The following is a 69,518-nucleotide window of genomic DNA, read 5'->3' on the forward strand; positions in this document are numbered from 1 at the left end:
TTAGTTACCATGCCTACTAGTATCAGTTAGTTACCATGCCTACTAGTATCAGTTAGTTGACATGCCTACTAGTATCAGTTACTTACCATGCCTACTAGTATCAGTTTATTACCATGCCTAGTAGTATCAGTTAGTTATCATGCCTAGTATTATCAGTTACTTACCATGCCTGATAGTATCAGTTAGTTACCATGCCTACTAGTATCAGTTAGTTACCAGGCCTACTAGTATTAGTCCATTGCCATGCCTACCAGTTTCAGTTCATTACCATGCCTAGTATTATCAGTTAGTTACCAGGCCTACGAGTATTCATTCATTGCCATACCTACGAGTATCAGTTAGTTACCATGCCTACTACTATTAGTTAGTTACCATGCAAACTAGTATCAGTTAGTTACCATGCCTAGTATTATCAGTTAGTTACCAGGCCAACTATTATTAGTTCATCACCTTGCCTACTAGTATCAGTTAGTTACCATTATAACGGCAGATTTCCTCCTCTTCGTCTGAAGAGGAGTAAGGATCGGACCAAGATGCGGCGTGGTAAGTGTTCATGGCGATTTTAATAAGAAAAGCCTGAACACTATGAAATACAAAACAATAAACGATAACGTGAAATAAACCAAACCGAAACAGTCCCATGTGGCACAAACACTGACACAGGAAACAAACACCCACAAACCAACAGTGAAACCCAGGCTAACCTAAGTATGATTCTCAATCAGAGACAACTAACAACACCTGCCTCTGATTGAGAACCATACTAGGCCGAACACAGAAATAGAAAAACATAGAAACACAAAACATAGACTGCCCACCCCAACTCACGCCCTGACCATATTAAATAAAGATAAAACAAAGGAAAATAGAGGTCAGAACGTGACAGTACCTCCCCCCCAAAGGTGCAGACTCCGGCCACAAAACCTGAACCTATAGGGGAGGGTCTGGGTGGGCGTCTGCGGGCGGTGGCGGCTCTGGCGCGAGACTTGGACCCCACTTCTCCATAGTTTTGGTGCGCCTCTTAGCCTGCCTCTGTGGCCTCTGTGACCCACGCCACGGGTCCCGAAAGGATGGTAGACTCCGGCAGCGCCGGACAGGCGGTAAACTCCGGCAGCGCCGGACAGGTAGGAGACTCCGGCCTGACGGCTCTGGCAGGTCCTGGCTGACTGACGGCTCTGGCAGCTCCTGGCTGACTGACGGCTCTGGCAGGTCCTGGCTGACTGACGGCTCTGGCAGCTCCTGGCAAATCTGACGGCTCAGGACAGACTGGCAAATCTGACGGCTCAGGACAGACTGGCAAATCTGACGGCTCAGGACAGACTGGCAAATCTGACGGCTCAGGACAGACTGGCAAATCTGACGGCTCAGGACAGACTGGCAAATCTGACGGATCAGGACAGACTGGCAAATCTGACGGCTCAGGACAGACTGGTGGCTCTAGCAGCTCAGGACAGACGGGAGACTCTAGCAGCTCAGGACAGGCGGGAGACTCTAGCAGCTCAGGACAGACGGGAGGCTCTAGCAGCTCTGGAGAGATGGGAGGTTCTAGCAGCTCTGGAGAGACGGGAGACTGTAGCAGCTCTGGAGAGACGGGAGACTCTAGCAGCTCTGGAGAGACGGGAGGCTCTAGCAGCTCTGGAGAGACGGGAGGCTCTAGCAGCTCTGGAGAGACGGGAGACTCTAGCAGCTCTGGAGAGACGGGAGACTCTAGCAGCTCTGGAGAGACGGGAGACTCTAGCAGCTCTGGAGAGACGGGAGACTCTGGCGGCTCTGGAGAGGAGGAAGGCTCTAGCAGCGCTGGACAGGCGGGAGCACCTGTAGGCAAAAGACGGAGAGACAGCCTGGTTCGGGGGGCTGCCACCGGAGGGCTGGTGCGTGGAGGTGGCACTGGATAGACCGGACCGTTCGGGCGCACTGGAGCTCTTGAGCACCGAGCCTGCCCAACCTTACCTGGTTGAATGCTCCTGGTCGCCATGCCAGTGCGGCGAGGTGGAATAGCCCGCACTGGGCTGTGCTGGCGAACCGGGGATACCATGCGTAAGGCTGGTGCCATGTACGCCGGCCCAAGGAGAAGCACTGGAGACCAGATGCGTAGTGCCGGCTTCATGGCACCTGGCTCGATGCCTTCTCTAGCCCGGCCGATACGAGGAGCTGGAATGTACCGCACCGGGCTATGCACCCGCACCAGGGACACCGTGCGCTCCACAGCATAACACGGTGCCTGCCCGGTCCCTCTCGCTCTCCGGTAAGCACAGGAAGTTGGCGCAGGTCTCCTACCTGGCTTTGCCACACTCCCTGTGTGACACCCCCCCAAGAAATTTTTGGGGCTGCCTCTCAGGCTTCCTTGCCAGCCGTGTTCCCTCATATCGCTGGCTCCTGTCTCCGGCTGCCTCTTCTCTCCTAGCTGCCTCCACCTGTTCCCATGGGAGGCGATCCCTTCCAGCCAGGATCTCCTCCCATGTGTAGCAACCCTTGCCGTTCAAAACGTCCCCGCATGTTCAGGAGTCCTGACATCGCTGCCTCTCCTGCTGCTGCTGTTGCTGCCTGTTACCCCGCCGCTTGGTTGTTGGTTGGTGGGTGTTTCTGTCACGGCTGTCTTCGTCCTCCTCATCTGATGAGGAGAAGCGAGAAGGATCGGAGGAACAATACGCAGCGTGGTAAGTGTTCATGACGATTTTAATAAGAAAAGCCTGAACACAATGAAATACAAAACAATAAACGATAACGTGAAATAAACCAAACCGAAACAGTCCTGTGTGGCACAAACACAAACACAGGTAACAAACACCCACAAACCAACAGTGAAACCCAGGCTACCAAAGTATGATTCTCAATCAGAGACAACTAACAACACCTGCCTCTGATTGAGAACCATACTAGGCCGAACACAGAAATAGAAAAACATAGAAACACAAAACATAGACTGCCCACCCCAACTCACGCCCTGACCATATTAAATAAAGACAAAACAAAGGAAAATAAAGGTCAGAACGTGACAACCATGCCTAGTATTATCAGTTAGTTACCATGCCTACTAGTTGTAATTAGTTACCATGCCTAGTGTAATCAGTTAGTTACAATGCCTACTAGTATCAGTTAGTTACAATACCTACTAGTATCAGTTCATTACCATGCCATCTAGTATCAGTTAGTTACCATGCCTAGTATTTTCAGTTACTTACACGTATCAGTTACTTACCATGCCTAGTGTAATCAGTTAGTTACAATGCCTACTAGTATCAGTTAGTTACCATGCCATCTAGTATCAGTTAGTTACCATGCCTAGTATTTTCAGTTACTTACCATGCCTACACGTATCAGTTACTTACCATGCCTAGTATTATCAGTTAGTTACCAGGCCTGCTAGTATCAATTAGTTACCATGCCTACTAGTATCAGTTCATTACCATGCCTACTGGTATCAGTTCATTACCACACCTACTAGTATCAGTTAGTTACCATGCCGACTCGTATCCGTTACTAGTATCAGTTCATTGCCATGCCTACTAGTATCAGTTCGTTACCATGTCTACTAGTATCAGTTAGTTGACATGCCTACTGGTATCAGTTAGTTACCATGCCTAGTGTTATCAGTTAGTTGACATGCCTACTGGTATCAGTTAGTTACCATGCCTACTTTTATCAGTTCATTACCATGCCAACTAGTATCAGTTAGTTACCATGCCTACTAGCATCAGTTAGTTACCCTGCCTTCTAGTATCAGTTCATTACCATGACTACTAGCATATGTTCATTACCATGCCTACTAGTATCAGTTCAATACCATGCCTGGTCCTATCAGTTAGTTACCATGCCTACTAGTATCAGTTCGTTACCATGCCTACTAGTATCAGTTCGTTACCATGCCTACTAGTATCAGTTCGTTACCATGCCTACTAGTATCAGTTCGTTACCATGCCTAGTGTTATCAGTTAGTTGACATGCCTACTGGTATCAGTTAGTTACCATGCCTACTAGTATCAGTTAGTTACCATGCCTACTAGTATCAGTTAGTTACCATGCCTACTAGCATCAGTTAGTTACCCTGCCTTCTAGTATCAGTTCATTACCATGCCTACTAGTATCAGTTAGTTATCATGCCTACTAGCATCAGTTAGTTACCCTGCCTTCTAGTATCAGTTCATTACCATGACTACTAGCATATGTTCATTACCATGCCTACTAGTATCAGTTAGTTATCATGCCTACTAGCATCAGTTAGTTACCCTGCCTTCTAGTATCAGTTCATTACCATGACTACTAGCATATGTTCATTACCATGCCTACTAGTATCAGTTAGTTATCATGCCTACTAGCATCAGTTAGTTACCCTGCCTTCTAGTATCAGTTCATTACCATGACTACTAGCATATGTTCATTACCATGCCTACTCGTATCAGTTCAATACCATGCCTGCTACTATCAGTTAGTTACCATGTCTACTAGTATCAGTTCGTTACCATGCCTAGTGTTATCAGTTAGTTGACATGCCTACTGGTATCAGTTAGTTACCATGCCTAGTGTTATCAGTTAGTTACCATGCCTACTAGTATCAGTTCATTACCATGCCTACTAGTATCAGTTCATTACCATGACTACTAGCATATGTTCATTACCATGCCTACTAGTATCAGTTAGTTATCATGCCTACTAGCATCAGTTAGTTACCCTGCCTTCTAGTATCAGTTCATTACCATGACTACTAGCATATGTTCATTACCATGCCTACTCGTATCAGTTCAATACCATGCCTGCTACTATCAGTTAGTTACCATGTCTACTAGTATCAGTTCGTTACCATGCCTAGTGTTATCAGTTAGTTGACATGCCTACTGGTATCAGTTAGTTACCATGCCTAGTGTTATCAGTTAGTTACCATGCCTACTAGTATCAGTTAGTTACCCTGCCTTCTAGTATCAGTTCATTACCATGACTACTAGCATATGTTCATTACCATGCCTTCTAGTATCAGTTCATTACCATGACTACTAGCATATGTTCATTACCATGCCTACTCGTATCAGTTCAATACCATGCCTGCTACTATCAGTTAGTTACCATGTCTACTGGTATCAGTTAGTTACCATGTCTACTAGTATCAGTTCGTTACCATGCCTAGTGTTATCAGTTAGTTGACATGCCTACTGGTATCAGTTAGTTACCATGCCTACTAGTATCAGTTAGTTACCATGCCTACTAGTATCAGTTCGTTACCATGCCTAGTGTTATCAGTTAGTTGACATGCCTACTAGTATCAGTTCGTTACCATGCCTACTGGTATCAGTTAGTTACCATGCCTACTAGTATCAGTTAGTTACCATGCCTACTAGTATCAGTTAGTTGACATGCCTACTAGTATCAGTTAGTTACCATGCCTACTAGTATCAGTTAGTTGACATGCCTACTAGTATCAGTTAGTTACCATGCCTACTAGTATCAGTTAGTTACCATGCCTACTAGTATCAGTTAGTTGACATGCCTACTAGTATCAGTTAGTTACCATGCCTACTAGTATCAGTTAGTTACCATGCCTGCTACTATCAGTTAGTTGACATGCCTACTAGTATCAGTTAGTTACCATGCCTACTAGTATCAGTTCGTTACCATGCCTACTAGTATCAGTTAGTTACCATGCCTACTACTATCAGTTAGTTGACATGCCTACTAGTATCAGTTAGTTACCATGCCTACTAATATCAGTTCATTACCATGCCTGCTACTATCAGTTAGTTGACATGCCTACTGGTATCAGTTAGTTACCATGTCTACTAGTATCAGTTCGTTACCATGCCTACTAGTATCAGTTAGTTACCCTGCCTTCTAGTATCAGTTCATTACCATGACTACTAGCATATGTTCATTACCATGCCTACTCGTATCAGTTCAATACCATGCCTGCTACTATCAGTTAGTTACCATGTCTACTAGTATCAGTTCGTTACCATGCCTAGTGTTATCAGTTAGTTGACATGCCTACTGGTATCAGTTAGTTACCATGCCTACTAGTATCAGTTAGTTACCATGCCTACTAGTATCAGTTCATTACCATGCCTACTAGTATCAGTTCATTACCATGCCTACTATTATGAGTTCGTTACCATGCCTACTATGTGTTATGGGTGCCTACGATACCCAAAGAGTTGAATAAAGTAGCATTTTGAAAGGGCCAGATTGAGACCATAGTGTCTATGTTTTGTCCTCAGAGCCAGTCTCAGTAGTGAGAGTGCTGGTTAAGGCTCTGTGGTCTGCTGGTTTTATGCTGACAGAATCCTCTGAACTCTTTGATGTGGACAATGTGTTAGTTTTACAGTAATGCTGCCTGTCATTCATTTCTTACTGGAAGGGGATCATTCACAAAGAGGGAGGGGTCAAAGACAAGACAGACTGACAAATAAAGAAATAGAGAGAGGGAGACAGACAGCGACAGTGACAGAGAGGAAGGAAAGAAGAGGGGAAAGAAGGAAGAAGGGGTGAGAGGGAGATGTGGATTCATAGAGAGAGGGAGACAGACAGCGACAGTGACAGAGAGGAAGGAAAGAAGAGGGGAAAGAAGGAAGAAGGGGTGAGAGGGAGATGTAGATTCATAGAGAGAGGGAGACAGACAGCGACAGTGACAGAGAGGATGGAAAGAAGAGGGGAAAGAAGGAAGAAGGGGTGAGAGGGAGATGTAGATTCATAGAGAGAGGGAGACAGACAGCGACAGTGACAGAGAGGATGGAAAGAAGAGGGGAAAGAAGGAAGAAGGGGTGAGAGGGAGATGTAGATTCATAGAGAGAGGGAGACAGACAGCGACAGTGACAGAGAGGAAGGAAAGAAGAGGGGAAAGAAGGAAGAAGGGGTGAGAGGGAGATGTGGATTCATAGAGAGAGGGAGACAGACAGCGACAGTGACAGAGAGGATGGAAAGAAGAGGGGAAAGAAGGAAGAAGGGGTGAGAGGGAGATGTGGATTCATAGAGAGAGGGAGACAGACAGTGACAGAGAGGAAGGAAAGAAGAGGGGAAAGAAGGAAGAAGGGGTGAGAGGGAGATGTAGATTCATAGAGAGAGGGAGACAGACAGCGACAGTGACAGAGAGGAAGGAAAGAAGAGGGGAAAGAAGGAAGAAGGGGTGAGAGGGAGATGTGGATTCATAGAGAGAGGGAGACAGACAGTGACAGTGACAGAGAGGAAGGAAAGAAGAGGGGAAAGAAGGAAGAAGGGGTGAGAGGGAGATGTGGATTCATAGAGAGAGGGAGACAGATGAAGAGAAAAGGGTCTGTATGACATCAGACATCAGTCTGTCTGAAGGTTGTTTATAACACATTATAACACATGGACCAGTGAGAATGGAAAAGTTATCCCACATTGAGCCAGATACCATTGAAAAACAGTCTACCAAGAGGTAAAGCTTTATTCAAGAGGTCATAATGGTCACACAATAACGTATCAGCAATGATTCAAACCTCAAACTGTAAAAGACCTAATAAATTATTCAGAATTGTATAAATAAAAAATAAACTATCCATGAAATATATCGGAGTGGCTGTGGATCCAACTTTTCTAGACCCCTCATTCCGACGGCTAAAAGGTCCCGAAGCTTCTTTACACACAGTCTCTGTTCTACTAGAGAACACGCTCAGGTGAATGGTGCTCGTTTAATAAAGTTAGATCAAATCTGAATCAATGTCTGCCAGATCACATAATGATGTTATTCTACGTAACAGAACCCAATATAATAGCGTAGTATAAAATTACTGTAATACAAAAACACCACCTCATTTCTTATGAGATTTTAGGATGATTGTGCAAATAGGCGCATTTTTCTCTCATGTGGCCAAAACTCAACAGCACGTGCCACTAGGCAAAATATGTCCTATGACTGAAACTAGACACAGGTATGCAGATGCTGCATGGACGTTTCACCGGTAAAACATGAAGATTATCAGTCACAATTGACTGAGAAATGTGAAGGGAGGTGCGTAAAGTAGAGAATTCTGCACATGCAGAAGTGTCGGGACCTTTAGCTGTCGGGAAGAAGGGTTCAGAAAAGTTGTATTCACAGCCTCAACCTGAATATAATATACCAGAGGTTATGAGCTTCACTCTGACTGGAGCTGGTTGTCCAGGAGTGTGTAACAGTGGAGAAAGAGCGGTACAATATCCATATACAGTATCTGTATACTATGTCAGTGGAGCACAAGGCATCAGGTGTCTCAGGCAAACTGCTAGAGTTAAGAAGATTACTGGATCTGACAGTCAGAACCACACACACACTCAAGCATACACACTCCCACACTCAGGTACTGATATACACCCAAATATTTGTGTGCAGACAAACACACCCCCTTGGAAGTCAGTGCTGTTTCTGATGTTGTGTGTTTGTAGCGTCTGGTTGGTCGATGAGCTGGCCTATCCATCATCCTCCTAATAGGTGTCCCATTGTGATTGACAGAAACAGCCCTGAGAGAAGGAGGAGAGAGAGCGAGGGAGAAGGAGAGAGAGGGAGAGAGAAAGAGAGGGAGAAGGAGAGAGAAAGAGGGAGAAGGAGAGAGAGGGAGAGAGAAAGAGAAGTAGAGAGAGAGGGAGAAGGAGAGAGCGAGAAGGATGAGGGAAAAGAACCAAACATACTAAGACTGAGAGAACACTTCAGACTGACTGAAAGTCCAATGACACACGTCTAAAACATAACCAACACGTGAGGGTGGGAGGCAGTACCTGTGGCCTCTGTGTGTAGTTTGGAGCTGTCCGTGTTGGTCACTTGACAGGAAACAAAGGTTTTCCGTCCCTCCTTCTTATCCAATGAGCAGGTGAGCAGCACTGTACTACCCAATGAGATGGGGCTTTGGGGAGGAGAGGCGGGATACAGTATGTGTCATAACCAGGAAATGTGGTCAGGAAAAATCTAGAACCTCACTTAGAACCCTACAATAATGACCACAATAACATGAAAACATGTTTTTAGAGCTTAATAAGCCATGAGTAAGTGATGGAGAGAGTGAGGAAGGGAGTGAGGGGGAAAGTGTGTGTACCTGCGGTAGTTGATGTTGAGGTTGGCAGTCATGACAGGCCCAGAGAGGTAGGTGGCGTGGGTCCCCGTTACAGTGTCAATCATGGTAGCTATTGCCCCCCCATGGACATGCCTGGAATCGCACACATCATTTATAAACATTATACTTCAGACTGAATATGATGTTTGAATGCTAGCAGTTGACTGTGTCATTTTTACAGAGAAACACACACAAGGACAAACATTGTCACATTATACACATGCCATCAGCACACACACACACACAAACAGCTCACCCCGGGGGTCCCTCCAGTAGGTGGCCAGCCTGGAACACACACACACACTTCTGCTCCTGCTTGTTGACAAACACAACGTACTCGAACCCTGCTCCCTGCTCCCTGATGTTCCGCGTGAACAGACGTGCCTTCGACTGAATGATCTTACTCAAATACACCCCACCTTGGAAGGAGAGACACACATATAGACAACATCTTACTCAAATACACCCCACCTTGGAAGGAGAAACACACATACAGACAACATCTTACTCAGATACACCAGACCTTGGAAGGAGAGACACACAGAGTTACACACATACACACAACATCTTACTCAGACACTATGCCCAGGACTTGTGAGACAGGGTTATACAAACACGTTACATTTGAGTCATTTATCTTGTCCAGAGCGACTTACAGTAGTGAGTGCATGCATTTTCGTACACACACACACCATCCATATGTGGAAGAAAACCTTCCTTACTGTACCTGTGGCGTACTTGAGGGAGCGGTTATAGCTGGGCAGTCTTCTCCAGACTCCCCACTTCTTCTCTCCGTCATCTGTCTCGACCTCACACTGGCTGTTATAGTGCTCATACAAACGCCTCATGTCGGAGCCCCAGGAGGAGTTGGGCAGGCTGAAGTCCCGTGGCTGGAAAGAGAAAGGCCAGGGCAGCACCTAGTGGACAAACACTACTATTACACCCTCATCCATACTTTATTACAGTATTATCTGACTGAGTACAGGGGGTCCCACTCTATGACAACAGAACAGCATGACACGGCAGAAACATCCACAACGAAAAAACATTACAGCACAGTTCACAATGCACATTGTGGGAAAATAAATACCGTTTCTATCGGCAGTAACGTTCGGGAAAAGGGAACCATGACAAATGTTTAGGTAAGATGAATCATGACTCACATGTTCTCACTCATATTGCCCTTGACAGTAGGCTACACTAATGTTATGGCTGTTTGTAGCTAGCTAAATATGTGTGGCTGTGTGTGTGTTTCTGGACCTACCGCCATGGTTCGGACACTGTTGATAGAGGACCAGGGAAGCTGGAGAGTCCCTCTTGGAGTCATTTGTCTGATGTTGGTGTTGAAATTTCCCTTTGAGATTTCACGTCCCATTATTTGGCATAGTCCCCTGGCCATCTGCTGCACTCCTCCTGTTCGTATCATGATGACAATGCTGGGGTAAGATTGCCAAGCCCTATTCTGATGTAACTACAAGTAAATTAGCTAATGTAAACTAGCTAACGTTAGCTACTGTAACGTTACGGTTACTACTATAGCTAGCCCTTTAGCTTTACTGACTAATGGCTGAGGTATGATAGCGATACACATTCAGAATCAAGCCTAACATCGCACTATAACGTTCTACTGTAACAAACTAACAACAGGAGGATAAATACGGAGCTTTTGTCAATTTTGTCTCGCCTCTGGTTTTTGCCGGTAGAATGACTTTCATGTGTATCTAACCGCCCCATGTAACCACTTCCTGCACAAGGAACGACGACGGGCAACACGCGTCATGCTGGTCATGTGATCTGTATCGTTCAATGTAATTGGCAGCGAAGGAAGGATATTTCCGGCTACATAGGTTAGTTACCATGCCAACGTAGACAGACTCGCCTCCATCCTTTGAGACGCTGACATTTTTTTAACCATTTATTCGTTTATTGTGCAGTCTTTGTTAAAGTAAGATACTTGTGACTATTTACTTCAAATAAACTGCCAGCAGGATGTTTGGTTGTGAGGAACGACGTTCCAAAAAACAAACTAGTGCAGAGGGCGAGAGACAGAATCAAGGTAAGCATGTCACTACTAAGCAACATACAGACAAAAAGGTGGTCAGATACCTATAGCTAAGTGGCTGGAAATGTGTTATAGTCTGTATTGTCCCTCTTTTATAGAAAGATGGCGAGATGATAAACCACATTGCAGAGCTGGACAGGTGTGTAAACTATTCAGTTCTGTACTGTTGTGCTAATTGTAACTGCAACGTTTTCCCTGAAATATCTTGAAGTTACAGTCCTTTCACTTCTCAATGTAGTGAACTGTAGTGAAAGGACCCCCCCCTCTCTCTCTCTTTCTCAGTATCTGTGGTGAAATGCAAAATGCTGAGTTTGAGGGCTCCACCAAGGCTGGTTCCATGAAGACCCTGAAGCTGAGAGAACTGACCCAGCAGAGAGAGACTGAGCTGGGAAATACTGCTCTGACGATGGTGAGGGAGTGGAGGGGTGCTGAAACAGGGCCATGTCTCCTCAGCAACACTAAAAAAGTACTTTCGGGTCACAGAATTTCAGAATGTCAATAGCCTAAATGCCCCCAATGCAAAGCAATGTGTATGGAAGACATATTGGCTTATAGAGCAAATACTATTCTAGGTGCCACAGTAGAAGTGTTGTAGGGAATACTCAGTAGGGTCTGTAGAATGTATATATGGTGTAATTCCATAGGCTCTGAATAATACAGATGTCACGAATCCCGCTTCCTGAGTCTGTGTTTGCATGTGTTTCTGGTGTCCTGGAACGCACCCTGTCTGGTTGCCGGACGAATTAGCTTGTTGGGAGATCGATGTTCACCCGCACCTGTATCCCATCAGTAATCTGCACACCTGTCCTGATCATCACCTCTCCCCTTCAAAAGCTCTGACCTGACATCCATTCCCTGCCGGATCGTTAGCCATGAACAGTATGTTGTGCCCACCAACCAGCCTCCAGTTTATAGAGTTTGTTTTGTTTTATTATTTTGTACGTCTTGCTTGCCTTTAACTTACCGCCGTTTGTTTTGTCTACAGCCATTCACCCGGAACCCATACCCCATCCCTGTCTGCTCATCGCCAGTGTGTTGTTATCCATTGGATCTGCCTATCCACTCCCATCAACCCACCTCCGCTGCCCGCTCCTCCACCCGGAACTATCTACCTCCACGTTCTCATTGACTAATAAATACTCACCATCTTTATACTCACCTTGTCCTGGTCTGCTTCTGGGTTCAATTCTGGTAAACCCTGACAACAGATCAAGATAGCTCAGCATTCAACGCCATAGTACCCTCCAAGCTCATCATTAAGCTTGAGGCCCTGGGTCTGAACCCCACCCTGTGCAACTGGGTCCTGGTCTTCCCGCAGGTGGTGAATGTACTGTATGAAAAAACACCTCCATTTCGCTGATACTCAACACTGGGGCCCCACAGGGATGCGTGCTCAGCCCCCTCTTGTACTCCCTGTTCACCCATGACTGCGTGGCCATGCACGCCTCCAACTCAATCATCAAGTCTGCAGATGACACAACAGTAGTAAGCCTGATTACCAACAATAAAGAGACAGTCTACAGGGAGGAGGTGAGGGCCCTGGGAGTGTGGCGCCAGGAAAATAACCTCTCACCCAACGTCAACAAAACAAAGGAGCTGATCGTGGAATTCAGGAAACAGCAGAGGGAGCACCCCCCTATCCACATCGATGTGACCGCAGTGGAGAAGGTGGAAAGCTTCTTGTTCCTCGTGTACACATCACTGACAAACTGAAATGGTCCACCTACACAGACAGTGTGGTGAAAAAGGCGCAACAGCACCTCTTCAACCTCAGGAGGCTGAAGAAATTTGGCTTGGTACCTAAAACCCTCACAAACTTGAACAGATGCACAATTGAGAGCATCCTGTCAGGCTGTATCACTGCCTGGTATGGCAACTGCACCGCCCGCAACCGCAGGGCTCTGCCAAACGCATCACCGGGGGCAAACTACCTGCCCTCCAGGACACTTACAGCACCCGATGTCACAGGAAGGGCAAAAAGGACAAGGACAACAACCACCCGAGCCACTGCCTGTTCACCCCGCTATCATCCAGAAGGCGAGGTCAGTACAGGTACATCAAAGCTGGGACTGAGAGACTGAAAAACAGCTTCTATCTCAAGGCCATCAAACTGTTAGATACTGTTAAATAGCCACCACTAGCACATTAGAGGCCACTTTAATAATGGAACACGAGTCACTTTAATAATGTTTGTATATTTTGCATTACTCATCTCATATGTATATACTGTATTATACTGTATTCTACTGTATCTTAGTCTATGCCGCTCTGACATTGCTCGCCCAAATATTTATAAATTCTTAATTCCTTTACTTTAGATTGTGTGTATTGTTGTGAAATTGTTAGATATTACTCTTAGATATTACTGCACTTTTAGAGCTAGAAATACAAGCATTTCGCTACATCCACAATAACATCTGCTAAACACGTGTATGTGACAAATAACATTTAATTTGATTTAATTTTCACTGTTGTCAAACAGCTTAAAATGGGGTGCCTGGACACTATAAGGTACAAATATAGCACTGTTCAGGAAGGAACACTCCGTATTATTCAGAGCTCAATGAAATGACACCATATATACATTCTACTGAGTATTCCCTACAATGCTTCTACTGCAACACCTAGAATAGTTTTTGCTCTATAAGCCAACATGTATTCCTTATACAGTGATTTGCATCGTGGCCAATGGAATAGGTGGGGTAAAAGGCCAGCAACACTCTGTATTATTCAGTCCCATGAGTCCCATGAAATGACACCATTACATTCTACAGACCCTGGGCACTCCCCACCCCATTTTTACATCTGCACAAATAATTGTATTGTGTCCAGGCACCCCAATTTAAGATGTTTGACCACAGTAAAAGTACAGCAACACTTCCTATGACCTAGCTTTATGTTCTAACTCATCTGATTTGTATTCTAGGAACTCTAGTGAGTAGACTGGGCCCTGGTTTTATGGACACACAGTCAATCGATTTTCCTGTGTTCAATTTGTCTGTGCAATAAAACAAAAATACAGTACTATTTTCTTAAACATTACATTTCAAATTGCATCCTTAAACAATAGCACCAGTAAATTAACAAGAATCATACAATCAAAATATATATATATATTTTATGTTTAATGTATATTTCTTTACCAGTAGGCTATTATTAAGCGCCAACCATTTTCTCAATATGCTCCACCTTATAATATTCTTTCTTATTGTACATTGACTCTGTACCGGTACCACCTGTACATATCCTCACTATTGTTATTTTACTGCTGCTCTAATTATTTGTTACTTTTATTTGTTATTAGATTTTTTGATTTTAATTGTATTAATTACTTAATTATTAAACTTTTTTATTTATATATATTTGTTTTTTATTTAGTTTTTTAAATTAATTTTTTTAACTGCATTGTTGGTTAGGGCTTGTAAGTAAGCATTTCACTGTACAACACCTGTTGTATTTGGCGCATGTTTGATTTGATTTATATAAAGTACTAATTCTCTTCAGTTTAGATTTTTACCCCATGTAGTTATTTTATTTCTCCTAATTGTAACATTATGCACTATGCAGCTACCAAAAAAAAAATATTTTGTGGCAGATACAGCATTTTACCAGACAGAGCATTTTACTGCAGACTTTTATTTTGAAGGCAAAATCAGGAAACCTGAAGTATAAATTCATGTGGATAGGATCCAGCTAGTGTTGTTGCCATGAAGCTAATCCCTGTCTCCATACCATTTTAGAGACCTTGTTCTTTTAAGGGACATCATTAAATAACCTATTATCAGCCCTTTCATGAAGGTTTGTAGCATCATATCTCTAACCTATTCCTCTGACTGAGGAAAATTAATGGGCTTATTCTTGTTAATTTGTGTTGCAGTGTCCTTTACACACGTACACTGTCAAAGCAATCACACATTTGTAACACCAGGTAGGGGTAAACGTAGGCTACACATTGTCAGGTTTTACATATAGGACACACCAACTTATCAAACTTATTAATTGCTTCCATTGTCCATATTTGTACCAGAACTTCAACTACGGCTTCCCCTGTATGTACAGTACATGCTCTCCATGATGTCTGCTTTCTGTGTGTGTGCAGGTCCGTAGAGCAGCACTGCAGGCCCTCCTGGAGCATGAGAGACAGCAGTACGTCACAGAGCTCAACAGATGGGGCAAGACCATCTACAAACAGAGAGTCTAGACTCTAGTCTCTACGAGACCCATAACAACACCAAAGACCATCTGAAGTTTATGCTGAAAGCCATCTAGCAGCTAGAATGTGTGAACAAATATAGAATACTTTGAAGTGTTAATGTGAAAACATTTACTCACAACCATCTACAAGCACCTTGTTTACAATTTAAAATGTGTTTTTTCTTTAGGATTATAGTTTTACATCGTTGTATTTACATGAATAAAAAAAGGTCTGATCTGTACAGAAGCAGAGTGGATAAACTGATTCTGTAAAAGTACACTTTTAAGCAATTTACATTCCAGTAACGAATTACTGGGCCTCATGTCACCTTAACAAAACAGGAATTTGTGTGACAGTCAGGGAGGTAGCACTGTACATAAATAAAACACATATTTGGTTAACAAGCAGGGGCCTGTTGCACAAAACTAGGATAAGGGATTAAGCCAGGATATCTTGGTGATCCTGGCTCAATTGATCCGTAATCCGGTTGCACTAAAGATGGATAGGGGGCAGGAGGATATGTTATGGTATAAATTACCATGGAGATTTATTCTGTGGAGCTAGCCTGCTCCAGACCAGGCTAAATTCCAGGATCTATTTAATCTCATCCCTAATGTCAGTCAGCAGTCACCACAAATGGAAACCAATAGTTATTTCACTGCTCACTATACATTGTTATCACATATATCTAGACCCACTGTTATTTTTTAAACATTTGTGATCATTAATTTCAATGATTTTGGATAAAAAAAATGATTTTTAGATGTTGCTATCATTAGATAATTTACAGTTTCCCATAGACTATAAGGCTATATATAAAATGATAGAATATTAGGGCCACAGAGGGGAAAAAAACACAAGTCATAATATTGTAACCAGTTGTTTTAAAGGAGGACAGTTGTTAAAATGACAGATGTGGGGCATTTCGTGAAATTGTACTTCAGTATGGTTTCATAAACAAAGACATGCTGATGTGCCAGAATATTAAGTATCACATTGTCATAAGTATCAAAACTGTAAAAACAATATGTAGCTTTTCTGCAGAAAGAACCAGCCTCATAAATGTATGACTTTATCCTTTTTCTTCAGTGTGGCCCTAGTACTCTGTCATATAAACAAATACACATTCCATATGAATATAAAAACACAATGTGTAACATTATGTTCCTTTATTGAATAAGGACAAAACAAAGCAGGTAAACCATCAGCTCCTTTCGAAACTGAAGTCACAGTGACTCTACAAGATGGAAAGCACAGAATCCAAGCATATTATACAAAATGATACATACACACCCTGCATGTCTGCACACTAAAATAAATGCAGGACAAATCCATACACATCAACTGAACAGACAAATGAATGGATGCAGTAGCCTCCCTGCAGCCTTGTATTACACACAGTATACCGCACAAACATCATAAGAGGCCAAATTCGTCAAAAAACGAACCCAAAAAAACCCAAATTCCTCTGCCACCGCAGGACATATTTAACCAAAATTGAAAGCACACATACTAACTAAAATAATTCAACACATATTGGTCCCTCAGCAGCCGACCACTGTCGTCATCAGGGAAGATTGCCGGATTGTCCCAGTCCATGGCTGGTGGCACTCTGGGGGCCCTCTCCTTCCTCAGGCAGGCCACATTGTGGAGGACAGCACAAGCCACAGTAATATCACATGCCCTAACAGGGCTGACCCTTAATTTGTGAAGGCAGTGAAAGCGTGCCTTCAGGAGGCCAAAAGTCATTTCAACTCTGGCCCTGGTCCTGGTCCTGGCATGGGCATGGTTGTAGGCCTGCTGTGCTTCCTGGGGGTCTGTGAAAGGTGTCAGGAGAAAAGGCTGGCAGCCATACCCCCTGTCTCCCAGCAACACACCAGAGAATTCACCTGTCAACACAAAATCTCATCATTACTACCTCATAAACACAGTGATATTCTTGACACAGCCATGATGGTTATAAATAGGGGTTGTGTGGCTTACCTTGTGATAGATTTCAGAGGCCCGAAAGATTCTGGAGTCATGGACTGAGCCAGGCCATTTTGCCACAACATTGCTGATCACACAGTCAGCATTGCAGACCATCTGAAATCATAAGATGAGGAATATTACACCAATCAATGCACATCACTGGCAATGCAGAGTGTTCGTCAATATCAAAAAGTTATGTTCACCTGAACATTAATGCTGTGAAAGGATTTCCTATTCACAAAATCGGCCTCATGGGCACCTGAGGGGGCTTTTATCCTTATGTGTGTGCAGTCCACTGCACCAATGACATTGGGGAAACCTGTCACACAAAGTAATGAGTATCCTACTATGTGTTAACAGTTGTCCTGTAATTTGTAGATCCTCTTACCTGCAATCCTATAGAACTCCTCTTTGATGTCACAGACTCTTCTGTGGCCAGGGAAGGAGATGAAGACATCTGCTAATGCTTTGATAGCCAGACACACACTCCTTATTGTGCGGCAAATTGTGGCCTTGTTCAGCTGTTCTGCATCCCCCACTGAGTACAGGAAGGCTCCACTAGCAAAAAGCGCAAGGCCACACAAACCATTTGCTCCACACTCAGTGCATGGCTCCGTGCAGTGCGGTGCTTAATCCTGGGACCCAGTAGTCTGCATAGATACCTGATGCCATCTGCAGAAAACCTGTATCTTTCATATAGATGGTCATCAGGGAAGGCCAGTGGGTCCAACCGGTCCCTGAAGACCCTTTCTCGCCTGAAGGCTCTCCTCAGCACAAGTGCTTCTTCATCCACCACATCTCGCACGAATGGGCATGCCATTGTCAGAGCAGAAAGGAACACACAATTTTGGGCCTTCATATAGGCTAGTGGCCACACCTGGTGCTGGGGGGGTGGGCAAAAGAGGGCGATGCCTTATAACGATGACTTGGTTGTACTGATTGCTGGGAAAATAAAAAAAACCTTAGAAAGATGCCACCGTCCTGTGTGCTCACAATAAGAGCTCATATGTCATGGCTCACTTGACTTTATGAGAATATACCTAATTTTTATTTTGAGCTGTGTCATCTTCTTGGAGCTGGGGGAGGAAAGAAAAATAATGATTAATACATTTGTGTTACAGTTAGCATACAGTGTACATTGAAGGCATATCTCACCTCCCTCTCAAGTTTTTTTTATTTCAAGGTCCAGTTTCCTAATTGTCCTCTTTTTTATTTCGGACTCCAGTGCAAGATTTTCCATCTTTTTCTTCTTGTACTGAATGTCTATGTCTGCCAGTTCTATTTGGCGCCGGAGGTGGTTGCCATACAACTTTCTGATAGCTTGTGAGCTCTGTGAACACAATACAATTAGCGCAGCTGGAATTTGGCAGGATGTGGTGTCCTTTTATTAATACGCACTATGTTGCCAGGCTGGTTTTCCCACTGTATAGCATCTGGGTCCTGTAAAATAAATTAGATTTTTTGATGAGGACTCCTCACCATTGTAGAGTAAATAGTACTTTCACAGTCTTAACATGATACCTCATGCCTTCTGGAATCCAGAGAGATGGTCTCCTCCTCATCATCGTCTCCATCATGTGCTGTTGCTGCTGCACTGGGGCCTTCACCCTATCACATTTAATCGGATTCATATTGAAGCTAGTAGACAAGACATGCCAGGCCTACAGTATGCCTTTGATGGAGTACTCACTGGATCAGCATCGTCTGGTGCTTGTGCTGGTGGCTCTAACAGGAACACAGTGCTGCCAGACACTGCAAGGCAATAGGTAAACCAAAGTCAGACAGTCCAAATTGATTCAATATGAATGTGGTTGTATCCCATGTAGAGATGGAAGGACATACCTTGAATGAAGCGGGTGGCATCTTGGGAGGAACCTATGCTCGTCTCTTTCCCCCAGGGATCCCCTCTAAGACGGGCCTGCCTTTATTTAGCTCCAAGGCCATGTCCTCTGCTGGGGTAAGGTCAGCCTTTGGTGACCCACCACCCGTGCCTTGTCTGTGGGTATTCTTTTTCACTGCTAAAACAGTACAGACAATGTGTGAGCAGGCACCTTCTGGGTACAATATATGCTTGTGCTTTGTTAAATATTAGTCAGGGACCATACCATTCTGCAGAATGTTCTTGTATTTGATTTTGACCTGCTGCCATGTCCGTTTTGGCCCGTTCATGTTTAATCTACACACACACACACACACACACACACACACACACAGCAAAAAATTACTTGGTATTTTTGTCTTGTTTTCAGTAAAAATATCAAAAAATGTATCATAGCTTTATACAGTGTGATGGAGTTACTTTACACAATTTCACTCATATCTGCAGTGCATTTCAATTAAAAAATTAACCGTTTCATAATTACAGTACAACTGCATTTTTGGAGATGTGAATTAAATATTTGAATTGTAATTGTGATGTTTCAGCGGAGCGGTGAGTGTGTAATTGTGCACTACTTACGCATTCAGGCGGTCTGCAATACTTTGCCACGCTTTTTCTCTTTGCTTTATCACTGTGGCGGTGTTGCCTTTCTTCTTAATTATATATTTTACCTCCTCGTATGCCTCCATGAGGATTTGTGCTTCCGACGGGGAAAAGTACGCGGCTCTAGTTGCCATGGTAAATCAGTTAATCTGTGATCTGTCGCGGGGTCTATTTGAGTGAGCCGTGAGCGCGCACCTATCCAGGATTGGTTTCACCTGGCTTAATGAATCCGTGTCTGCTCATCCTGGCTTGGTCTTTGTGCAACCAATTAAGCCTGGACGCACATGTTTTGGCTTCATTGAGCTCAGCTGAGTCATTTATCCCGGATGTCTTAATTCTACTTTTGTGCAACAGGCCCCAGGTCTCCTTGTCAACAGTAAGCAAGACCAAAAAAATCAACCTATACACAGTCTGGCATTTGTCCATTCAGTAGAACTTTCTACTGGTCATTTGCTTCAGTCTTTGAGGGGTAATTATGTAACATATGAGCTCACTACGTTTAACATACTGTATTGTAGCTCACAATGACAGGTCCAATCTCTCTAGCCATATCTGGTACACTTGGTCATGCAGGGTTGGAGACTAACACAGACTGAGAAAGTAACTGGAATTTCCAGATAAACAAAAAGGAGAGTAGTCGTTGATAATATCAATCAGATCGATCCAGTTTAATACAATCATTCAGGGAGACACCTCCAGAACAGAAGCATAGAAAATGTCCAACGGGGCTCTTGGAGTCAGAACCTTCATGTTATAATCAGACAGTACCAAATGTTCTCTGAAATATCAACCAGAGGCTTGTAGTCAATACAAAGACAGTGACTTTGCCAGCTGCTACAGAATCACTCAGTGTTCATAATGTCATCAACACAATAATAATCCGTGTTCTCGGTCCTTGTACCTTCAGTAGCTCAGGTCTAGTGACCATCAACCCATACAAAAGTGAGTGTCACAAATAGAACATTGGAAATCATGTGTATTATAGAAAGGGAAAACATATACATATGCTAATCATTGTGTTAATTACTGTTAACTGAATATTCACTTTATTCATCTGAAATGTTCCCATTATCCACACAGGGCAATGTTATACTCTGATTAACGCACACCACACCCAAATGCAATAAAGGTCCATCATAAATCTATGCACTATATAGGTCAATCATACATCTATGCATAATAAATATTTAATAGATAATTGAACCAGATGGGCATGTACCTGCACACTTCTTTAGAACTCTTCTCTAGAACTCTTCTCTAGAACTCTTCTCTAGAACGCTTCTCTAGAACCTTTGCAACATTCAGAAGTCACCTCAGAGACACCTTGCTCCATCTCTAAGGGAATTAGCCCTAACCTCTTTCAGTCATTCCTACATTAATGTACTGTACCATAGGATGAAACTCACTAATTAAAAAATGTAATGTCTCCCTTCCTTACCTGCATACATAAACTAACAGTGTACTGTATGTAATGAAGACATGACATTCAGACTGGGTTTTCCAAACCCTTCTTGTTTTTTATTTTCCTGAGTATTGAGAGGTACAGTGAAGTGAAGGTGGTTGTAGGTGGGGAATGTTATGAGCTGCACAACGATGATGTGTATGGGTGTGTGTGCATCACGGCAAGCATGAGGGAGGGAGGGAGGCTGATAGTGTCGTCCAAGTCTTCATTTTGGGGCCTCTGTGATTCCACACAGCTTCCTGCAAAACAACAAAGAAAACAACAACAACAACCATTCGTTATCAATAGCATGTGAGTACCCAATAACCACAGAACTACATGACACACAGTACACCGTGACCATAGAAGTCTTTCATAATGGTGACCACAAGCCTGTGTTACTGGGTGTGTGTGAGTGTGCCTGAATGCCTGGGTGTGTATCTGCTCTTTACCGTCCTTCCTCATTGGTCTGGTCCACAAAGGCACACAGTGCCTTGTCCCGCTCCAGAATCTGCTGTTTCAACGCCTGGATCTCCTCCTGAGCTTTCTTCTTCTGTGCTTCTTGATCATCTAGAGGGGGAGCGAGGGATAATGAGAGGGGTAGAAAGCAGGAGGGTAGGAAAAAAGACAGAAGGAAATGGGTAGATAAGGAGGAAAGGGTATTGAGAGAGAGGTGGTAAGGAGGAGAGAAAGACATGGAGGGAAATGGGGATGGCAGGAAAAAATGTATTGAGAGAGAGAAAGGTTGTGAAGTCTGGGGTCCGCTCAACAACCATGAATTCACAAAATGGGACAAACACCAAATTGAGACTTTGCATGCAGAATTCTGCAAAAATATCCCCCGTGTAAAATGTAAAACACCAAATAATGCATGCAGAGCAGAATTAGGCTGATACCCACTAATGATCAAAATCCAGAAAAGAGACGTTAAATTCTACAACCACCTAAAAGGGAGCAATTCATGACTGAGCTGACGGTATCCCATCACTGCAGTAAAATAGCCATCGTACCTTTAACTTTCTGAAGGGCCGCCGACGCCTCAGTCTTCTTTTTCTCCGCATCGGCCTGAGGAGAAAAAAAGAGGGGAGATGAGGAAGATGAGGACCGGTATTTGAAGCATTGTGGGCCTTATCTAGCTAGGCCTTATTAAGGGCTACATAAGGCATACAATGAATCCTTCATAATATGCACTTTGTTTAAAGTGTGACTAATAATATGTGACTAATAAGTGAGAACAACATTTAATTTCTGACTGATCACTGCTAAGAGAATACCTGGCAGAATTCCTCTCACATGCCACTCAACACAAAACATACCTTCAGAAAGTATTCACACCCCATTGACTTTTTCCAAATTTAGTTGTGATACAAAGTGGGATTCAAATAGGTACTTTTTTTGCCAACGATCTACACAAAATACTCTGCAATTCAAAAAGGAAAATTAAAAAAATTAAAAAGTAATAATGGAAAAATAAACCACTAATATATCTTGATTAGATACTGTATTCAATCCCCCTGCCAAAACATGTTAGAATCCCCTTCGGCAGTGATTACAGCTGTGAGCACACAGCTTTGCACATCTGATTGTACAATATTTGCCCATTATTCTTCAAAACATTCTTGAAGCTCTTTCAACTAGTTTGTTGATCATTGCTAGACAGCCATTTTCATGTCTTGCCATAGATTTTCAAGACGATTCAAGTCAAAACTGTAACTAGGCCACTCAGGAACATTCAATGGTGTCATGGTAAGCAACTCCAGTGTATATTTGGCCTTGTCTTTTAGGTCATTGTCCTGCTGAAAGGTGAATTTGTCTCCCAGTGTCTGTTGGAAAGCAGACTGAACCAGGTTTTCCTATAGGATTTTGCCTGTGCTTAGCACTATTCCATACATTTTCATCATAAAAAACTCCCTAGTCCTTGCCAATGACAAGCACACCCATAACATGATGCAGCCACCAACATGCTTGAAAATATGAAGAGTGGCGATGTTGGTGATGCGTTGTGTTGAATTTGCCCCAAACATAAAGCTTTGTATTCAGGAGAAAAATTTAATTTCTTTGCCTCATTATTTGCAGTATTGCTAAAGTGCCTTATTGGAAACAGGATTCCTGTTTTGGAATATTTTTTTTTCTGTACAGACTTCCTTCTTTTCACTCTGTCCTTAAGGCTATTTTTGAGGTGGAACTACACCAATGTTGATCCATCCTCAGTTTTCTCCTATCACAGCCAATAAACTCTGTTTTAAAAATCCCAATTAGTTTAATGGTGAAATCCCAGAGCGGTTTCCTTCCTCTACAGCCACTGAGGACGCCTGTATCTTTGTAGTGACTGGGTGTATTGATACACCATCCAAAATGTAATTAATAACTTCACCACGTTCAAAGGTGTCCTACCAAAAGGTGTCCTTCTTTGCGAGGCACTGGAAAACCTCCTTGGTCTTTGTGGTTGAATCTGTGCTTGAAATTCACTGCTGGACTGAGAGACCTTACAAATAATTGTATGTGTGGGGTACTTAGATGGGGTAATCATTATGTGGGGTAATCATGTTAAACACTTGTGGCACACAGAGTGAGTCCATGCAAAATCCCCATCAAAATCTGTCTGTTTAAGATAGAGGTACTGTATGGGCTGTGTCTCAATCCACTGCATCCACCCTGTGCATCTGCAGTGGAAAGTGGCAGAGCTACAATGCTGTTTGTCAGATTAGCATACATCCCGAAAATCGGTCTCCTCACAAAAACTTCTGTAGTGTCCGAACAAGTGTCATGGGGCTCATCTGAACGTAACCCTGGAAATGGGTCAAAAAATGAATGTAGGTATGGAAGTAGTTTTGTGCCAAAAAATGTTTATTTCCTGAGTTTTCTTATATCTCCTAGATATAGGACAGACACATCAAAACCTTATTCCTTATTATTTATTTTTTTGACTGTCTGTTTTGCCATTTATGAATGCGTTATTCAATGCGTTTCTATGTGCTATATTTTTCTTTATATACCTAAAGATATAAACAATTCCAAACAAATAGCTAAATAATCCATGGTATGACCATCTTAAAACAATTAGCTTTAGCAGGAGCAGATTTTTACTCCTCAATTTATTTGGGCTTGCCATAACAAAGGCTTGCCATAACAAAGGTGCTGAATACTTATTGACTCAAGACATTTCAGCTTTTCATTTTTTACATATTTGTTTTTACAATTTCAGAACACAATACCATTTTGACATTTTGAGGTATTGTGTGTAGATCAGTGACACAAAATCTCAATTCAATCCATTTTAACTTCAGGTTGTAAAACAATAAAAAGTGAAGGAGTGTGAAAACTTTCTGAAGGCAATGTAATACAGTGGGCAAAAAAGTATTTAGTCAGCCACCAATTGTGCAAGTTCTCCCACTTAAAAAGATGAGAGAGGCCTGTAATTTTCATCATAGGTACACTTCAACTATGACAGACAAAAAGAGGAAAAAATATCCAGAAAATCACATTGTAGGATTTTTTATGAATTTATTTGCAAATTATGGTGGAAAATAGGTATTTGGTCACCTACAAACAAGCAAGATTTCTGGCTCTCACAGACCTGTAACTTCTTCTTTAAGAGGCTCCTCTGTCCTCCACTCGTTACCTGTATTAATGGCACCTGTTTGAATTTGTTATCAGTATAAAAAGACACCTGTCCACAACCCCAAACAGTCACACTCCAAACTCCACTATGGCCAAGACCAAAGAGCTGTCAAAGGACACCAGAAACAAAATTGTAGACCTGCACCAGGCTGGGAAGACTGAATCTGCAATAGGTAAGCAGCTTGGTTTGAAGAAATCAACTGTGGGAGCAATTATTAGGAAATGGAAGACATACAAGACCACTAATAATCTCCCTCGATCTGGGGCTCCGCGCAAGATCTCACCCCGTGGGGTCAAAATGATCACAAGAACGGTGAGCAAAAATCCCAGAACCACACGGGGGGACCTAGTGAATGACCTGCAGAGAGCTGGGACCAAAGTAACAAAGCCTACCATCAGTAACACACTACGCCGCCAGGGACTCAAATCCTGCAGTGCCAGACGTGTCCCCCTGCTTAAGCCAGTACATGTCCAGGCCCGTCTGAAGTTTGCTAGAGAGCATTTGGATGATCCAGAAGAAGATTGGGAGAATGTCATATGGTTAGATGAAACCAAAATATAACTTTTTGGTAAAAACTCAACTCTTCTTGTTTGGAGGACAAAGAATGCTGAGATGCATCCAAAGAACACCATACCTACTGTGAAGCATGGGGTGGAAACATCATGCTTTGGGGCTGTTTTTCTGCAAAGGGACCAGGACGACTGATCCGTGTAAATTAAAGAATGAATGGGGCCATGTATTGTGAGATTTTGAGTGAAGACCTCCTTCCATCAGCAAGGGCATTGAAGATGAAACGTGGCTGGGTCTTTCAGTATGACAATGATCCCAAACACACCACCCGGGCACCGAAGGAGTGGCTTAGTAAGAAGCATTTCAAAGTCCTGGAGTGGCCTAGCCAGTCTCCAGATCTCAACCCCATAGAAAATCTTTGGAGGGAGTTGAAAGTCCGTGTTGCCCAGCAACAGCCCCAAAACATCACTGCTCTAGAGGAGTTCTGCATGGAGGAATGGGCCAAAATACCAGCAACAGTGTGTGAAAACCTTGTGAAGACTTACAGAACACGTTTGACCTCTGTCATTGCCAACAAAGGGTATATAACAAAGTATTGAGATAAACTTTTGTTATTGACCAAATACTTATTTTCCACCATAATTTGCAAATAAATTCATTAAAAATTCTACAATGTGATTTTCTGGATTTTTTTTTCTCATTTTGTCTGTCATAGTTGAAGTGTACCTATGATGAAAATTACAGGTCTCTCTCATCTTTTTAAGTGGGAGAACTTGCACAATTGGTTGCTGGCTAAATACTTTTTTGCCCCACTGTATATCCCATGTCAGTTTACCTTCTAGTGTGTGTAATCTGCCACAGTGGTGAATGATGTGGTGATGTGGTAATCAAATCAAATCAAATTTTATTTGTCACATACACATGGTTAGCAGATGTTAATGCGAGTGAAGCGAAATGCTTGTGCTTCTAGTTCCGACAATGCAGTAATAACCAACAAGTAATCTAACTAACAATTCCTAAACTACTGTCTTATACACAGTGTAAGGGGATAAAGAATATGTACATAAGGATATATGAATGAGTGATGGTACAGAGCAGCATAGGCAAGATACAGTAGATGGTATCGAGTACAGTATATACATATGAGATGAGTATGTAAACAAAGTGGCATAGTTAAAGTGGCTAGTGATACATGTATTACATAAGGATGCAGTCGATGATATAGAGTACAGTATATACGTATGCATATGAGATGAATAATGTAGGGTAAGTAACATTATATAAGGTAGCATTGTTTAAAGTGGCTAGTGATATATTTACATCATTTCCCATCAATTCCCATTATTAAAGTGGCTGGAGTTGAGTCAGTGTCAGTGTGTTGGCAGCAGCCACTCAATGTTAGTGGTGGCTGTTTAACAGTCTGATGGCCTTGAGATAGAAGCTGTTTGTCTGTCTCTCGGTCCCAGCTTTGATGCACCTGTACTGACCTCGCCTTCTGGATGATAGCGGGGTGAACAGGCAGTGGCTCGGGTGGTTGATGTCCTTGATGATCTTTATGGCCTTCCTGTAACGTCGGGTGGTGTAGGTGTCCTGGAGGGCAGGTAGTTTGCCCCCGGTGATGCGTTGTGCAGACCTCACTACCCTCTGGAGAGCCTTACGGTTGAGGGCGGAGCAGTTGCCGTACCAGGCGGTGATACAGCCCGCCAGGATGCTCTCGATTGTGCATCTGTAGAAGTTTGTGAGTGCTTTTGGTGACAAGCCGAATTTCTTCAGCCTCCTGAGGTTGAAGAGGCGCTGCTGCGCCTTCTTCACGATGCTGTCTGTGTGAGTGGACCAATTCAGTTTGTCTGTGATGTGTATGCCGAGGAACTTAAAACTTGCTACTCTCCACTACTGTTCCATCGATGTGGATAGGGCGGTGTTCCCTCTGCTGTTTCCTGAAGTCCACAATCATCTCCTTAGTTTTGTTGACGTTGAGTGTGAGGTTATTTTCCTGACACCACACTCAGAGGGCCCTCACCTCCTCCCTGTAGGCCGTTTCGTCGTTGTTGGTAATCAAGCCTACCACTGTTGTGTCGTCCGCAAACTTGATGATTGAGTTGGAGGCGTGCGTGGCCACGCAGTCGTGGGTGAACAGGGAGTACAGGAGAGGGCTCAGAACGCACCCTTGTGGGGCCCCAGTGTTGAGGATCAGCGGGGAGGAGATGTTGTTGCCTACCCTCACCACCTGGGGGCGGCCCGTCAGGAAGTCCAGTACCCAGTTGCACAGGGCGGGGTCGAGACCCAGGGTCTCGAGCTTGATGACGAGCTTGGAGGGTACTATGGTGTTGAATGCCGAGCTGTAGTCGATGAACAGCATTCTCACATAGGTATTCCTCTTGTCCAGATGGGTTAGGGCAGTGTGCAGTGTGGTTGAGATTGCATCGTCTGTGGACCTATTTGGGAGGTAAGCAAATTGGAGTGGGTCTAGGGTGTCAGGTAGGGTGGAGGTGATATGGTCCTTGACTAGTCTCTCAAAGCACTTCATGATGACGGAAGTGAGTGCTACGGGGCGGTAGTTGTTTAGCTCAGTTACCTTAGCTTTCTTGGGAACAGGAACAATGGTGGCCCTCTTGAAGCATGTGGGAACAGCAGACTGGTATAGGGATTGATTGAATATGTCCGTAAACACACCAGCCAGCTGGTCTGCGCATGCTCTGAGGGCGCGGCTGGGGATGCCGTCTGGGCCTGCAGCCTTGCGAGGGTTAACACGTTTAAATGTTTTACTCACCTCGGCTGCAGTGAAGGAGAGACCGCATGTTTCCGTTGCAGGCCGTGTCAGTGGCACTGTATTGTCCTCAAAGCGGGCAAAAAAGTTATTTAGTCTGCCTGGGAGCAAGACATCCTGGTCCGTGACTGGGCTGGATTTCTTCCTGTAGTCCGTGATTGACTGTAGACCCTGCCACATGCCTCGTGTCTGAGCCGTTGAATTGAGATTCTACTTTGTCTCTGTACTGACGCTTAGCTTGTTTGATAGCCTTACGGAGGGAATAGCTGCACTGTTTGTATTCAGTCATGTTACCAGACACCTTGCCCTGATTGAAAGCAGTGGTTTGCGCTTTCAGTTTCACGCGAATGCTGCCATCAATCCACGGTTTCTAGTTAGGGAATGTTTTAATCATTGCTATGGGATCGACATCTTCAACGCACGTTCTAATGAACTCGCACACCGAATCAGCGTATTCGTCAATGTTGTTATCTGACGCAATACAAAACATGTCCCAGTCTACGTGATGGAAGCAGTCTTGGAGTGTGGAGTCAGCTTGGTCGGACCAGCGTTGGACAGACCTCAGCGTGGGAGCTTCTTGTTTTAGTTTTTGTCTGTAGGCAGGTATCAGCAAAATGGAGTCATGGTCAGCTTTTCCGAAAGGGGGGCGGGGCAGGGCCTTATATGCGTCGCAGAAGTTAGAGTAACAGTGATCCAAGGTTTTTCCACCCCTGGTTGCGCAATCAATATGCTGATAAAATTTAGGGAGTCTTGTTTTCAGATTAGCCCTGTTAAAATCCCCAGCAACAATGAATGCAGCCTCCGGATAAATGGTTTCCAGTTTGCAAAGAGTTAAATAAAGTTCGTTCAGAGCAATCGATGTGTCTGCTTGGGGGGGATATATACGGCTGTGATTATAATCGAAGAGAATTCTCTTGGTAGATAATGCGGTCTACATTTGATTGTGAGTAATTCTAAATCAGGTGAACAGAAGGATTTGAGTTCCTGTATGTTTCTTTCATCGCACCATGCCTCGTTAGCCATAAGGCATACACCCCCACCCCTCTTCTTACCAGAAAGGTGTTTGTTTCTGTCGGCGCGATGCATGGAGAAACCCATTGGCTGCACCGCTTCGGATAGCGTCTCTCCAGTGAGCCATGTTTCCGTGAAGCACAGAACGTTACAGTCTCTGATGTCCCTCTGGAATGCTACCCTTGCTCGGATTTCATCAAACTTGTTGTCAAGAGACTGGACATTGGCAAGAAGAATGCTAGGAAGTGGGGCACGATGTGCCCGTCTCCGTAGTCTGACCAGAAGACCGCCTCGTTTCCCTCTTTTTCGGAGTCGTTTTTTTGGGTCGCTGCATGCGATCCATTCCGTTGTCCTGTTTGTAAGGCAGAACACAGGATCCGCGTTGCGAAAAACATATTCTTGGTCGTACTGATGGTGAGTTGACGCTGATCTTATATATAGTAGTTCTTCTCGACTGTATGTAATGAAACCTAAGATGACCTGGGGTACTAATGTAAGAAATAACACGTAAAAAAAACAAAAAACTGCATAGTTTCCTAGGAACGCGAAGCGAGGCGGCCATCTCTGTCGGCGCCGGAAGTAACAGCTCAAGTTGCCCTCTAGTATGAAACACAAAACATTAACACACCTCATCTGATATACACCTCTACATGTAAAAATGTATGTATTACCTTGACTAACCTGTACCCCCGCCCATTGACTTAGTACCGGTACAACCTGTATATAGCCTTGTTATTGTTTTTGTTTTTTAATTATTATTATTTTTCACCTTTATTTAACCAGGTAGGCAAGTTGAGAACAAGTTCTCATTTACAATTGCGACCTGGCCAAGATAAAGCAAAGCAGTTCGACACATACAACGACACAGAGTTACACATGGAGCAAAACAAACATACAGTCAATAATACAATATAAACAAGTCTATATACGATGTGAGCAAATGAGGTGAGATAAGGGAGGTAAAGGCAAAAAAAGGCCATGGTGGCAAAGTAAATACAATATAGCAAGTAAAACACTGGAATGGTAGATTTGCAATGGAAGAATGTGCAAAGTAGAAATAAAAATAATGGGGTGCAAAGAAGCTAAATAAATAAATTAAATACAGTAGGGAAAGAGGTAGTTGTTTAGGCTAAAATATAGGTGGGATATGTACAGGTGCAGTAATCTGTGAGCTGCTCTGACAGTCGGTGCTTAAAGCTAGTGAGGGAGATAAGTGTTTCCAGTTTCAGTGCTTTTTGTAGTTCGTTCCAGTCATTGGCAGCAGAGAACTGGAAGGAGAGGTGGCCAAAGAAATAATTGGTTTTGGGGGTGACTAGAGAGATATACCTGCTGGAGCGTGTGCTACAGGTGGGAGATGCTATGGTGACCAGCGAGCTGAGATAAGGGGGGACTTTACCTAGCAGGGTCCTGTAGATGACATGGAGCCAGTGGGTTTGGCGACGAGTATGAAGCGAGGGCCAGCCAACGAGAGCGTACAGGTCGCAATGGTGGGTAGTATATGGGGCTTTGGTGACAAAACGGATTGCACTGTGATAGACTGCATCCAATTTGTTGAGTAGAGTATTGCTATTTTGTAAATGACATCGCCAAAGTCGAGGATTGGTAGGATGGTCAGTTTTACAAGGGTATGTTTGGCAGCATGAGTGAAGGATGCTTTGTTGCGAAATAGGAAGCCAATTCTAGATTTAACTTTGGATTGGAGATATTTGATATGGGTCTGAAAGGAGAGTTTACAGTCTAACCAGACACCTAAGTATTCATAGTTGTCCATGTATTCTAAATCAGAGCCGTCCAGAGTAGTGATGTTGGACAGGCGGGTAGGAGCGGGTAAAACTTGTAAAACTGATCGGTTGAAGAGCATGCATTTAGTTTTACTTGTATTTAAGAGCAATTGGAGGCCACGGACGGAGAGTTGTATGGCATTGAAGCTTGCCTGGAGGGTTGTTAACACAGTGTCCAAAGAAGGGCCAGAAGTATACAGAATGGTGTCGTCTGCGTAGAGGTGGATCAGAGACTCACCAGCAGCAAGAGCAACCTCATTGATGTATACAGAGAAGAGAGTCGGTCCAAGAATTGAACCCTGTGGCACCCCCATAGAGACTGCCAGAGGTCCGGACAGCAGACCCTCCGATTTGACACACTGAACTCTATCAGAGAAGTAGTTGGTGAACCAGGCGAGGCAATCATTTGAGAAACCAAGGCTGTCGAGTCTGCCAATGAGGATGTGGTGATTGACAGAGTCATGAGTTATGTAATTTTCTCGTGTTACTTTTGATAAAAACATTTTCTACTTGAGTTTATTTAGTAAATATTTTCTTAACTCTATTTCTTGAACTGCATTGTTGGTTAGGGCTTGTAAGTAAGCATTTCACGGTAAGGTCTACTACACCTGTTGTATTTAGCGCATGTGACAAATTCCATTTGATTTGATGGTGATCGTGAATACAGAGCCCTTACATGAGGGTTAGGAGGACTAATGAATCTACAGAAAATAAATCAATGACCATCATCATATCCAACACTCCCACTGTAAGTGAATTTGACCTATAAACATATCACAAGCCAGTCTGTTGCCAATGGTTTCACAATGGATAGGAAGATTGTTTTAGTGCTGCCTTTGTTTCAGTGCTCTAATTTCCCTAATTCTCTGGTTCGACTTGGTACAGGCATTCTGTTAATGGATTATTATAGACCATAACACAAGTATAAACAGTGCTGTACCTTCTCTATGTAGCAGGTGTCTGTTTGCATAGTGTGTGTGTGTGTGTGTGTGTGAGCCTACCTTCTCTGTATGACAGGTCTTTAGACTCTTGTCCGCCTCGCCTGTGGCTTTAGCAGACTGCTCCTTCTTCTTAGTCAGCTCCTCTCTCTTGGTGTTGATGGGCTCCAGCTCACCATTCAGCTTCTGGATCTTCATCTTGACCTGGACGATGTCGTTCTCCTTCTGCTTGACCTGAGAGGAGCTCTCCAGGGCGCGGGCTTTAAGACCCCGCAGAGTCAGCTCCTGGCGGACCGCCTGGTACATCAACACCACCATCACACCCACGGCCAGGAACACTAGCGCAGACACAGCCCGCATACTGCTGGGACAGGACAGAGAGAAGGAAGGAGGTAGAGAAAGAGAGAGGGAGAGAGAGATGAGGCTCAAGTCAGGTCCAGTTTGTCTTATTTGGCTGCTGTCTTGATGGGTCACTCCTCAACCATCCCCGTAGTCAGCCTGTGTGTGTTGGAGAGTGTGTGTGTTCACATTCCCTCCCTCTGGTTGCTGATGGCAGTCTGTCCACCTGTAACTGGTTTGTCCTGCTAGGCAGAATGTTTGGTCGACAAAGCGAATTCTACTTCCTTGTTTAACTACCACACTCCCACCGCTTTTATCTCCCTCCCTCCCTCCCCACTTCTCTCTCTCCCTCCCTTCCTCTCTTGCTCTCACCTATTTCAGAGGTCATGGTTAACAGATGCTCTCTCTCTATTGTTTATCTCTCTTTCATTTGCATTTAATTTATCCTCCCTCTTCCTCTTAGAGGGTACACAGACAACCAGAGATTATGAAATTGTTCCATGTAGTAAGTCATCATTTAGGGTGCAGTGTGTGCTATGGGGAGATTTAAGATCATTAAAGTTCATAGTCAGTTTAGTGTGATTAACACAATGTTTAGCATATTAGTATATATTATGTTCCTTCTGTAAAACACATGATTTCCAGTGTATGTGACACTCAAGGTGCGGGTTGATGGTCACTAGACTGAATGTTATGGATTATTCTCATATCTGTTGATAGTGATTAACACCAGACTGGATGTACAAGGACCGAGGACACACTGATTATTCATATTGTATTGATGACATTGTGTAAACACTGTATGATTCTGTAGCAGCTGGCAAAGTAGCAGCCTTTTGTTTTGACTTCCTACCAGCCTCATGGGCTGGTGTTTACTCTGGTGCTGTCTGATTAGGATATAAAGGTCCTGTCTCCAAGAGGCTGGTGTTTACTCTGGTGCTGTCTGATTAGGATATAAAGGGCCTGTCTCCAAGAGGCTGGTGTTTACTCTGGTGCTGTCTGATTAGGATATAAAGGGCCTGTCTCCAAGAGGCTGGTGTTTACTCTGGTGCTGTCTGATTAGGATATAAAGGTCCTGTCTCCAAGAGGCTGGTGTTTACTCTGGTGCTGTCTGATTAGGATATAAAGGGCCTGTCTCCAAGAGGCTGGTGTTTACTCTGGTGCTGTCTGATTAGGATATAAAGGGCCTGTCTCCAAGAGGCTGGTGTTTACTCTGGTGCTGTCTGATTAGGATATAAAGGGCCTGTCTCCAAGAGGCTGGTGTTTACTCTGGTGCTGTCTGATTAGGATATAAAGGGCCTGTCTCCAAGAGGCTGGTGTTTACTCTGGTGCTGTCTGATTAGGATATAAAGGGCCTGTCTCCAAGAGGCTGGTGTTTACTCTGGTGCTGTCTGATTAGGATATAAAGGGCCTGTCTCCAAGAGGCTGGTGTTTACTCTGGTGCTGTCTGATTAGGATATAAAGGGCCTGTCTCCAAGAGGCTGGTGTTTACTCTGGTGCTGTCTGATTAGGATATACAGGGCCTGTCTCCAAGAGGCTGGTGTTTACTCTGGTGCTGTCTGATTAGGATATAAAGGGCCTGTCTCCAAGAGGCTGGTGTTTACTCTGGTGCTGTCTGATTAGGATATAAAGGGCCTGTCTCCAAGAGGCTGGTGTTTACTCTGGTGCTGTCTGATTAGGATATAAAGGGCCTGTCTCCAAGAGGCTGGTGTTTACTCTGGTGCTGTCTGATTAGGATATAAAGGGCCTGTCTCCAAGAGGCTGGTGTTTACTCTGGTGCTGTCTGATTAGGATATAAAGGGCCTGTCTCCAAGAGGCTGGTGTTTACTCTGGTGCTGTCTGATTAGGATATACAGGGCCTGTCTCCAAGAGGCTGGTGTTTACTCTGGTGCTGTCTGATTAGGATATAAAGGGCCTGTCTCCAAGAGGCTGGTGTTTACTCTGGTGCTGTCTGATTAGGATATACAGGGCCTGTCTCCAAGAGGCTGGTGTTTACTCTGGTGCTGTCTGATTAGGATATACAGGGCCTGTCTCCAAGAGGCCAGTAAGACATTGGGATCATTTGAGTGGGAAGGGGAAAGCAACCGACTGTAGACAAAAGTTGAGGGGTGAAGTCGGGGGAGGTGCATCTGTGACAGCCGAAGGTCAGACACTGATGTAGTTTTTCAAACAGAAAAGCTCAGTGCAACATGGCAGTGTTCCTATTGTTTATAAAAGTTGTTCTTTATTATGTCAAAATAAACATGTCTCCAACCCGCATTTCACACACTTACAAACTGAAAATATACAGTGCATTCGGAAAGTTTTCAGACCCCTTGACTTTTTCCTAATTTTGTTACGTTACAGCCTAATTCTAATATAGATTACATTTTTTTTCTCCAATTCATCAATAAGCATGTGTGGCCGATGTGAAATGGCTAGCTAGTTAGCGGTGGTGCGCGCTAATAGTGTTTCAGTCGGTGATGTCACTCGCTCCAAGACCTAGAAGTAGTTGTTCCCCTTGCTCTGCAAGTGACACGGCTTTTGTGGCGCGATGGGTAACGATGTTTCGTGGTTGATGTGTGCAGAGGGTCCCTGGTTTGAGCCCAGGTTTGGGCGAGGAGAGGGACGGAAGCTATACTGTTACACATGCACCCTGTAAGGAAGTCCAGGATCCAGTTGCAGAGTGAGGTGTTTAGTCCCAGGGTCCTTAGCTTGGTACATTTATATATTTCCTTACATATTTTTTACAACGGCGGGGGAGTTCCAAGATGGAGGCACAGGTGGCTTCAACACAGCTCCCCATGTCAGTCATCTACTGTATATAAATTATTGGTTGTAACCAGATAACATTTTTTTATTGGACTTTACCAACGATTTTGCTCTGCTTTTTGTTTTACTGTAAATTCCTAGTTAATTGACTGGAAACATAGCTAGTGTGGCCTTACCTCAAACTGGCAGAGCTTTATAGGTTAATATGTTTGTCATGACTAAATGTTTATACTGGAACTAAATCAAAGGTAGCCGTAGCCTATAGGCTAGGGCGTGTTTAACAAATTATGATATCATTCCTAATTCGAGTTGCGCATGTTATACATTATTATCACGTTACCTTTTTACGTTTATATTCCCTTGAATTCCGGAGTGCATTCATCCACTTACTTCCGCGTAGCAGTGCCAGGTTTGCTAGTGCTATCTGGGAGCCTTGGGACGTCCATACCCTAAATCCTAAACTTAAACCCTACTCTAACCTTAACAATAATTCTTACCTAACTTTAAGAATTATTAACCATTTTAAAAGTCAACTTCAAAGGGAGGTAGGCCCATCCCAAGGGTCCCAGATAGCATGACAGACCGTGACATGTGGGCGTGCACGGGGATGGTTGTGGTGAAGCTCTCTCCAAAAGAAAAAAGAAGAAGAATAAGTGCGCTCTCCTCGGAGTCGACAGAAGCAGATGTTTCTGTTTTTCAGGGATATAGTGGATATAGTATTTTCAACGTGACTTACGTTTCACCTGAAAGCTGAAGCACGGACTCCCTTCAAGTACAGTGGGTGGCCACCTGTCCTTTCACACTCCATTGGTACTTCCGCTGTTAGTCTGCGAGGACGTCGTCAACACTTCTGCCGAGCAGTCGACAGGGACCAGCGAAAACGAATGTTCCTTGGTCAAACTCCACGGCATGATGAAGACACAGGGTGTATTGGTGGGGGTGTCTCTGCTGACTAGCGTAGCTCTGCTGGGACTGATAAACGTGCGGCAGAAAGAAGAGATGAAGGAGCAGAAACATGTATCGTTCGAGACGATTAAACTGCGTGTGACCAGAGACGTACTGGGAGAGTACCAACACGAGGTGATCAGAGCTCACAACCTGCTGGACAAGACCAAGGCTCAGGTGGATACTCTGGGGTCAGAACTCACCCCACTGCAGGCTGCAGAGGCCAAGAAGAAGAGTGAACTGGAGGCATGCCAGGGAGAAAAGGTAAGGAAGGAGGGGGATGTCTGGGGTTTAGAGTGTACACAATTGATTTACTGTGTGTGCGTGTTTTTTGTTTTCTCTCTCTCCTGTCACAGAAACATGTCGCCGATGAGGTGGGGGCCATTGAGGCAGAGAACAGTAACTCTAAAAGTGAGTGTTTAAACATCTGAAATTATGGTTACATCAACACTGTTCTGAAAGGCTCTTCGCCCTATTACTGATACGACTATGATAACATGTATGATAGTTCACTGCTCCTCGATGAAGTGGATGTCGATTAAGACAGCTCTCCGCACCTCTGATTCAGAGGGGTTGGGTTAAATGCAGAAGACACATTTCTGTTGAATGCATTCAGTTGTGCTACTAACAAGGTATTTCCTTTCACAGTGAACTATAACATAAAAACAGGTTTAAAACTGGTCCATGACCAGTTCCAGGTGCAAGCTTTTTCTCTTCTAAATATTTTGGTGGATGAGACATCTTGTGGTGGAATAAGCTCATTGCAGGTTGCTGGGATTAAGAGTAGTATTAGTTGTATTCTGTATATGCGACTGGTCTTATTGAATATGTTTTATTCACGAACCTGTCTTTTAGTATCCCCCTCTCTGTCCTGTAGCCTCTAGCTCCATGTTCTGCCTCTGTCCTGTAGCCTCTAGCTCCATGTTCTGCCTCTGTCCTGTAGCCTCTAGCTCCATGTTCTGCCTCTGTCCTGTAGCCTCTAGCTCCATGTTCTGCCTCTGTCCTGTAGCCTCTAGCTCCATGTTCTGCCTCTGTCCTGTAGCCTCTAGCTCCATGTTCTGCCTCTGTCCTGTAGCCTCTAGCTCCATTTTCTGCCTCTGTCCTGTAGCCTCTAGCTCCATGTTCTGCCTCTGTCCTGTAGCCTCTAGCTCCATGTTCTGTCCTGTAGTCCCTAGCTCCATGTTCTGTCTCTGTCCTGTAGCCCCTAGCTCCAAGTTCTGTCTCTGTCCTGTAGCCCCATGTTGTGTCCTGTAGCCTCTAAACCCCTGTTCTGCCTCTGTCCTGTAGCCTCTAAACCCCTGTTCTGCCTTTGTCCTGTAGTCTCTAACCCCTTGTTCTGCCTCTGTCCTGTAGCCTCTAGCCCCATGTTGTGTCCTGTAGCCTCTAACCCCTTGTTCTGTCTCTGTCCTGTAGCCTCGAACCCCCTGTTCTGCCTCTGTCCTGTAGCCTCTAGCCCAATGTTGTGTCCTGTAGCCTCTAGCCCAATGTTCTGCCTCTGTCCTGTAGCCTCTAACCCCCTGTTCTGCCTCTGTCCTGTAGCCTCTAGCCCCCTGTTCTGCCTCTGTCCTGTAGCCTCTAGCCCCCTGTTCTGCCTCTGTCCTGTAGCCCCTAGCTCCATGTTCTGTCCTGTAGCCTCTAGCTCCATGTTCTGTCCTATAGCTTCTAGCCCCATGTTGTGTCCTGTAGCCTCTAACTCCCTGTTCTGCCTATGTCCTGTAGCCTCTAGCCCCTTGTTCTGACTCTGTTCTGTAGCCTCTAGCCCCATGTTGTGTCCTGTAGCCTCTAGCCCCTTGTTCTGTCTCTGTTCTGTAGCCTCTAACCCCCTGTTCTGTCTGTCCTGTAGCCTCTAGTTCCATGTCCTGTAGCCTCTAACCCCCTGTTCTGCCTCTGTCCTGTAGCCTCTAACCCCCTGTTCTGCCTCTGTCCTGTAGCCTCTAACCCCCTGTTCTGCCTCTGTCCTGTAGTCTCTAACCCCATGTTCTGCCTCTGTCCTGTAGTCCCTAGCTCCATGTTCTGTCCTGTAGTCCCTAGCTCCATGTTCTGTCCTGTAGTCCCTAGCTCCATGTTCTGTCCTGTAGTCCCTAGCTCCATGTTCTGTCTCTGTCCTGTAGCTCCAAGTTCTGTCTCTGTCCTGTAGCCCCTAGCTCCATGTTCTCTCTCTGTCCTGTAGCCCCTAGCTCCATGTTCTGCCTCTGTCCTGTAGTCTCTAAACCCCTGTTCTGCCTTTGTCCTGTAGTCTCTAACCCCTTGTTCTGCCTCTGTCCTGTAGCCTCTAGCCCCATGTTGTGTCCTGTAGCCTCTAACCCCTTGTTCTGCCTCTGTTCTGTAGCATCTAACCCCATGTTCTGCCTCTGTCCTGTAGCCTCTAGCCCCATGTTGTGTCCTGTAGCCTCTAACCCCTTGTTCTCTCTGTCCTGTAGCCTCTAGCCCCCTGTTCTGCCTCTGTCCTGTAGCCCCTAGCTCCATGTTCTGTCCTGTAGCCTCTAGCTCCATGTGCTACCTCTGTCCTGTAGCCCCTAGCTCCATGTTGTGTCCTGTAGCCCCTAGCTCCATGTTCTGTCCTATAGCCTCTAACTCCCTGTTCTGCCTATGTCCTGTAGCCTCTAGCCCCTTGTTCTGATTCTGTTCTGTAGCATCTAACCCCATGTTCTGCCTCTGTACTGTAGCCTCTAGCCCCATGTTGTGTCCTGTAGCCTCTAACCCCCTGTTCTGCCTCTGTCCTGTAGCCTCTAACCCCCTGTTCTGCCTCTGTCCTGTAGCATCTAACCCCATGTTCTGCCTCTGTCCTGTAGTCTCTAACCCCATGTTCTGCCTCTGTCCTGTAGTCTCTAACCCCCTGTTCTGCCTCTGTCCTGTAGCCTCTAGCTCCATGTTCTGCCTCTGTCCTGTAGCCCCTAGCTCCATGTTCTGTCTCTGTCCTGTAGCCTTTAACCCCCTGTTCTGCCTCTGTCCTGTAGCCTCTAGCCCCATGTTGTGTACTATAGCATCTAACCCCCTGTTCTGCCTCTGTCCTGTAGCCTCTAGCCCCATGTTGTGTCCTGTAGCATCTAACCCCCTGTTCTGCCTCTGTCCTGTAGCCTCTAGCTCCATGTTGTGTCCTGTAGCATCTAACCCCCTGTTCTGCCTCTGTCATGTAGCCTCTAGCTCCATGTTGTGTCCTGTAGCATCTAACCCCCTGTTCTGCCTCTGTCCTGTAGCCTCTAGCTCCATGTTGTGTCCTGTAGCATCTAACCCCCTCTCTGTCTGGTCCTGTAGCATCTAACCCCCTCTCTGTCTGGTCCTGTAGCATCTAACCCCCTCTCTGTCTGGTCTTGTAGCCTCTAGCCCCCTCTCTGTCTGGTCCTGTAGCCTCTAGCTCCATGTTGTGTCCTGTAGCATCTAACCCCCTCTCTGTCTGGTCCTGTAGCCTCTAGCTCCATGTTGTGTCCTGTAGCATCTAACCCCCTCTCTGTCTGGTCCTGTAGCCTCTAGCTCCATGTTGTGTCCTGTAGCATCTAACCCCCTCTCTGTCTGGTCCTGTAGCATCTAGCTCCATGTTGTGTCCTGTAGCATCTAACCCCCTCTCTGTCTGGTCCTGTAGCCTCTAGCTCCATGTTGTGTCCTGTAGCATCTAACCCCCTCTCTGTCTGGTCCTGTAGCCTCTAGCTCCATGTTGTGTCCTGTAGCATCTAACCCCCTCTCTGTCTGGTCCTGTAGCCTCTAGCTCCATGTTGTGTCCTGTAGCATCTAACCCCCTCTCTGTCTGGTCCTGTAGCCTCTAGCTCCATGTTGTGTCCTGTAGCATCTAACCCCCTCTCTGTCTGGTCCTGTAGCATCTAACCCCCTCTCTGTCTGGTCCTGTAGCCTCTAGCTCCATGTTGTGTCCTGTAGCATCTAACCCCCTCTCTGTCTGGTCCTGTAGCCTCTAGCTCCATGTTGTGTCCTGTAGCATCTAACCCCCTCTCTGTCTGGTCCTGTAGCATCTAACCCCCTCTCTGTCTGGTCCTGTAGCATCTAACCCCCTCTCTGTCTGGTCCTGTAGCCTCTAGCTCCATGTTGTGTCCTGTAGCATCTAACCCCCTCTCTGTCTGGTCCTGTAGCATCTAACCCCCTCTCTGTCTGGTCCTGTAGCCTCTAGCTCCATGTTGTGTCCTGTAGCATCTAACCCCCTCTCTGTCTGGTCCTGTAGCATCTAACCCCCTCTCTGTCTGGTCCTGTAGCATCTAACCCCCTCTCTGTCTGGTCCTGTAGCATCTAACCTCCTCTCTGTCTGGTCCTGTAGCCTCTAGCTCCATGTTGTGTCCTGTAGCATCTAACCCCCTCTCTGTCTGGTCCTGTAGCATCTAACCCCCTCTCTGTCTGGTCCTGTAGCATCTAACCCCCTCTCTGTCTGGTCCTGTAGCATCTAACCCCCTCTCTGTCTGGTCCTGTAGCATCTAACCCCCTCTCTGTCTGGTCCTGTAGCATCTAACCCCCTCTCTGTCTGGTCCTGTAGCATCTAACCCCCTCTCTGTCTGGTCCTGTAGCATCTAACCCCCTCTCTGTCTGGTCCTGTAGCATCTAACCCCCTCTCTGTCTGGTCCTGTAGCTGAGTTTGAGAAGCAAAAGGCTGCCTGGGAAGCAGAGATGACGTCTCTCAAACAGCAGGTGGTGCAGCGCAGCAAAGTGTGTGTCTTTGTGAAGAAGGACTCTGTAGAGGGAAGGTAAGAGACTGGGACTGGAGCCCTGAACATGGAACACCTCATGTCCATCTGTATGTATACCTGTACACCACAGGCATATGGACACCAGCACACACTAGCTCTATCTGTCTCTGACTCCCAAAGGAAACTGTGTGGAGATGAACCACCTAAACAAGAGGCCGCTCCCAAACCAGATGCTCCCAAACCAGAAGAATCCAAACCAGATGCTCCCAAACCAGAAGAATCCAAACCAGATGCTCCCAAACCAGAAGAATCCAAACCAGATGCTCCCAAACCAGAAGAATCCAAACCAGATGCTCCCAAACCAGAAGAATCCAAACCAGATGCTCCCAAACCTGATTCTCCTAAAGAAGCCCCTAAACAAGAGGCTGCCCCCAAACCAGAAGAACCCAAACCCGAGGCCCCAAAGATGAGATGAGCTGAGCTGGGTATCTTTTGTTCTGTCTTTTTCTGTTAACATTCCACTGATTGGTTTTCTCTTGATAGCATTAGGAAACAGCTTATAGCAGTGAAGATACATGTTATTATGTAGAAATGCCAGATATGACTCAAAAACACCATAAAAAAAGTATTCTATCATTTAAAAGGATAGTATTTCAGTCAAATACAGTGTCACTATCTTTTGAGTCTTGCTGTCTGGGACTGTATTAGGTTGACTGTGGTGTCAGTATGACGTTGTTAACCAGCTTTATGATGTCCTAGTTATTATCCCCACCTCTCATTGTTGACAGAGGTGTGTGCGTGACAGATGTGTGATCCGTCTACTCTGGAACAATGTCTCATCTGTCAATCAGGATGTTGGTTCTATTTGCCTTTATTGTGTGAAGGATGACTGACTCTTTCATTTTGACCTTTGTTTGTTTTTAGGGATGGACGAAGAGAACGGGAAGAGCCACGTGGAATCAAAGAAAAGACTTAAGGAAGGCAGATGAAAAATGGAGACCTTCTGCAGGACATTTCTCTGTTCCTTTTTAAACTCCTTACAACTGGTCATTCATGCTACTTTAGTGTCTATTAACTACCATCTAACATGAGTGCATATTGAATACTTTTTGTTAACCTTGTCCATTCCTCTCTCTCAGTATGACCCTCCCTCAGGGGGTGTTTGTGTGTAATTTGAACAAATGTGTATGTGTCACCAGTATCGACCAATCGGAAAGTCCAGAGCCTCTCTCTGTCACTCCTCATCATCCTCACTCTGTTACCCCGGTGACGGTATTTTGCAGTGGTGGCAACCATAGCATTGACCAATCAAAAGTCGTGGATTAAACTAATGGTATTTCTGTTAAGTCTGATTCTGATGTAATAAAGCTTAACCCTAAAGGAAAGGATTTGATTAACTATTGATACAGAACCATTTCATATTTAATGTGAGCACAAACATTGGCATTGTTTACTGTATGTTCTGATTCCCTCCAACTTTAAACATTTCAAGACAAATAACTAATAACAGCTGCTGGAGATCTGTTAGAGTATCACAATAATTTAAAACTCATATAGAATGAAGTCACCTCAAATGTATTGGCACCCTTGATAAAGATGAGCAAAAAGTACTATATAATAAATAATACAGATATTGTATGCTCAAATAAAGAAAATATTTATAGGAATACAATTGCTCAGAGAAAAATATTTTGTTGAACAAGTATTTATTTATTTTTTATCTCAAAGACAAGTGTGAAAGTTGTCACACCTGTTATCAATGCTTTGTGTACCCACACCTAGCCAGGTTAACAGCTCAGCCTTTTTCTAGAATGTTTTCTGAGATTGAAGGATCTTAGGCCATTCCTCCATACAGACTCTTTCCAGATCCCTGATATCTGTTGGTCTGTGCTTATGGACTGGTCTCTTCAGTTCAACAAACCACAGGTTTTTTTAGTCCGGAGACTGAGATGGCAATTGTGAGATGTTGATTTTTTTATTATTATTTTTTTGGTCAATTAAGCATTTATTAGTGGATTTGTGATGTTTGCTTGGGGTCATTGTCTTGCTGGAAGATCCACTTGCGGCCAAGTTTCAGCCTTTTTGTCAAAACTATTTTGTACTATTTGGTAGAGTTCATGATGCTGTTGACCTTAACAAGGGCCCCAGGACAAGTGGAAGCAAAACAGCCTTTTAACATCAAAGATCCACCACAGTATTTGACAGTAGGTATGAGGCTATTTTCTGCATATGCATTCTTCTTTTGACACCGAACCCAACACTGGTGTGAATGGCCAAAGAGCTCTATTTCTTGTTCCAGTCAAAGTTCCCATGCCGTTTAGTAAACCCCAGGCGTTTCCATATGCTGGTTGCTCTCAGTAAAGGCTTTTGACTGAAGCCTTTCCAAATAGCCAACTGGCACGGAGGTGGTGTCTCATTGTAGATTTGGTGACCCGAAGATGCGACCCAAGTTTTGCAATTTTACCACTATACCACTAGGGACAAGATATACTTGCTCTAGTGGTTTTAAACTTCTAAATTGTTGCCTTAATAATGTTAAGTGGTATATTTGTTTATCAGAAAAAAATGGTACACTCTGCCTGATTTTATGAAGGTCAACAACCATCTCTTCTTATTTGTGAATGCTTTGCCTTTCCCCATGGTGATGAATGACAGAGGGATTTTACATGCGTTACCTCATTTTTAATGCCCCAGTGAAACAGGAAGCCAAGGAAATCCACAATTCAGTTCCTTAAACTGAGATCAACTTAAAAAAGAAAAATGTTAATTCTGATAAAATATATTTAATAGTGCCAATAATTTAGACACGTGTCTTTTTGAGAATTAAATGTTTTTCTCTGCAATGTATTGGTATAAAATGAAATAATTGTCCTTATTTTCTTCCATACAATATACTGTGGAGACCTCTGTCTTTCTGTCACTCCATCTTGTTCACTCTGTCTTTTATCTTTACCTTTCGCTTGCTCTCCCTCTCCTAGCCATTTAATGTCCCCCTCTCCACCTTTCTCCCTCCTATCTCTTCCCCTCTGCCTCCCCCTTCTCTCTTTCTATTCCCCCTACCTCCCTCCCCCCAACCTCCCTCCACAGATGACAATGCTCCCTTCAGGCTTAAATTAGGCCTAGCCAATTAGGGAGCTATCATTCCGCTCCAGCAAACTCACAAGGTCACTGTTACCGCCCGGCAACTGTAGGACAGGGAGAGCAGAGAGAGTGGGGAAAGGGGGAGGAGGGAGGGATAGGATGGGGGAGTGGACCTCTGCCCAACATCCCACTAACATCACTAATACATATAGTATGTCCTGATATGCCTAATATCTGTCCTTCATCCAAGCAATGAGGAAGTGGACAATTCAAATTATGTAAGGTGGTAGTCATGACGTTAAATGATTCTTAGTCTTTCAGTTTAATATGAAAGTACTACATGTTCTAACAGTACAGGATAAATAGAATTAGACATTAACAGATGACAAATCCTCAACAGATAAATAGAATCATTGCTATTGGACTTAATCATGCTGCAAAGCTGAACTAGACTTCATTTAGACTTTAAATTGTATTGTAAATGTATGATAACATTTTTTACAATGTTGTATAAGTTTAAGTATATGTAGTTGGAGCCTCATATACATGTTTTAATAACCCTCTGTTTTGCTGGAAAACAGTCTGACTTTTTGTTGTTCATATTTACTTTATAATATATTTTGTACCCTTTTTGTCCTACTGGATCCCAGTAGATGGCATATCTGAGGCAGGCTCATTATTGAAAGAAGGAAAGTAAACAGAATATTTGGATGATTGTGAAATAAGACTGTGAATCCCTTCACACGACACAACACCAAACCCCTTGTTGAACTGGTTGATTTGACCTTTTCAGATTCCTCCCTCATTCGACCCCTAAAGGTGTGGGTTCATACCACCCAGAGAAGTGTTGCTCTGCTCTCATTGAGCGCTTCACACATCAAGAGTGATGACCCTTGACCTGCATTCAGAGTGAGATACACAGACACTTGCAGAATCTCACCAGATGACATCACAAGCCACCATGGGGTTCCAGTGACAAACAGAGGTCACCTTGATGCCTAAGGTCAACATGAGGACTAGGTTCACCTTGACAACCAGGGCTCCTTGACGACAGGGGGTGGTTGAAAATAAAGAAAAAGGCTGTAAGGAGAACACACAGGTTATTTATATCTGGTCTACAGTACATCCATCCACAGTAGGCCCACCACAAGGCCACTGCTGGAGGGAGCAACAATCAATCCAAACAACTTTCCTATCTACTAAACTCACAAAGATAGTCCACTTATAAGGCTGTATGTGACATTCTAGCCATAGTACAGGGACGTTATAGCCATAGTTACAGCTAAGAACACATTCAAACATGGAGTTATTTGACTTTAGTCTATGACCATGTGGGTGTGTGAGTGTGTGAACTCACAGCTGGATGAAAGTCTGATGTATTGATCCAGCTAATGCAGGGAGGAAGGGCCCGAGGCCACAGCAATCAATACACTCCTAATGATGTATGGGTGTGTGTGGAGCCCCCCAAATCTACAGGGGTGTATATATACCCCGTCCCACAGGGAACTCACACAAACTCTTACACACAGACCACAACTCCACCACACACTGACACAGCTACACCCACACGTGTTCTCAAATTCCCCAGCACTTTAAAAATTACATAGCCTTGTACTTACCGTACATACTTTACGGAAACTTCACAAACCTATGCACCCACATGCTGAGACCTAACACCTTTGTGACCAGAGGAGATGTGTGAATGGGACATGCATTGAACGGCTGTTGCTCTTCATGTCAACAACACAGAACATGGGCAATGGATATGACACACACATATACTGGACCAAGATAAAGAGGACTACGCTATTAGGACATAGAAAACATTGTAAGTATAAGATTCTCTCTCTCTCTTGCTCTGTGGGACTGTTGGATCAGTTGGTTTCCTGTCTTGCATCTGTTTCGTCTGTCCCTACCAACCCCACCTTCACTCCCTCCCCACAAAGGGCTCTTCCCTCTGCTGTTACTTTGCTGTAGGTGGAACTCTGGATACCATTCATGTCTGGTCCTCTCCCTATGAAACTAAATAACATGTTGAATGTGCACTTACATCAAATGTCTTAAACCAGTTTATGCCACTGTTTTTTTTTTTTTTTATTTTATAAATTGTTCATGTTGATGTCCAGATTCACCTTTTCCTGATGTTTCATCATCTCTCTAACTCTTAACACCAGCACACAAATGATTTGTCCTAAAAACCCACCCATATCTGTCTCCTTTCAGGCAGAAGACAGGATGGCTGCATGGGGTCCTGTTTGGCCAGGGGCTGTGTGATATGTTTGATATTCGGTTGTTCTCCTGCGTAATCAAGTCAACTAAATATCAGACATATTCCTACAGAGCCTGGCACACATCTACAGACCCTGGATACTAACAGGCCAGTCGAGTCAGATAATCAGGGTTTGTATTGTTTATAAATCATTTAAAAAATGCTTTATTCATGAGCTATTATTTGACTTTATTCTAAAGAGTTATCCAGTTTTTGAATAGACGAGCATGGACGACTATATTGTAAATTAAAATGAAACAAACATTTCTATTTTATATCTCTTAATTAACATTATTAAAATAACCAATTGACAACATTCAGGCAATGTAATGTAGTATTAGGCTGCTTAGATTTCGTTAAAAAAATATATCTATATTATCTTTGCTATTGCATCTACTTTGAATAAAGATGGTAAATGATTGGAAAATGTTGCCACAGTGTGTATACTGTATACTGTGTATACAGAAAACATTGAACAAATGAGAACTGTGGAGGTGTGAGGGTTAATGTCGTTTGATGTCAGAGTATTGGTGTGCACCTCCAGTTTGGCGGCTGCCAACAGATTCTGCCCACAAAACAAACAGCCATTTACAGTTCACTACAGTTTGTCCATCAACAAATGCAAATGTGCCTTTTTTTTGGCAGTACAGCGAATTGTATCTGGTTGTCAGGTCACTGAGGGTACAGTTGACTTTTACTATCTGCAATAGTTTATAATTATTATATAGATATCAGGCGCAGATATACCAAGTCCGCTGTTGATATCTGAATTGGGACTGATGCACTTACACAAAGATTGTGTTATTCGATGTGCACTAACAGGAGTGAACAGTAGGCTAATTATAATGGCACCTTAGTACAGTTATGAGCCATGGTCATAGCAGCCCATCCCAGTCCCACAGAAAGGAAGTGGACCATGGTCATAGCAGCCCATCCCAGTCCCACAGATAGGAAGTGGTCCATGGTCATAGCAGCCCATCCCAGTCCCACAGAAAGGAAGTGGACCATGGTCATAGCAGCCCATCCCAGTCCCACAGAAAGGAAGTGGACCATGGTCATAGCAGCCCATCCCAGGCCCACAGAAAGGAAGTGGACCATGGTCATAGCAGCCCATCCCAGTCCCACAGAAAGGAAGTGGACCATGGTCATAGCAGCCCATCCCAGTCCCACAGATAGGAAGTGGTCCATGGTCATAGCAGCCCATCCCAGTCCCACAGATAGGAAGTGGTCCATGGTCATAGCAGCTCATCCCAGTCCCACAGAAAGGAAGTGGTCCATGGTCATAGCAGCCCATCCCAGTCCCACAGATAGGAAGTGGTCCATGGTCATAGCAGCCCATCCCAGTCCCACAGATAGGAAGTGGTCCATGGTCATAGCAGCCCATCCCAGTCCCACAGATAGGAAGTGGTCCATGGTCATAGCAGCCCATCCCAGTCCCACAGATAGGAAGTGGTCCATGGTCATAGCAGCCCATCCCAGTCCCACAGATAGGAAGTGGTCCATGGTCATAGCAGCCCATCCCAGTCCCACAGATAGGAAGTGGTCCATGGTCATAGCAGCCCATCCCAGTCCCACAGATAGGAAGTGGTCCATGGTCATAGCAGTCCATCCCAGTCCCACAGATAGGAAGTGGTCCATGGTCATAGCAGCCCATCCCAGTCCCACAGATAGGAAGTGGTCCATGGTCATAGCAGCCCATCCCAGTCCCACAGATAGGAAGTGAGTCATGGTCATAGCAGCCCATCCCAGTCCCACAGATAGGAAGTGGTCCATGGTCATAGCAGCCCATCCCAGTCCCACAGATAGGAAGTGGTCCAAACTGTGGAGGCTGCCGATGTTGCCTCTACATTTAAGAGGATGCATGTGGATTGGCCTTCCAAAAACTCCACATCAAATTATCAAACCTCACGGAGACAGTAATTATCAAACCTCACAGAGACAGTAATTATCTAATTTCACGGAGACAGTAATTATCAAACCTCACGGGGACAGTAATTATCAAACCTCACGGAGACAGTAATTATCAAACCTCACGGAGACAGTAATTATCAAACCTCACGGAGACAGTAATTATCAAACCTCACGGAGACAGTAATTATCAAACCTCACGGAGACAGTAATTATCAAACCTCACGGAGACAGTAATTATCAAACCTCACAGAGACAGTAAAAGGGAGATATTTTCTTCTCTCGTTGTCTCATTTCCCCTCCCTCCCAGGCTATTTTTATCTTTTAATAATCATATCTTTGACTTAGTTTGGGAATGAGAGACTTTCCACATTACTTCCAGACACTAAGAGTTTGTGCTAGTCGCTAAGCAATGGGAGCGTCTGCTAAATGACTTAAATGTAAATGTAAAATTAAGGATAGTGAGTAATATCATCATGTGTGTGATGCATACATGCAGTGGTGGAAAAATACCCAATTGTCATACTTGAGTAAAGTAAAGTGAAGATACCTTAATAGAAAATGACAAGTAAAAGTCACCTGGTAAAGTACTACTTGAGTAAAAGTAAACAATTTTTTAGTTTCAAATATACTTAATTAAGTATCAAAAGTCAATTTAATTGCAAAAATATACTTAGCTATCAAAAAAAGCATGAATAAAATTCAAATTGCTTATATTAAGCAAACGGCACAATAAAGTTTTTTAAATTTACGGATAGCCAGGTGCACACTCCAACACTCGAGATATAATTTTTTGAAAGAAATGTAGATAAGTAAAAGTTGTCAAAAATATAAATTATAAGGGGGTAGATCAGCTTTAATATTGCAGATAGAATGTAGCTTCCATCAACGTAATTGTCTGCATCACTTCCAATCCCCCATATATTTTTTTTGCAAATATATATGCACATATAAACTCAGCAAAAAAATAAACATCCCTTTTTTAGGACCCTGTCATTCAAAGATAATTCGTAAAAATCCAAATAACTTCACAGATCTTCATTGTAAATGGTTTAAACACTGTTACCCATGCTTGTTCAGTGAACCATAAACAATTAATGAACATGCACCTGTGGAACGGTCGTTAAGACACTAGCAGTTTACAGACGGTAGGCAATTAAGGTCACAGTTATGAAAACTTAGGACACTAAAGAGGCCTTTCTACTGACTCTGAAAAACACCAAAAGAAAGAGGCCCAGGGTCCCTGCTCTTCTGCGTGAACGTGCCTTAGGCATGCTGTAAGGAGGCATGAGGACTGCAGATGTCCGTACTGTGAGATGCCTAAGACAGCGCTACAGGGAGACAGGACGGACAGCTCATCATCCTCGCAGTGGCAGACCACGTGTAACAACACCTGCACAGGATCGGTACATTCGAACATCACACCTGCAGGACAGGTACAGGATGGCAACAACAACTGCCCGAGTTACACCAGGAACGCACAATCCCTCCATCAGTGCTCAGACTGTCCGCAATAGGCTGAGAGAGGCTGGACTGAGCGCTTGTAGGCCTGTTGTAAGGCAGGTCCTCACCAGACATCACCGGCAACAACGTCGCCTATGGGTACAAACCCACCATCGCTGCACCAGACAGGACTGGCAAAAAATGCTCTTCACTGACGAGTCGTGATTTTGTCTCACCAGGGGTGATGGTCGGATTCTCATTTATTGTCAAAGGAATGAGCGTTACAATGAGGCCTGTACTCTGGAGCGGGATTGATTTGGATGTAAAGGGTCCGTCATGGTCTGGGGCGGTGTGTCACAGCATCATCGGACTCGACCTTGTTGTCATTGCAGGCAATCTCAATGTTCATCCTGACTTGACCTTCCAGCATGACAATGCCACCAGCCATACTGCTCGTTCTGTGCATGATTTTCTGCAAGACAGGAATGTTAGTGTTCTGCCATGGCCAGCAAAGAGCCCATAACTCAATCCCATTGAGCATGTCTGGGACCTGTTGGATCGGAGGGTGAGGGCTAGGGCCATTCCCCCCAGAAAGGTTCGGGAACTTGCAGGTGCCTTGGTGGAAGAGTGGGGTAATATCTCACAGCAATAACTGGCAAACCTGGTGCAGTCCATGAGGAGGAGATGCACTGCAGTACTTAATGCAGCTGGTGGCCACACCAGATACTGACTGTTACTTTTGATATTGACCCACTCTTTGCTCAGGGACACATTCAATTCATGTTAGTCACGTCTGTGGAACTTGTTTAGTTTATGTCTCAGTTGTTGAATCTTGTTATGTTCATACAAATATTTACACATGTTAAATTTGCTGAAAATAAACACAGTTGACAGTGCGAGGACATTTTTTTGTTGTTGCTGAGTTTACATACATACACATACACACTGTACATACATATACACATACATAAATATATACATACATAGATACATATAAATACATATACATACACATCTTTATATATATATATTTTCCTTTATTACTTTCTGTTGCAGGAATTTAATTGCTCTATGTTTTAATACCCAATTAAAATTAAACACTGTCAATTCATAAGGATTTGTAAGACCCTTATTCTATAATAATGGACAGAGCCCAGTCTTAAAGTCAATCAGCAGAGTTTATTCATGAGAGTACTGAAAACGATACAGGTTACCACAGGTTATAACCTGAAAATTACGTCATTAGTTCCAGTACCAACCCGTCTCTTCTCCCACCCTGGTACAAAGGCAGTATCTCAAGCCTTCTCACATCGTCTCGCTACCAATTTAATATAATTTATGAGCCAAGGTCTTCTTGTGTAGATAAGCATTCGAGCCAGTCTGAAGATATTGTTCATTCATTTCTACCAAGGAAGAGACAGTCATTGTTCTAACTCTTGACCACATTTACACACATTATATTCAGCACTGAGATCAAGAAAGAAAACTCATACATATACAGCAACATAATAGTATTCTGATTAGTACATATACAGTAACATAATAGTATTCGGATTAGTACATATACAGTAACATAATAGTATTCTGATTAGTCAGTCCTGATTGAAATGTATACATAATTAGTCATCATTGATAAAAATTCCCTTAACATATCCACCCTTTGATTAAATATTATACATCCAATCACACATGTAGTTATATTGTAATATTAAAAAGCCTATTTCTATTTTTATTAGAAATATTTCTTAACATCAAACATCACCTAAACATAACCCACTACTTGCATTCGCCATGACTGTTTCTTAGGCCTACATCAGAATCATAACTCTTCTTATCAGGATTTTCGTTACAATCTTCATAAAACAACAGTTTAATATTGAAACAGGATACAACCAAACCTCCCTAAACATCAAAAATGGTCTCCTCAAACATAAATTCCCCGCAAATGAAGGATCCAGATTCGTCCACTTGTTCTGTAGACATGCATTCAGCACTCCACGGGTCAGAACCTAGAATCCGCTGGTACCTCACCATCTATTGTCATCAATTTCTCCAGAGTCCTGGAATAAAGGCCTCAAACACAGGGAATTAGACAACAACCCCATAAAACTAAAACAGTCACACAGGTGAATGTAGCCCATAATACAGTGATCATAATATTTTTCCATTTTCCGAACATACTATCAACCAAATAGTCAGAGAAGTAACCACCCCAGAGTTTTCAGCCAAACCGTGAGCCAGGGTGGTCAAACCAGCTGAGGCTTCGGGCACTGATTTGTCCCGAGCTGTGTTATTTGGGATGTAAGCACAAACATGGTCCCGATAATCACGCATACTTCTCCCTTTTCAGCCAATAACATATCTAATGCAATTCTATTCTGCCAAGCCATCAGGCTGGTTGCTTCAGTCTGTTCTGCAAAACCTTTAATAGCATCTCTGGTATAATTGGTAAAGCGCTGTTGATTATAATAAATATAATTAATCCAGTCCACGTTCTTATTGAGAGTAGACCACCCGGAAATGCTTAACTCTAATCCTGCTAGGATCTGATTTCTTGCTTTGAACTCATGTTGCACCCCCCGTGGAACCCCAATGTTATCAATGTATACTTTGTCATCAAGAGACCCGGATGGAGTAGCTCTTTTCTCCCATTTGGCTAAACTTCATGTCTTGGTGTTTGAATGAGTGTGAAAGGCATTCCCAAATGTATAAGGGAGCATAATCCTGTCCAATCTGCCGGTAAAACCTCGCCTTGACATCATTTCCCAAGAGTACTGTACCGGGCCAAACGGTAATAATCTCCTCCGGTCACTGTAAAGGGAGGAACCTGTGGATATAAATAGTGCAAGTCAATGCAACTGTCATTATCTGGCATTCCTGCTTTCGTGAACAGCTTTACCATACTGGCCTAACCTCCTCTACCCGGAACCGTACTAGGGTGTTGACCAAGACCTGGTCATATCCATCATACCACAACCTTAGATCCTCCTTCTTACTGTTTAAAGGGTTAGGCATATCTTTATACAATACATCCCTCTCTCCGGATTACAATCAAAAACTCTCCCCTTCACTATACTCCACCTCCTTCCATACTGGGTGAGTGGATTCATATAGCCCTCTCTCTCCAAATGAGCTATGACCTGTGTCCATGATCAATATGGGGACCTGCACCGATATATACCATAATGGCTCAGAGTCCGAGACTGCCATGTAGTTAGAGACCCCATTTGGTCTACATAAAACTCTATTGAGAGATCCTTCTCAACCTCTACTCTAACTTCCTGTCTACCCAGATCTAGGGATCTCTTATGCTTGTTTTGGAACAAAATCCTCATTGTCTAAACCATGGGTCAAATTACCACTCTCCGCATACTCAGGTAGGACGTGCTGTATCAGGAATATGGCACCCACGATAAGACAGCTCAGACGAACAGCTTCCATGTGAAGCCCCACCCTCTCCCCGAGAACACATCACTAGCAAGAGCCAGACACACCTTCACTTCTATGAACAAAAACAGGGGTGATAGGACAAGAAGGATTTACTTCATTCGAGAGATGGCCCCTGGAATTCTGTTAATTCCAGTTCTCCTCTCGAACACTGTCAATGTACACTAGGAATGTATTTCCTCCAACGTTATAATGAAAAGGTAACTCTCTCCCAAAACACAAGTTTTCTGGAGACTTGTGGGAGGAATGCTGAGTGCTGAAGTCCCCCACTGTATGCACTTTCAGTAGCCTGATTTCATCAAGACTGAGGGGAAATCCGTACAATGTGAGCTTCGTAGTCTGACATGTAAGTGACATGTGAGTGTCAAGTGTAGACAAGACCAATTAGGTATTGTTCTCCATGTGATATGATTAGAGTGAAGCCAAATCCAAACTGGCTTCCCTTGACACCATTCACAGTTGAGCTCACTCAGTTAGCTCAACCTAGGCTATTATTGTATACTTTTTTTATCAAGGGAGGCCATACAGGCGACAATGATGTCATACTATTTTCGATCAGACAACATCAGTTAGACAGTTAGATGGCCTACACATACAGAGGGGCGCTGTTTCGCTTGCTCGGATGCTTTGGTGTGATAGAAAGATTAATAATTGTGTTTTTTTCTTTACATTTTTGGGGGAAGCCTAGCTTCCCTTGGCATCCATGAATACACCTCACTGATATTGTCACTACATAAATCACATTTGAAGCACAGTCAGACATTGGCTTTTCTGTTTTGTGCACATATTCTTACGAACCATTGGCAGGCATCACTGTATGGGGGACTACATATTACAAAATTATACTGGATTCAGTTGATAAGTAGCGGCATCATGTCAATGCCCACAGTTGGGACTCTTATTTTGAAAGGAAGTTGATGTGGACTTTCGCGCTGACTGTACGCAACTCGCATTAGATATTTTACTATTTGTAGATGTATACCTAGCTAGTTATTGACCGAGAAGAGCACATGTTCGGGGGTTCGTTCCATAGCTCGTAGTGTATTATAACATGTGGACACTGAACCCTTTAGAATCCGGAGGTAACTTTTGTTTTGCCCAGCTCTAGTTAGCTACAGTAACGTTAGCTATCTTAGCCATAGCGGATGACCAACCCACCAGCTAACAACATTAGCTAGCTACATTTGACAGCTCGTTCTACATATTAGCTAGCTATGTTTCTCAGTGTATTTTGGAGTATCAGAATACGCGCTTAGAAGATGAGAATCAAACCTGTTACAGTAACTACTAAAAATAGTTTGGATAGCTAGCCATCTAACTAGCTAGTATTATTGCTATGACACAATTCATCCAAGTTACATCTGGCTAGCAAGCTAACGTGCAGTCCTACACTGTTGCAGTTGGTAATCTTCTATCTAACGCATAACATATGATGATTAAGCCCTTAATCATCCTCCAGTTGTTTTGAATAAGAACATTACTTTTCTTATTATTCAATCTCATGACATGTCCTGTCCCAGGTGTCACCCACTACCTCCTGCCAGAGAAGGAGTATGTGGTGGGGCGTAAGAACTGTGAGGTCATCCTGCCCAATGACCAGTCCATCAGCCGGGCTCATGCTCACCTCACTGCTACAGATCAGGTGAGAGAGAGAGAGAGATGGGGGATATTCTTTATTAGTAATAACTGTATTTTTAATCACACACACAAACCCAACACACCCGCTTAACCAGAGCACTACCCCACATCTCCTAAATACTTGTAAGTCGCTCTGGATAAGAGCGTCTGCTAAATGACTTAAATGTAAATGTAATGTAAATGTACTTCACTGAAAAATATATAGGCAGAATGTGAGCAGGCCTACATTCTGTCCCTAGTCCATCAAATGCTGTCATGTCTCGCTTGCAGTAGAAGGTGCTCTCGTACTGTTCACCACCCTAACTAGCCAGCATGAATCTTGTCTTGTAGACAGAGCTGGGTTTTTTGCCTAATGTTGTACATGTGTTACATAAGGAGACACTTGTTTTTAGGGATATCAAAATCCACGTCTTGTATTGTTTGGTTAAGACAGTTTTTCATAAAGTAGATGTAACCAACAGACCGTTCTTGTGTTGTGTGCCAGGCCCTGACCCTGAAGGACAGTTCTAAGTATGGCACGTTTGTTAACGAGGAGCGTCTGTCAGGGGACACCCCTCGCAGCCTGACGGCAGGGGACAGAGTGACATTTGGGGTCTTTCACAGCAAATTCAGGTGTGCACCCACATTTACTCAATGATAAACATTTTGATGGAAACAAATTCGAAATCTATATTTTGAAATGTTTATCTCTCTCCAGTGTGCAGCAGGTAACTGTGGTGGTGTGCTCGTCCTGTGTTGATAATGAAGGGAAGGTCTCTCTGTCTCAGACCCTGCAGCTTCTGGGTGGCCGGCTGACCAACACCTGGACACAGGACTGCACTCACCTGGTCATGCCCACTGTTAAAGTCACCATCAAGGTCAGCACATGACCACAAACTGTGTGTGTGTGTGTGTGTTACTTCATCTGTACATACAGAACGTGCTCTCTCCCCATGCAGACTATCTGTGCGTTGCTGTGCTGTCGGCCCATAGTCAAGCAGGAGTTTTTCACTGAGTTCACCAAAGCCCTGCAACAGAAACAACCACCTCCAAAAGCTGAGAGGTACTAAGAGACACCACACACAAGGCTGCTGCTCACCTCCACAAACCACACAATAATAGCTGCCACTTCACCCAGACCTCATTTTATAGACCTACAGTGCATTTCCACATTTTGTTATGTTACAGCCTTATTCTGAAATCGATTATTTTGTATTTTTTTTAATTGCCCAAATCGCTCACTATCCCTTCAATGTTATTGAAGGACTGTTTGTGTGTGTTAATAGTTTCTTCCCAGAGATAGACGAGCCCAGTCTGAATAAGGATGAGGTGGACCTGACAGAGAGGCCAGAACGTAAAGAACTTTTCACTGGCAAGACCTTCCTCTTCCTCAATGCCAAACAGGTACTGGCCTGCCTCTCTCGCTCACACTGCAAACAAATCAACATTTCAACGTCACATGCGCTGAATACAACAGGTGTAGACCTTACCGTGAAATGCTTACTTACAAGCCCTTAACCAACAATGCAGTTCAAGAAATAGAGTTAAGAAAATATTTACTCAATAAACTAATGAGAGGAAAAATTATGGGGAAAAAAGTAACAGGAGAAAATTACATAACAATAACGAGTTACCGAATCAAGGTGCAGGGTACAGGTTAGTCATTTGTAAAGTGACTATGCATAGATAATAAACAGTGAGTAGCAGCAGTGTGAAAACAAAGGGGTGGGGATCAATGTAAATAGTTTGGGTGGCCATTTGATGAATTGTTCAGCCATCTTATGGCTTGGGGGTGGGCAGAAGCTGTTAAGGAGCCTTTATGCCCTGGACTTGGTGCTCCGGTACCGCATATGCCGTGTGGTAGCAGAGAGTGTTGTTTCCTGCATAGTAGATGTGTTGTTGGATACCCTTACAACCGGGGGGCGGCCTGTCAGGAAGTCCAGGATCCGGATGCAGAGGGAGTTGTTTAGTCCCAGGGTCCTTAGCTTAGTGATGAGCTTTGTGGGCACTATGGTGTTGAACGCTGAGCTGTTCATTTAGTCAATTAACAGCATTTTCACATAGGTGTTCCTTTTGTCCAGGTGTGAAAGGGCAGTGTGGAGTGCGATTGAGATTGCATCGTCTGTGGATCTGTTATGGTGGTATGCGAATTGGAGTGGGCCTAGGGTTTCCGGCATGATGGTGTTGATGTGAGCCATGACCAGCCTTTCAAAGCACTTCATGGCTACCAACATGAATGCTACAGGGCGGTAATCATTTAGGCAGATTACCTGCGCTTTCTTGGGCACAGGTACTATGGTGTTCCACTTGAAACATGTAGGTATTACAGACTCGGTCAGTGAGAGGTTAAAAATGTCAGTGAAGTCACTTGCCAGCTGGTCCGCGCATGCTTTGAGTACAAGTCCTGGTAATCCGTCTGGCCCCGCGGCTTTGTAAATGTTGACCTGTTTAAAGGTGTTGCTCGTATCGGCTATGGAGAGTGTGATCACACAGTCATCCAGAACAGCTGGTGGACTCATGCATGATTCAGTGTTGCTGGCCTCGAAGTGAGCATAAAAGGCATTTAGCTCGTCTGGTAGGCTCGCGTCACTTGGCAGCTTGCGTCTGGGTTTCCCTTTGTAGCCTGTAATATTTTTCACATCCGACAAGCATCTGAGCCGGTGTAGTATAATTCAATCTTAGTCCTGTATTGACCCTTTGCCTGTTTGATGGTTCGTCTGAGGGCATAGCAGGATTTCTTATTAGTGTCCCACTCCTTGAAAGCGGCAGCTCTAGCCTTTAGCCAGGTGCAGATGTTGCCTGTAATCCATGGCTTCACGGTCACTGTGGGGACGATGGCGTCAATGTACTTATTGATGAAGCCGGTGGCTGAGGTGGTATACTCCTCAATGCCATTGAATGAATCCCGGAACATATTCCAGTCTCTGCTTGTAAAACAGCCCTGTAACGTACCATCTGCGTCATCTGACCACTTCCGTATTGAGCGAGTCACTGGTACTTCCTGCTTTAGTTTTTGCTTGTAAGCAGGAATCAGGAGGATAAAATTATTGTTTGATTTGCCAAATGGAGGGAGAGCTTTGTATGCGTCTCTGTGTGTGGAGTAAAGGTGGTATAGAGTTTATTTCGCCTCTGGTTGCACATGTGACATGCTGGTAGAAATGAGGTAAAACTGATTTAAGTTTGCCTACATTAAAGTCCCCGGCCACAAGGAGCGCCGCTTCTGAATGAGCATTTTTTTGTTTGCTTATGGCCTTATACAGCTCGTTGAGTGCGGTCTTAGTGCCAGCATCGGTTTGGGGTAGTAAATAGACGGCTACGAATAATACAGATGAGAAGTCTCTTGGTAGATAGTGTGGTCTACAGCTTATCATGAGGTATTCTCCCTCAGGCAAGAAATACTTTGAGGCTTCTTTAATATTCGACATTGCGCACCAGCAGTTATTGACCAATAGACACACATCCCCACCCCTCGTCTTACCAGACGTAGCTGCTCTGTCCTGCCGATGCACGGAGAAGCCAGGCAGCTCTATGTTATCCGTGTCGTCGTTCAGCCATGTCTCGGTGAAACATAGGATATTACAGTTTTTAATGTCCTGTTGGTAGGATAGTCCTAATCGTAGATTGTCCAGTTTGTTTTCCAATGATTTCACATTGGCCTATAATACAGAGGGTAGTGGTGGTTTACCACCTCGACAAATTCTTACATGGCACCCCGCAGCCCTCCCTTTTCTTCCGTCTTTTCTTCACATTGATGACAGGGATTTGGGCCTTGTCTTGACAAAGCAGTATATTCTTAGCGTCAGACTCATTAAAGAAAAAATCTTCATCCAGGTTGAGGTGAGTAATCGCTGTTCTGATGTCCAGGAGCTCTTTTCGGTCATAAGAGATGGTAGCAGCAACATTATGTACAAAATGAGTTACAAACAATGCAAAAAAATAAATAAAAAATAGCGCAGTTGGTTAGGAGCCCGTAAAAAAAACAGGTACTGGCCTGTTGTTTTGTTTTGACCCCAAACAAACAATGGCAGACGGAAGGCAGGGTGGTGCGGCCGCTTCTCCTACAGATGCTGTTATTTTATCTAAAACATCAGGTGTACGCCGACCCCAGCTAAGTAACTCGTGCAAAGATTTAAAGCGCAATTATGTGTTTTATCTCCAGTATATTGCCATGATTGTCAATTATGTAGCTGCTCTACTGAAATCTCAGTGTGTCCTTGCTGGGATGACTGCTTGAGAATATCAACACCAAACACATTGGTTCACCGTTCCACGGGAGCGAACAGCACACAGCATACCATAATGTTCTGAATAATAGCCAAGTCTACCTCGCTCCCTATTCCCCTGAACCACTTAGGCGTAACAAACACAAGTCCAACATTTATCGGAAACTGTTAAACTACTTGTTCACTACCCTCCTGCTCTTCGGGGATATGCAACTCAATCCTGGGCCTAACATCACCGAGCCAGCGATACTCACCAGAGTGGAAAGCAGTGGATGGCCTCGTCCACTGATCGTCGCCACTGCGGAAGTGGGTGAGTGTGCTATGGTCCCATGGTTTCTCTCGACTCTCCCGGCTCCAAGATAGAATTTGACTCTTCCAAGACGCTATATGTGATCCCGGACTCTGCTTCTGGTACGCAAGCTGTTTTAATCAGTTCCCCGCATCCAGTGCAGGTGGGACGGATAGTTAATTGCACTACCGAACTGCCCTTAATCAAAACAGCCTAAACCCAGCCGTCAGAAAACACATGAAAATGTAACTGAGCGTTGGATTGTTCACCCACTAATAGGGAACGTGAGCTGGGTTTAGACCGTCGTGAGACAGGTTAGTTTTACCCTACTGATGATGTGTTGTCAATCACTCTCAAGTCATCTGGGACCCACGAGCTAAGCCCAAGGGACTACTAGGGGGCACTTGAACATTCGTAGTGTCATTCAAAAAAGTGATCAAATTCAACATCTTTTCACAGACTCCAACCTTGACTTCCTCTGCTTTTCAGAGACATGGCTCCATAAAACCTCTCAATATTCTGCTTTGATTGTGCCTGGCTACAATGTCTTCAGGAGAGACAGGACTGAAGGAAGAGGAGGGGTCTGATGATTTACATTAAAGAACATATCCGATGTAAACAAATTGAGTGGTCATGTGATAATAAACTAGAATGTATTGGCCTGAACGTTACACTGTCGACAATAAATGTTTTCCTAAAGAAAAGAAAATCCAAACCTGGCCAAAAGAGCACTCTTCCTTGGCTAAATGGAGAAATCTGGAAATTGATGAAATTGATCTAAAAACAGCCCTAAAGTCCAAATTAGAGCATGACAGATGTAGGTTTACCATGTTGAGAAATAAGGTGATGAAAGAAATCAAGACAGGCCAAGGCAAAGCTTTTTATTAACATAACTGGTGAAGCAAAGGGAAATTCTAAATTTATCTGGAATAATCAAATCAAATGTATTTATATAGCCCTTCTTACATCAGCTGATATCTCAAAGTGCTGTACAGAAACCCAGCCTAAAACCCCAAACAGCAAGCAAATGCAGGTGTAGAAGCATGGTGGCTAGGAAAAAACTCCCCAGAAAGGCCAAAACATAGCCTGATTCCTCTCTAGGTTTCTTCCTATGAGGGGTGGCCAGTCCTCTTCTGGCTGTGCCGGTTGGAGATTATAACAGAACATGGCCAAGATGTTCAAATGTTCATAAATGACCAGCATGGTCAAATAATAATCACAGTAGTTGTCGAAGGTGCAACAAGTCAGCACCTCAGGAGTAAATGTCAGTTGGCTTTTCATAGCCGATCATTAAGAGTATCTCTACCACTCCTGCTGTCTCTAGACAGTTGAAAACAGCAGATCTGGGACAGGTAGCACGTCCGGTGAAGAGCTCAGGGTTCCATAGCCGCAGGCAGAACAGTTGAAACTGGAGCAGCAGCACGGCCAGGTGGACTGGGGACAGCAAGGAGTCATCATGTCAGGTAGTCCAGAGGCATGGTCCTAGGGCTCAGGTCCTCCGACAGAGAGAGAGAAAGAAAGAGAGAATTAGAGAGAGCATACTTAAATTCACACAGGACACCGGATAAGACAGGAGAAATACTCCAGATATAACAGACTGACCCTAGGCCCCCGACACACAAACTACTGCAGCATAAATACTGGAGGCTGAGACAGGAGGGGTCAGGAGACACTGTGGCCCCATCCGATGATACCCCCGGACAGTGCCAAACTTGCAGGATATAACCCCACCCACTTTGCCAAAGCACAGCCCCCACACCACCAGAGGGATGTCTTCAACCACCAACTTACCATCCTGAGACAAGGCCGAGTACAGCCTACAAAGATCTCCGCCACGGCACAACCCAAGGGGGGGCGCCAACCCAGACAGGAAGATCACGTCAGTGACTCAACCCACTCAAGTGACGCACCCCTCTTAGGGACGACATGGAAGAGCACCAGTAAGCCAGTGACTAAGCCTCTGTAATAGGGTTAGAGGCAGAGAATCCTAGTGGAAAGAGGGGAACCGGCCAGGCAGAGACAGCAAGGGCGGTTCGTTGCTCCAGAGCCTTTCCGTTCACCTTCACACTCCTGGGCCAGACTACACTCAATCATATGACCCACTGAAGAGATGAGTCTTCAGTAAAGACTTAAAGATTGAGACCGAGTCTGCGTCTCTCACATGGCTAGGCAGACCATTCCATAAAAATGGAGCTCTATAGGAGAAAGCCCTGCCTTCAGCTGTTTGCTTAGAAATTCTAGGGACAATTAAGAGGCCTGCGTCTTGTGACCGTAGTGTACGTGTAGGTATGTACGGCAGGACCAAATCGGAAAGATGGGTCGGAGCAAGCCCATGTAATGCTTTGTAGGTTAGCAGTAAAACCTTGAAATCAGCCCTTGCCTTAACAGGAAGCCAGTGTAGGGAGGCTAGCACTGGAGTAATATGATAAAAAAAAGTGGTTCTAGTCAGGATTCTAGCAGCCGTATTTAGCACTAATTTAAGTTTATTTAGTGCTTTATCCAGAGTAACGCCGAGTTCCTTCACAGTTTTATTTGAGACGACTGTACAACCATTAAGATTAATTGACAGATTCAACAGACGATCTCTTTGTTTCTTGAACCTAGAACATGCATCTCTGTTTTGTCCGAGTTGTAAAGTAGACCGTTTGCAGCCATCCACTTCCTTATGTCTGAAACACAGGCTTCTAGCAAGGGCAATTTTGGGGCTTCACCATGTTTCATTGAAATGTGCAGCTGTGTGTCATCCGCATAGCAGTGAAAGTTAACATTATGTTTTCGAATGACATCCCCAAGAGGTAAAATATATAGTGAAAACAATAGTGGTCCTAAAACGGAACCTTGAGGAACACTGAAATTTACGGTTGATTTGTCAGAAGACAAACCATTCACAGAGACAAACTGATATCTTTCCAACAGATAAGATCTAAACCAGGCCAGAACTTGCCCATGTAGACCAATTTGGGTTTCCAATCTCTCCAAAAGAATGTGGTGATCGATGGTATCAAAAGCAGCATTAAGGTCTAGGAGCACGAGGACAGATGCAGAGCCTTGGTTTACCACCTTACCACCTTCACAAGTGCCGTCTCAGTGCTATGATGGGGTCTAAAACCAGACTGAAGCATTTCGTATACATTGTTTGTCTTCAGGAAGGCAGTGAGTTGCTGCGCAACAGCTTTTTCTAACATTTTTGAGAGGAATGGAAGATTCGATATAGGCCCATTTTAGTTTTTTATATTTTCTGGGTCAAGGTTTGGCTTTTTCAAGAGAGGCATTATTACTGCCACTTTTAGTGAGTTTGTTACACATCCAGTGGATAGAGAGCGGTTTATTATGTTCAACATAGGGAGGGCCAAGCACAGGAAGCAGCAGAATCGAAAAATGTTAACAGGGAAAGACCAGTGTAACACTGCAAAAAGACTAGAAATCATGGTGAATAACAATATAACACAGGGTGCAGTCAAAATAGCAATAGCCTTCAATTCCTACTTTATTGACTCTGTCAGGGTACTGACACAGAACCCCTCCACTGGTTTCTTCGTCTCAGTGTTAGTGAATGACGCTCAACTCGTCTTCGTCATAAGGGAGATTTCTGAGTCAGAGGTGAACAGGGTAATTAGCACACTAAAGAACTCTAAAGCAAAAGATGTGTTTGGGCTGGACTCTACCTTTCTTAAAAACTACAGAGAGTCACTCATTGGCCCCATTACTAAGGTCACCAACACATCTATTGGTCAGGGGGTGTTTCCAAGGGTATGGAAGTCGGCCATAATTAGCGGCCATCTTTAAATCGGGTGACCCTGCTGACTTGAGTAACTACAGGCCCATTAGTATACTACCTGTGGTGTCGAAGGTTGTTGAAAAGTGTATAGCAGAGCAACTGATTGCCCACCTCAACAACAGTCCCTTCACATTACACTCCATGCAGTTTGGCTTCAGAGCAAAACACTCCACAGAAACGGCCAACTGCCTTCTTCTGGAAAATGTGAAGTCCAAGATGGACAAAGGGGGCGTTGTTGGGGCTGTGTTTCTGGACCTAAAAGGAAGGCTTTTGATACTGTTAACCATGAGGTTCTCATCACAAAATTGTCCAAGTTCAACTTTTTTCCCGATGCCTTGAGATGGCTGAAATTCTACCTTGAAGGCAGTACTCAGTGTGTCAGTGTGGCATCATTCCAACCTCTCTTTTAAAAAGCAGGTGAAAAAGGTCATTCAAATAACCAAATTCACCCTAGCTAATTTCCAATTTATACAACAAAAATTGACTACAGAGGTAGCAAAACTGTACTTCAAATCTATGATACTCCCCCACTTAACATACTGCTTGACTAGTTGGGCCCAAACTTGCTGTACAACATTAAAACCTATTCAGTCTGTCTACAAACAGGCTCTCAAAGTGCTTGATAGGAAGCCTAATAGCCATCATCACTGTTACATCCTCAGAAAGCATGAGCTCCTGAGTTGGGAAAATCTTGTGCAATACACGCAATGCATGTCTTGTATTCAAGATCCGAAATGGCCTGGCTCCCCCTCCACTCAGTACTTTTGTTACACAGAAAACCCAAACATATGGCAGTAGATCCACAAGGTCTGCCATGAGAGGTGACTGTACTACTACCACCATTACTACTAGTAGCACTTCTACTTCTAATATCCCTACTACTACCATTACCACTAGGAGCACTTCTGCCTCTAATATCCCTACTACTACCATTACCACTAGTAGCACTTCTGCCTCTAATATCCCTACTGCTACCATTACCACTAGGAGCACTTCTGCCTCTAATATCCCTACTGCTACCATTACCACGAGGAGCACTTCTGCCTCTAATATCCCTACTACTACCATTACCACTAGTAGCACTTCTGCCTCTAATATCCCTACTACTACCATTACCTCGAGGAGCACTTCTGCCTCTAATATCCCTACTACTACCATTACCACTAGGAGCACTTCTGCCTCTAATATCCCTACTACTACCATTACCACTAGTAGCACTTCTGCCTCTAATATCCCTACTACTACCATTACCACTGGTAGCACTTCTACCTCTAATATCTCTACTGCTACCATTACCACTAGTAGCACTTCTACCTCTAATATCTCTACTACTACCATTACCACAAGGAGCACTTCTACCTCTAATATCTCTACTGCTACAATTACCACTAGTAGCACGTCTACCTCTAATATCTCTACTGCTACCATTACCACTAGGAGCACTTCTGCCTCTAATATCCCTACTGCTACCATTACCACCAGGAGCACTTCTGCCTCTAATATCCCTACTACTACCATTACCACTAGTAGCACTTCTACCTCTAATTTCTCTACTGCTACCATTACCACGAGTAGCACTTCTACCTCTAATATCTCTACTGCTACCATTACCACGAGTAGCACTTCTACCTCTAATATCTCTACTGCTACCATTACCACTAGTAGCACTTCTACCTCTAATATCCCTACTACCACCATTACCACTAGGAGCACTTCTGCCTCTAATATCTCTACTACTACCACCATTACTACTAGTAGCACTTCTACCTCTAATATCTCTACTGCTACCATTACCACTAGTAGCACTTCTACCTCTAATATCTCTACTGCTACTATTACCACTAGTAGCACTTCTACCTCTAATATCTCTACTACCACCATTACTACTAGTAGCACTTCTACCTCTAATATCTCTACTGCTACCATTACCACTAGTAGCACTTCTACCTCTAATATCTCTACTGCTACCATTACCACTAGGAGCACTTCTACCTCTAATATCTCTACCGACTACCTACTAACTAACTTATAACTGTCATCATCTCCGTTACATCACAACTACCATCATCATCACTACTACTACTACTACCACCACTATCCCTACCATCATTAAACTACTATCATTACCATCACCCCTACTACCCATACAGCTCCTATTTGAAATAATAATAATAAATCTCTCTCACTTACTCCTTTCCAGCAAAAGCGTCTGAGTTTGGCAGTGAGTTGTGGAGGTGGGAGGAGCCAGCTCTTGGAGGAGGGGTCTGTCCCTGTGTTACTCCTGGAATCACCATTGAGCTGTGTGATCTGCATGGCAACGGGAAACTCCCAAGCACTACTGCCCCATTCCACTAAGAAGTGGGCAGACTCTGTGGGGAGGATTCTACAGAGGTACACACATTGCAGTATCATAAAGACAGAGTGCAGTTTGAATGTGTTCCATACCTAAAAAATTGAGGGGGGGGGGGGGTTGAACTACACAAACAATTGAGACATTCCCAGAGGTTTTGAGACTTGAGGCTTTTCCTATTTCAATTCACTGTTATGGTGTTACACTTCTTCTCTGCAGGTCTGAAATGAGACTAACTGGTTGTGTCAGCACAGTCTATATTTACCATCTCTCACGCTCTCCAGGAAAGGTCTTCGATTCATCACAGAGTCTGAGATCGGATTGGCTGCAATCTATGTCAGCTGTGACAAGTACTGCAATCCCTCCAATCAGAAGGCTGACTCAGGTGGGTGGGCCTCATACGGTGAATCATAGCCTCAGTTTTTATTTTGAGTTCCTGATTTTATAATGGTATGGACTTATATAGTGGAGTCAACACTTGTATCGTTGTTAATGTGTTTTTCCCCTGGTCAGAATCCATGAGAATGAAGCCCACCATCCCTGGCACCACACTATCCCAGAATGCACCAGTGGACGAGACGGTAATGCCAGCGGCATCTCAGAACATCACAGCCTATGCTGTAAACACAGAGCCGTCACAGGGCATCAGTGGGTAAGACGCACACACACAACCTGACTCACTGTTCTGTTTGAGTGCATCAGGCTGATCTGTGTTTTCTTATCCCCGAGTAGGGTGGACGTGGCTGGGGTGAGCGCAGTTGGAGAGACCCCTGAGAGGGACCAGAGCCGGACCACCTCTCATCTTAACCGACCCAAACCCTCAGGCCGAGAGCTGGCCGGGACCTGCACAGTGGCAGAGACTATGATGTCATCATTCAGCGCCTCAGACAGTGCTGGTGGTGGCGGCTCGGACAGAAAAAAGGGAGAGCTACAACATCCAGGTAGAATAGTTTCTAATGACAGAGTGGGTGGGTGTCAGAGTTACAGGAGGAAAGTTCTGGCTTGGGCCATATAAACTGAAAACACGGGTCTGCTAAATGACATTTTATTATCATGATATTAGGTGGAGGGAAAGGTGATGCTATCACCAGATCAACAGCCCCTCGGACCAACGGAGGCGTGCAGACGATGTCCCCACAGAAGTGCTCCTCCCAGAAACAACAGGTCTCGCAGAAATGTTCCTCCCATAAACAGTCTGCCCTCACTAATTTCTTCCAGCCTGTTGGCAAGAAAAGGCAAGTGCAGCTCTCTGGAGATATTCATACAATTCCACACAGTGGCTTATCAATCATGAGTTAATGGTGATATTATATACAGACACCAATGTTTTCTGTCTCAGACCGAGGGAAGGCGAGGAGTCCCCTACTGTCCAATCAGAGGCCAAGTTCTCCAGGAGGGAAGAAAACATGGAGAATACGAAGAGGACAGTACCACAGCACTCAGAGACCTCCAACCCCACCCTCCCCCCCACAGGCAGGTCCCAGGGCCAACACAGCTCAGGTGCATATCTGTTTCCAGGTCAGACTGAGGCTCTGTCAGAGGGGTTCTCCAACCCTGCCCAGCAGGGGCTCCAATCCAGGAAGAGGAAGGAGATGGAGGAGACTAAAGGGTGTGGGGCTTTAGAGATAGAGATGGACGAACTGGAGTCCATCATGTCTGAGGACATGGACGAATCGGATGAGCCCATGTCAGCCAGTCAAGGCCAGCGGTTGAAGCTGACGGAACAGAGTCCAACCAATCAAGGCCAGAGGTTTCAACAGACAGACAAGAGCTCAACCAATAGAAAACAGCTCCTAGAGACAGTGGAACTTACCTCTGCCAATAAGAAACAGCGGGTTTATCCAGTGGAACCAATCGCAGCCAATCATAGGTCAGGCTTGGATTCAGAAGAGCGATCGTCAGCCAGCAGACGACAGCGAGCGGAGCCTGTAGCTGAGGTCAAAGACGAAGAGGTGTCTTTCATTGAGGTGAGAGGAGCTGTCATTGTGTGCTTGTTATCATGTGTTTCTATCAAAGCTGGGATCAATTCCAATTGAAGCCACTCGATTCAGGAAGTGATTTTAATTTAAAATATAAAAATTGATAGCTTCTACTTCTGTTTCATTGAAAATATCTGCAATTTTTAAAACCACTGAATTGTAATTTCAGTTTACATCCTGAATTGACTGCATTCCTCAGCCCTGGTTTCTATGACGTGACTATTATTATGAACTATCCTCCATCTTCTGCCCCCCCCCCCCCCCCCAAGTCAAAACCAGTTAATGGTGTGACCCCTGGTCATCTGGAAGAGCCAGAGACTGATGCCAAACAGGAAGCCTCAGTAAGTCCTGTCTGTATCTGTCTGGAGTAGGGGCCAGTGGGGAAGAGTTAGGTCTATCAGTAACTGGTCTGGAGTAGGGGCCAGTGGGGAAGAGTTAGGTCTGGAGTAGGGGCCAGTGGGGAAGAGTTAGGTCTGGAGTAGGGGCCAGTGGGGAAGAGTTAGGCCTATCAGTAACTGGTCTGGAGTAGGGGCCAGTGGGGAAGAGTTAGGTCTGGAGTAGGGGCCAGTGGGGAAGAGTTAGGTCTATCAGTAACTGGTCTGGAGTAGGGGCCAGTGGGGAAGAGTTAGGTCTGGAGTAGGGGCCAGTGGGGAAGAGTTAGGTCTATCAGTAACTGGTCTGGAGTAGGGGCCAGTGGGGAAGAGTTTGGTCTGGAGTAGGGGCCAGTGGGGAAGAGTTAGGTCTATCAGTAACTGGTCTGGAGTAGGGGCCAGTGGGGAAGAGTTAGGTCTATCAGTAACTGGTCTGGAGTAGGGGCCAGTGGGGAAGAGTTAGGTCTGGAGTAGGGGCCAGTGGGGAAGAGTTAGGTCTATCAGTAACTCGTCTGGATTAGGGGCCAGTGGGGAAGAGTTAGGTCTGGAGTAGGGGCCAGTGGGGAAGAGTTAGGTCTGGAGTAGGGACCAGTGGGGAAGAGTTAGGTCTATCAGTAACTCGTCTGGATTAGGGGCCAGTGGGGAAGAGTTAGGTCTGGCGTAGGGGCCAGTGGAGAAGAGTTAGGTCTGGAGTAGGGGCCAGTGGGGAAGAGTTAGGTCTGGAGTAGGGGCCAGTGGGGAAGAGTTAGGTCTGGAGTAGGGGCCAGTGGAGAAGAGTTAGGTCTATCAGTAACTGGTCTGGAGTAGGGGCCAGTGGGGAAGAGTTAGGTCTATCAGTAACTGGTCTGGAGTAGGGGCCAGTGGGGAAGAGTTAGGTCTATCAGTAACTGGTCTGGAGTAGGGGCCAGTGGGGAAGAGTTAGGTCTGGAGTAGGGGCCAGTGGGGAAGAGTTAGGTCTGGAGTAGGGGCCAGTGGGGAAGAGTTTGGTCTGGAGTAGGGGCCAGTGGGGAAGAGTTAGGTCTATCAGTAACTGGTCTGGAGTAGGGGCCAGTGGGGAAGAGTTAGGTCTATCAGTAACTGGTCTGGAGTAGGGGCCAGTGGGGAAGAGTTAGGTCTGGAGTAGGGGCCAGTGGGGAAGAGTTAGGTCTATCAGTAACTGGTCTAGAGTAGGGGCCAGTGGGGAAGAATTAGGTCTGGAGTAGGGGCCAGTGGGGAAGAGTTAGGTCTGGAGTAGGGACCAGTGGGGAAGAGTTAGGTCTGGAGTAGGGGCCAGTGGGGAAGAGTTAGGTCTGGAGTAGGGGCCAGTGGGGAAGAGTTAGGTCTATCAGTAACTCATCTGGAGTAGGGGCCAGTGGGGAAGAGTTAGGTCTGGAGTAGGGGCCAGTGGGGAAGAGTTAGGTCTATCAGTAACTGGTCTGGAGTAGGGGCCAGTGGGGAAGAGTTAGGTCTATCAGTAACTGGTCTGGAGTAGGGGCCAGTGGGGAAGAGTTAGGTCTGTCAGTAACTGGTCTGTGTGTTGTGATGTAGGGTTTAGGGAGTGAAAATCTCCCAAGCAGACTTATAGTGGTGGAGTTCAAATCCCTCACCGTGGCAACACCGGCAAGACCTAAACTACGCCCCATGGAGACGCACGGCAATGTCATCAGGAAGGACTTTAAACGCTTCCGCAAGGTAGACCCCAGAATGCACCTCACCACAAGACAGGGTCATGGGACTCTGTTAGGTTAGTGTCTCTGTTTCTGTGTGTGTGTGTAGTAATGTGTGTGTGTTTCAGGTCCCAGTTCCCGGTGCCCAGGGTTTGCCCAACATCATCGGCGGGTCAGACCTGTTGGCCCACAACCGAGGCAAGAACTCTGAGCTGGAGGAGTGGCTGAGAGACGCAGCAGAGGTACACAGTCCTTCTTCAGCTGCTGTTTACTACATTACTTACTGTCTGTCTAGCACCCCCTGAGACACACAAACACGAGAGGAGATGGAGGGGGCTGAGAGACGCAGCAGAGGTACACAGTCCTTCTTCAGCTGCTGTTTACTACATTACTTACTGTCTGTCTAGCACCCCCTGAGACACACAAACACGAGAGGAGATGGAGGGGGCTGAGAGACGCAGCAGAGGTACACAGTCCTTCTTCAGCTGCTGTTTACTACATTACTTACTGTCTGTCTAGCACCCCCTGAGACACACAAACACGAGAGGAGATGGAGGGGGCTGAGAGACGCAGCAGAGGTACACAGTCCTTCTTCAGCTGCTGTTTACTACATTACTTACTGTCTGTCTAGCACCCCCTGAGACACACAAA

General features: G+C 44.5%; 4 protein-coding genes and 4 long non-coding RNA genes across 11 annotated transcripts in view; 4 read left to right on the forward strand and 4 right to left on the reverse strand.

The window, feature by feature from the left end:
* Positions 1–7,365: 7,365 nt before the first annotated feature.
* On the reverse strand, positions 7,366–10,765 carry them4 (thioesterase superfamily member 4). Its single transcript, XM_064946521.1, has 6 exons — positions 10,291–10,765; positions 9,754–9,943; positions 9,283–9,445; positions 9,009–9,119; positions 8,695–8,819; positions 7,366–8,439 (listed from the first exon to the last, which is right to left on the reverse strand). Exons 1-6 carry the CDS (start codon positions 10,450–10,452, stop codon positions 8,396–8,398), a joined length of 795 nt encoding a protein of 264 aa, XP_064802593.1. The 5' UTR covers positions 10,453–10,765; the 3' UTR covers positions 7,366–8,395.
* A 13-nt stretch (positions 10,766–10,778) lies between these two features.
* On the forward strand, positions 10,779–11,497 carry LOC135520750 (uncharacterized). The gene is made up of 3 exons (XR_010452436.1): positions 10,779–11,082; positions 11,187–11,227; positions 11,371–11,497. It is a non-coding gene; the product is annotated as an uncharacterized LOC135520750 (long non-coding RNA).
* A 9-nt stretch (positions 11,498–11,506) lies between these two features.
* LOC135520749 (uncharacterized) lies at positions 11,507–15,581 on the forward strand. Its single transcript, XR_010452435.1, has 3 exons — positions 11,507–11,967; positions 12,074–13,130; positions 15,188–15,581. It is a non-coding gene; the product is annotated as an uncharacterized LOC135520749 (long non-coding RNA).
* An 833-nt stretch (positions 15,582–16,414) lies between these two features.
* On the reverse strand, positions 16,415–19,143 carry LOC135520751 (uncharacterized). Of its 3 annotated transcripts, XR_010452438.1 has the most exons (10): positions 19,097–19,143; positions 18,945–19,006; positions 18,776–18,862; positions 18,653–18,694; positions 18,410–18,584; positions 18,295–18,330; positions 17,643–18,196; positions 17,458–17,573; positions 17,267–17,368; positions 16,415–17,172 (listed from the first exon to the last, which is right to left on the reverse strand). It is a non-coding gene; the product is annotated as an uncharacterized LOC135520751 (long non-coding RNA). The 3 variants fall into 3 exon arrangements; XR_010452437.1 differs by lacking the exons at positions 18,295–18,330; positions 18,410–18,584; positions 18,653–18,694; ... (1 more) ...; positions 18,945–19,006; positions 19,097–19,143 and having other exon boundaries at positions 16,423–17,172; positions 17,643–18,274; XR_010452439.1 differs by lacking the exons at positions 17,458–17,573; positions 18,295–18,330; positions 18,410–18,584; ... (2 more) ...; positions 18,945–19,006; positions 19,097–19,143 and having other exon boundaries at positions 16,425–17,172; positions 17,643–17,680.
* Positions 19,144–19,160: 17 nt separating this feature from the next.
* Positions 19,161–19,884, reverse strand: LOC135520752 (uncharacterized). The gene is made up of 3 exons (XR_010452440.1): positions 19,713–19,884; positions 19,360–19,430; positions 19,161–19,272 (listed from the first exon to the last, which is right to left on the reverse strand). It is a non-coding gene; the product is annotated as an uncharacterized LOC135520752 (long non-coding RNA).
* A 496-nt stretch (positions 19,885–20,380) lies between these two features.
* On the reverse strand, positions 20,381–35,722 carry si:dkey-87o1.2 (uncharacterized protein LOC796684 homolog). Of its 2 annotated transcripts, none has more exons than XM_064946524.1 (5): positions 35,633–35,722; positions 31,870–32,167; positions 22,188–22,242; positions 21,630–21,747; positions 20,381–21,437 (listed from the first exon to the last, which is right to left on the reverse strand). In XM_064946524.1, exons 2-5 carry the CDS (start codon positions 32,164–32,166, stop codon positions 21,404–21,406), a joined length of 504 nt encoding a protein of 167 aa, XP_064802596.1. In that variant the 5' UTR covers position 32,167; positions 35,633–35,722; the 3' UTR covers positions 20,381–21,403. The 2 variants fall into 2 exon arrangements, with proteins under 2 accessions (XP_064802596.1, XP_064802595.1); XM_064946523.1 differs by lacking the exon at positions 35,633–35,722 and adding an exon at positions 35,237–35,367.
* An 83-nt stretch (positions 35,723–35,805) lies between these two features.
* On the forward strand, positions 35,806–41,851 carry LOC135520753 (uncharacterized). Its single transcript, XM_064946522.1, has 5 exons — positions 35,806–36,105; positions 36,198–36,252; positions 40,409–40,523; positions 40,647–40,951; positions 41,391–41,851. The coding sequence occupies exons 1-4, from the start codon at positions 35,806–35,808 to the stop codon at positions 40,939–40,941; spliced, it is 765 nt and encodes a 254-aa protein (XP_064802594.1). The 3' UTR covers positions 40,942–40,951; positions 41,391–41,851.
* An 11,670-nt stretch (positions 41,852–53,521) lies between these two features.
* LOC135520756 (nibrin-like) overlaps positions 53,522–69,518 on the forward strand; it is a 19,173-nt gene continuing 3,176 nt past the window's right edge. Inside the window, exons 1-15 of the mRNA XM_064946525.1 lie at positions 53,522–53,696; positions 54,135–54,256; positions 54,737–54,864; positions 54,950–55,109; positions 55,191–55,294; positions 55,518–55,635; positions 64,722–64,912; positions 65,156–65,256; positions 65,385–65,523; positions 65,604–65,812; positions 65,935–66,106; positions 66,211–66,838; positions 67,120–67,191; positions 68,749–68,892; positions 68,996–69,109. Of these exons, the coding sequence (XP_064802597.1) occupies positions 53,666–53,696; positions 54,135–54,256; positions 54,737–54,864; positions 54,950–55,109; positions 55,191–55,294; positions 55,518–55,635; positions 64,722–64,912; positions 65,156–65,256; positions 65,385–65,523; positions 65,604–65,812; positions 65,935–66,106; positions 66,211–66,838; positions 67,120–67,191; positions 68,749–68,892; positions 68,996–69,109 (2,433 nt within the window). The 5' untranslated portion in view covers positions 53,522–53,665. The remainder of the gene's footprint in view (positions 53,697–54,134; positions 54,257–54,736; positions 54,865–54,949; positions 55,110–55,190; positions 55,295–55,517; positions 55,636–64,721; positions 64,913–65,155; positions 65,257–65,384; positions 65,524–65,603; positions 65,813–65,934; positions 66,107–66,210; positions 66,839–67,119; positions 67,192–68,748; positions 68,893–68,995; positions 69,110–69,518) is intronic.

This window comes from Oncorhynchus masou, chromosome 29 (genome assembly GCF_036934945.1).
Source record: "Oncorhynchus masou masou isolate Uvic2021 chromosome 29, UVic_Omas_1.1, whole genome shotgun sequence".
In the NCBI taxonomy this organism is placed as follows: Eukaryota; Metazoa; Chordata; class Actinopteri; order Salmoniformes; family Salmonidae; genus Oncorhynchus; species Oncorhynchus masou.

Coding starts and splice junctions, on each gene's coding strand:
- si:dkey-87o1.2 (XM_064946523.1), bottom strand. CDS start 35,274: ATGCACTCCGGAATTCAAGGGAATATAAACGTAAAAAG. Junction 32,168..35,236: donor GGGAATATAAACGTAAAAAG/GTAACGTGATAA, acceptor CTGTCCCAGCAG/TATGCGGGCTGTGTCTGCGC. Junction 21,748..22,187: donor GGCCCTTCAGAAAGTTAAAG/GTACGATGGCTA, acceptor CTCCCCCTCTAG/ATGATCAAGAAGCACAGAAG.
- them4 (XM_064946521.1), bottom strand. CDS start 10,452: ATGATACGAACAGGAGGAGTGCAGCAGATGGCCAGGGGACTATGCCAA. Junction 9,120..9,282: donor CTACTGGAGGGACCCCCGGG/GTGAGCTGTTTG, acceptor GTGCGATTCCAG/GCATGTCCATGGGGGGGCAA. Junction 8,820..9,008: donor CTCAACATCAACTACCGCAG/GTACACACACTT, acceptor TCCTCCCCAAAG/CCCCATCTCATTGGGTAGTA.
- LOC135520753 (XM_064946522.1), top strand. CDS start 35,806: ATGATGAAGACACAGGGTGTATTGGTGGGGGTGTCTCTGCTGACTAGC. Junction 36,253..40,408: donor AGAGAACAGTAACTCTAAAA/GTGAGTGTTTAA, acceptor CTGGTCCTGTAG/CTGAGTTTGAGAAGCAAAAG. Junction 40,524..40,646: donor AAGGACTCTGTAGAGGGAAG/GTAAGAGACTGG, acceptor TGACTCCCAAAG/GAAACTGTGTGGAGATGAAC.